The following is a 72,089-nucleotide window of genomic DNA, read 5'->3' as shown; positions in this document are numbered from 1 at the left end:
GTCCGTCACCTCTGCAGAAACCGAACAGGGCTCTGACTCCCTGAACCCTGTTCTTTCTTTTCTTCCTGGTCTCCACCACAGACACAGATCAGAGCAGTGACCGTTCAAGGCAACAGTACATGCAGTACAGATGTTTATAAATCAACTTAATTTGTCCTTTTTTTATGATTGTCCTTGCATTTATTATTTCCCAGATAGGCTACTAAAGTGTGATAAATGATGTAGAAAACAGCAGCGAGGGGATGCAACACAGCCGCAGCGCTGATCCTGTTTTAGTATTCTGGAGTGAAATCCTCTTTGCCATGTCCTCACTCTAACTCAGAAAGTTTCATCATGTAACCATTAAGCCGTGCATCTCCTCTCAGCACTCAGCAGTGATGTAAAACACCAGAGGCAGACCGAGTCTGGGTCACCGAGTCTCCTTCCAAGCACTGCGCTGTTACTGTAAGCATGACTAAATCTCTACCAGAGAGATACCAACAGAGAGTCCCCTCTGCCCGTCTTCCCAGGAACAATTCCCCAAAGCCTCGTACTCGCTGCCGTGGGCCTCAGACATGTGTAATTAGGTATAAAATACAGCTGTGTGGAAGGTGGGGTGGGCCTGGCCCCTGTAAGCACTGAGGGGAGCCGAGGCTGGAGGCTGCAGAGCCTTGAGCTGCCACTGCACAGAGACAATTAGGTCCAAATGAAAAATTGATTTCCACTCATACTGAATGGATGTTAAAACAAAGCACGTAATAAATACCATCTGGTGACAGGTGGGAGTGCTAGCTGCAGCAGACGAAGCCCCTTGTTAGCCTCGGCAGCGCCAGCGTATCGATCGCTCGCGGTGACAAAGACGACTCTAAACGGGGTCGAAGATATATAATTCAATAAACATATCAGAGGGCCTCGGATTGAACGTGACAACACGGGCATGCGGGTGCCACGTTTTAATATGTCCCCCGGTGGCTGCTGGTCTTCTGCTGGACCCCTGACGATTGATGGAGTGAACATCGCAGATCAAAATATTGAGTTAAGGTGTGTTGTTCCAAGCAAAGATGACACACATGAAGCTGTGCTGGGCTGCAGCAGCTATTCAGAAGAGCTTAGTTTATAGCACTATATGTGCATGCTGGCCTCCATTTTTTCTGGTTTCCTGCCCGGCCTCTCAGACATCTGTAGTCCTGTGAAGGGCGATAACGGCAGGCGTCTGGTGACTTTGAGGTCACGACTGAAGATCCTTTCTTTGAGGATTCTTTGTGCTGACAAACATACAAAGTTGTCATGTTAACCCTCGTTATCTGCTCAGTGAATGACTGTGTGGAACATTTTTCATGGGTTTGTCCATAAAATGTCAGCTTTATTCTTTGTTTCCTCTTGAAGATGCTGCTTGTTTGTGACACCTTGATAATAAAATATTTTAGATGCAGGATTCTGCATTATGTAACATATAAATCCAACATATGTGTCTTTTAGGAGCATTTACAGTTAATGATATATACAAAAACTAGATTCAAGAATGTATTTTTGCATGTGGTTTTTTCTAAGATTAATTACTTTGAGTGTTACACTATGATTCAGTATTTATACCCAGGCCTTTTTTCCCAAGGCAAACACTGTCTGTCGAAATCACCCACTCCCTCCTCCCTACTCCCCATGTGGGGGGTTCAGTGTAGGGCAGCATATAGTGAACTCATTGTGAAAGCATGTGTTGGAAATTTCGGACACTACTGCCGTCATTTTCTGTCGCCGTCAATGAATTAAACGAGCCGATCTCTGCCGGCTAAACAAACTACGTTCTTAGCAGTTATCATTTGTTCCGTTATAGACCAATAAACGGTTTATGGCAAAACATTAATAACACAAACACAACCGGTCCTGCTGCATTCTTTAAACCATCAACTTATGTTCCTGTTCTTTTAGCCGGTCTGTGCAATGCATGATGGTACATTTTGCTAAAAGTGACCATCGGATGGAGACTACTTTTCAAGATGCATTGTGGGATACATATGGGGTCTCTAATTTCTCACTAAGAATTCGGACAGCACTACAAAATGGTGGAGGCTCTATAAAGGGCCATATGTAGTGATCAGGGAGTGACTTCGATCACAGCCTCTGACTTATGAAGGAGCTAATCAAAAGCCAGCAGGCAGAAAATTCAGATCCCGACACTTTTTTAACTCTTTTCATATATAAAAAAACATTCTTCATAAAGTGTGTTGACCTTGTTGTGCTTGCAGCCAGAAGTGTTGTCTGAAGTGTTATTATGGCTGATTGGACTTCAGCTCCACTCAGGTGGATGTTGAGTGGAGCTGTGATGGGATTCAGCGAGAATACCTGTGTGAGTGGGATTAAAATCAATACTGTAGTTTTTAAACTGTGGCCGCAGTCTGTGCAGATATTTTACAGGAAAGAAAAAAAGTTACATTTAATTATATTTCAGGTCATTTATTTTACACAAATGAAGTGACTTCAAACATTAAAACGTCTGTGTGAATAGGTGGCGTTTCATCACGTCGTCCCTCTGAATACATCAAGACTTCTAAAAGCTGTTTTGCAGTTTTATCAGCTGACATTTCTCTGTTTAATTTTTCACATCACAAATCTCTCTTGTCTTTGTGCCGCTGCACTTCAAATTGAAGAGAGTGTCTTCTTTTAAGGATCCCGTCCTTCACTGAATCTGAGGAGGGATTTCTCCCTTGAAGCGACGAGTCGGAGGAGTCTGATAGCATCGCTAATCTTGGCGGGCTTTGTGTGCACTTAGTATACCTCACTAAATCAAGAGTAGGCAAAGATCTTCAAAGGGGACAGATGGAGAGAGAGGGGTGGAGAAACAGAGACAGATGGAAGGACAGAGACGTGGGGGAGACGGACACAGTGAGGGACGGGACAAGATGGTGGAGATACCAAGGAGAAAAGGGAAAGAGGTAATTAGACAATGAGAAGGAACATTACAGGACACGTTCAAAATCAAGTGAACGGTTCCTTCAAGGATCCTTTAAGAAGTCAAATGAAATTTTTGTGGAGCCTGATAATCAGAGGACAACAAATACTGTCTGAGGACACATGAGACGAATTCTGACACATTTGTGTTTGAGGAATTCAGTTCAGAAAAAATGGACTATAGGAAAACAAATGCTAAGAACAAATAATAAGAGGAAATATCTCAATTATAGAAAAATGGTAAAAAAAAACCTCCAGTGCCTCTGACTGATTATTATATTAATTGAATAGTTTCTCTCCTCCAGAGTTCATCAAGTTTGCCTTTTTGTTTTTTCTTTCATCCAGCATAAAGCTGCATGAAGCTTGTGTTCATTTTTCCCTCAAATCTTCCACTTCATGTCCTTTTTTCACATTAAAGGTTTTGTTGCTCTACAAACATTTCTCAGAAGCAGCAGCAGCAATCTCATTAGCTGAATGAAGTTTTAGCGGCCTGACCCGCTCAAACAGTCTTTCATGCTCCAGTCTGACTGCTGTGACAGACGCAGGCGCCACAGAAAGAAACAGGAAGGAAGCGAATGCCAAGTGCTGCTGCAAGCGGATTTTTTTCTCTCTCATGCAGTTCCATGAGTTATGGCACTGCATGGAAATGCTAATGTAAGCTTAAACTTAGACCAACAGGCGATGTGAAAGTGACAGAATCTGGTGACCAGAGGAAATGATTGGCCAATTGTTTCCTGATAGATGTGATCAAGGGCCTCTGATCACCGCTGATCCATAGACCTGAGGACCAGATTGAGAAGATGTGTCCATTTAATTCATTTAGAGAATTTTTCAAACACTGGGACAATATTCAGTTTTTTACATTTCATCATACAGCCACACTGAAACTCTGCGCTGTGTTTGGAGGCCTGCTGTGCACATTTTTTAAAGCACAACACTGGGACATGTTTGTCTCAATACAGCTGCAAACTCTGTATGAACAGCACAATGAACTGACATGACAGTTCATTCATTAAATCAGCAGGGAGGAGGAGGGCAGGGACACAGTTTCCAGCACCGGTGGAAGAAGCCAGAAATGCCCTCAGGAACAAATGACAGTGATACTGAGTATAGGATAACAGAGATTTGACAGAGACTGACAGACAGAACCATGGAGCATGATGGGTAAAATGTTCATAGCAGCATAAAGGTGGGAAAATGACTCTTTAAGGCTGTTGTTAGGCTAATATGGCACATTAAAAAGGAAACAAACCAAGCATACTGTCACTCGTTACCTGCTCAGTGTCCTCAGTTGCACTTTTTTCAGTCCCTTTTTGGTTACAGTGTCAGTTTTGGCATCTAAACCAACAAATTTAATTGCTTCCTAGTGACAGTAATTTTAAACTGAGACGGGATCATCGTGTTCTTGCCAAGAGGAAACTCCTGTGTGTGGCAATTTAAGGTGAAATCCCATCCAGGTTGCATCTGCTCTCTTGCTGCAGAGTGCCAGAAAATTATCAAACATGTTGCTCTTACTGCATGTCAGTGTAGAAATGAATTACAGCAGGTAGTGGTGGTATCATGGGAACATGCCCTTGAGAAGGTTTTTCTTGGTAGATTGTGTCCCTTACGGATTCTCTGAGATGTGTTTGGACTTGTTGTGTTGGCACTCGTGGGCTCATGGTGGTGGGGAGCTGACGGATTCTTGCTAATTTCTGATAGGGATCATGTTGGAATAAAAACACAAAGGACTTCTTGAGAATGGTGGTGTTTACTCGAAGCTCCGGTTTCCGTCTTATCAGTAAGGGCTTTTGTCACAAACGCTGCCATTGGCACAGTGCATCTCTTCTTTGGAAGCTCCCTCCATGTCATTAAAGCAAATCTAAGCATAATTGCAGATATCAGATGTGATGTGAGCAGTTATACTCCAGGGGCCATATTTGTACATCATCCAATCTTCAGACAGAAATCAAACAGACAAATGTATGCACTGTGTCTTAAAGGACCACTGAACATTGTGTGGGTAAAATCAAACTGTCCATAAAGGATCAAGGTCAAGATGGAGAGACAACAGCTCTGGATGAAGGATTAAGGATCATCATGGTAGACTCAACAGCGATCCTCAAAACCTACCAAAGAAGCTGATAACACGATGTTACTAGTAATGACCATTCATTTCTTTGTTTGTACAGGAAACATCTCTGTATTACCAGCTCCTATATAATGATACTAATAACAACATTTAAATATAAATGTAAATGTCTTTGTGTAGTCGATCGTCCCTCCCTTTGCTTTAAGGAACAAAAGGCTGTCATCTATATAGAAATTTACCCCAAACATTTAACCCAGTTGGTGTCAGGATGACTGTCGTGACTAAAAAAGTTAAAGATGGCGGAACTTTATCAATGAGCTACGATGTGTTGTGGCTGTAAAACACAACCTATTGGAATGTAGACGTTCTTCGCTTGTGTGGATCTCAGGGAACATACTTCGAAAGTTGAGTTCAGTTCCTTCTGTACTTATGTTCTATCAAAATGACGTGCGAGGATTTGATCACTGCCTTCGGGCACCTGACGTTGTATGATCCTACTCTTTTTTTTCTTTTAGACATCGCCACAATAAGGCTCTGGTCTGGGACGAGGTGTCACGGGTTGTTGGTTGGCCTGCTGACTTGATGAAATGTGTGAGAATATTTTAAAGTAGGAGGTGCGATACTTACCTGCTAATCGAGCTCATAGCATGCTAGGCTTCCCTGCTAATTAATTTTTTCGTCCTCTATTGAGAAAATGTTTGTTCGTTTTCACTTTGCCTGCACTTACTCTGTTCCAAAACAGACCAGTCCTGTTGATTCCTAGAGCAGCAGTGCTGACATGTGGTGTATATACAGATGTTTTACCAGAGTAAACCACTAATTAAAAGCAGTGTGTGTTTGCCTGATCTCACTGCTTCACTGGAAACTTTTATTTTGAAAGGGTGGACATTTTTATGTTCAGTAAATGATACAAAAATATCTCACTAAACACATTTCCTGACTCTTTGAACTTCTGTACTTTATGACACATACATCCAGTGTGTGCTCTGTGTTTACTGTCGCTGGAGCCCACACGGACACGACTATCAGCTGACACGGTGGGGGTTGATGGCTGAATCACAGGTTCAGTCAGCTGTGTGCTTCAGCAGCATGTCCTCTTTGTCCTATAAGTTACTGCACCTATTTATAATATGCATGTCTAACAGTGTATACAGAGCATTAAAGGTGCTTCTGGGAAATTCAAAGGAATTCTCACGTTGTCCTGCTCAGGCTCATCAATCAACCCCTCATGGAGGTTGCCTGACAGGTTTATATTTTATATATTTAGATTTCCATAAGGTGTCCTCAACACATGGGCCTTCTGCCCAGGAAAACCTGATCAGATATTGGTGGCGGTCCAGATCTGGGATTTGTGCCAACAGAGATTTTTTTTTCATATCTCTCAAACAAATACAGCTCGAGGTTTGATCCATTTTCAAAGAATGAGACTCCCAGATGTAAACATATCAATTAAAAAATAAATTGATTGGACTGTTTTTCATTTAATATTTAAACAAAAAGAGTCATCGCTGCCGTTATCTGGCCCTGAGCTGCAGCCTCTTTGTTTGTGGTTCACTGGAATGCGTTCAGATTGTATATTGTAGATACATTTGTAACCAGTAATCTCCAGAAAACAAGCTCAGACAAGCGTGTTTGTTTTACGGCTCAGTGTTTGGAGCTTTGTCATTTTCACAAACCAGAGCTACAAACAACAGCGGACACTCAACTAAGGAACACATGTGCTTTTTATAGATATGATATAATACACGCCCCCATTAAAAATGTTTCTATAAAATCTGAAGAGACCAAAAATGTTTTTATTCTGCGTTTCCGTCTGATGTAAACATAAACATTGACTCAGAGATTGACTCATTTTTGGAGCCAGCCTCAAGTGGCCATTTGTGGATCTGCAGTTTGTTTTGTATTTTGCTTTTATCATTGCTTGAAGTGAACACACACATGGTGTGTGTACATTTATTCTTTGTGGCATTTCTGTGTGTCAGTGTACAAACACTGAATCTCTTCACAAACATTTTCTGCACATTGTTTTATTTTTGCTGTGTGGCTCTAAGCTCAGAGCGGCCTCGTACAGGCAGAGCTCTGGGGCAAGTCACATTCGAATCATTCCTTCAGTGTGTGGACAGTAGCTACTGTATCACATATAATGACTCACTGTTTTGATTGTCTGCTCCTCCTCAGAACTGGAAGCGACATGATGGAAGTACAGTTTATGTAGGTAACGAGTTCCTGACCCAGTTCACAAATCTGTGCCACTGTGCTGCCGTACAGTGTTTGACCCTACAGCTCCTCATAGAGCTACAGAGCAGGTTTATATAACACATCAGGGATTTTATTGAAGGAATATTTACATTTTCTTTCTCTCTCTGTCATTTTTATATACGCTTTATCTTCTACAACAGTATAAGACATATACATTTAATATATTTTCTTAGTGCTGCTTAGTGTTGTTAAAAAAATCCATGCATTTGTTTTATTTAACAGTTTTATCACCTCATATGTCTCCAAGTCCATGTATGCTGTAAAAGCTACCAGCAATGTGTTAGTGAGACCAGAAGAGCTGTGGTGATATTTGTATTTTGACATTTTGTGTGCAAAAAAACAGGAATTCCCTGCAGGACAGCAGTAGTTAGAATAACGCTGAATGAAATATAATTGCGGTGCATGCATGCACGTATAAAATGTTCTTTACAAACACGGCACTGTGCATCCATGTGCCGGCGGGGGGTGGAGGCTGCAGGACAGTGAGGAGGACTGACAGCACCAGCAGAATAGCCTGCAGCGCTCCATACATGAATTAGCTCGCCTTGCAAGTCCACGCAGGAGAACCGGTTCACACTATGAGAGTCAGAGCAACCCCCCGAGGTGACAAGTTGATTTGTTTCACACAATCCAAATGACCTGGTTTCTCCAATGCATCCTCAACCATTCACTCCGGGTTGTGATGATGAAGAGGCACATTTCACATCATAAGAGGTTCATGTTGGCCGTGTATTACTTAACATTCAGAATTCATTCACAGTCCCAGGTTTTTTTTTAATGTGAATGAATGCACACCTCTGAATGTGAAATGTGTGTAGAGTATTGGCAGCATACACACTGCTGCAGGCACACTGGGCACACAATAAAAGAAGCAACAGCACATTGGCTGAGCCAAATCTCATGCATGTCAGAGAAGCAGTGGCATGTCAGCTCCTGCACTGTGTCCCCCCTCCTCCCTGCTCCTCCCCCCTCCTCCCTCCTCCTCCCTCCTCACAGTAACACCTCTTCTAGAGTTTCTCAGGGACAAGCAAGCACAGGCTAGACAGGCCCACATTACACCACTGGTAATAACAGAAGCTGGAACCAAGCCATGGGAAAAATAAATCTGTAACACTTTATTGCGGCTGTACTCCTGCCAGCTATCGTGTGCATGAAGTAATCATTCTAATTCTCATAAAGGGCATGTCTGGTCTGGTTTGGTCTGCAGCGCTCTGCACTGAGAGACAACAGGGATTCACCTTACAGCAGGAGCACAGTGTGATTGTGATCAGACTTTACACAAAAAGGAAATAATCCACAACAAATCCACAGTAAAATTAAAGGAACAGTCCTCCCAAAACCGTATTTTGCTTTGTGCTTCCTCCAGACTGAAGCACTCGTGAAATCCTCAGTCAGATATTAATGCAAATGAGTTTTATTTGAGGTTACAGCTCACAGCTGTGAGTGAGAAAATGTGCCGATATCCCATTAAAATCACGCTGGGAGCTGTCAAACTGATGTTCCATTATTCACCGTCTGTGGAGCAGCTCCAACTTCTGACGTCACCAATACAGTCTGATTTCTCCCTGCTCCTTTGGTTTTCCTACTTTATAGTTTGCCGTCTGACTGATATGGATCAAGTTCCTGACCTTAAACCTGTCAGTCAAAATACTGAGCTGTCACGTAGCCTCAGGCTGAGGTAAAGCTGAAGAAGTAGTAGAGAGTTGAGCTAGTGTCTTTTGCAATTTGTAGATCTTTCTTCATTGATTTCTTAAGTCAGTTTTGCAACATAATGTGTACGACAACACTGTCGAGTCAAATCAACAGCATGTTGTTCATGATTAATCAATCAATGTATCCTGACAATTGATGGAAACTGTCTTGACTGTCTTTTTCCAGACCGACAGTGACAGACAGACATTCATGGACTCATTGTTGCAGCTTTAGAGCAGATAATGAGGGTTGGGAGGATAACTTTGTCTGTTTGTCGAAACAAAAAAGTCATCAAACGTTATCAGATCAATTTCCTAATCAGCTTACTTGTGGTTAATTTGTACAGCTTGCTTGTTGGTCACCATGATCGACAATTTTGAACTGGAACAAAACTTGGCATGAGATTAAGCAACCTGCGGTGGACGTTAGGCAATGCAGCAGGCATGAGTCATCGCTATGAGAATCTTCATGGTTTGTTTCCCCTGACTGCTGCAAACACATGAACATGTCGCCTTTCCAGAGCTGCAAATCACAGGTGTGTGAATATGCATGTCACTCATGAGAACAGTATTTACCTTCACTACAGGGAAACTCCACCCAAGCTTAGCGAAGGCTTTAATTTCTGTTGCTTCACCAGCGTTTCTCAGTGTGTCTCTGCACCACCTCATTATGCTTCAGAAAAAAATGTCAACCGGCAGGTCTAGACAGATTTTCGTCTCTTATGTCTGCAGGATTCTGCTCCCGACTTGTGCGCATGTGGATTTCACAGATAAGGGTTCTTGGGATGTTCACTATCACTTCTCAGAACTTTCCAGGTGCTTTCAAGGTAAAGGGTGTTGCACAGAAATCCTTCAATAGGCTAGAACATTCGTGGAAAAAAATCTAAGCAAGCTTTGGCATGAAAATTTGGAGAATGACTCCTGATTCAGAGAATCATCTCCACACCAGACATCACTGGTTGATGGAATTCTGTTTTCCTAGGAAGCATCCTCCACATAAGAATGTTGTTTTTTTTCTCTAGGGCAAAGGTACAACAACATTTTCATAACACCTCCTAACATTTTATAAAAAGTCCCAGCTCATTTGGTAAAGCGGGCGCCTCAGAAACAGCAGCTTCAGTCCTTATTTACCGTGGCCTGGGTCTCTCTGCATCATTAGCTATTATCCATTAAATGCAATAAATGCCCAAAACACATCTTACATTAGACACTAAAGCCCTCAGTTTATTTATGATAAATAACAATGTGAACACAGCACTAGCATTGTTAATATTTCTTTCTCTTGACTGTCTGGAACCCATGGACATGGACGGATGCTGGGTTTCCTCGTCGAGTTGCTCTGCAGGCCTGTCTTCAGTCAGTGAACACTCTGCTGCTCTGCTGGGCTGAGATCATGTGACTAAGTTGACCAGTGAATCTCCCAGTTCTTGTGTAGCTGTTGTTGTGGGTTTTGGTTCATTAGCCTATAAGTTTTGCAACATTTTCTGTCTGACTTCAGTTAAACAGTAAAATAAGCGGCGTGTTTTCAGCACGACATCAATTCCCACCAGACGCGTTTCCGTGCGTTTGTTACAAGCTCAGCAAGATTCACAGTCTTGTAGTAATCTGCCTGTTGACCTGATGGTTAATGTCCTCTCCACATGTATCAGGCCGGGTTACAGAGCATGTTTCATCCATCAACACGTACACACAGGGTAGCTTCTCACCTTCCACTCTAAGAGCAGTTACTGCTTCTCTCCTTTAAAAAGAATCTGTGATTTCATATAAAATGATGTTTCTCTACTTCCAAAATGAATCTGCCCTCGTACATGGCCGTTTCTCTGCCGGTTAAGAAGTTAATTGAGAGAGAGTTTGCTCACGCTGTTTAATTTGGAAACTCTACCAGATTCTCTCTGGTGTTCTGGGGCCTGACTTCCTGTCTGCTCGATCTGGTTGGTGCAAATTGATGCGTCTTGGGCGCGACAGCTCCAAAATAGAACCACTGCGTATCTCTCGTTACACAACAGGCGGTTCTCAGCAGCATCCCAGAAGCGTAGCTACGGCTGCGGCCGTGTGGCCGGTGTAAATCCGGCTGTGTAGATCTATATGGTCCAGAATTCATCCTGCTGCTTCAGTTCCATTAGCAGACACACATGTCCACGACACACTCCATGCATGTCTGATGCAGACTTTGACAGTGACACACCTTCCTCCTCCTGAGTGCTCATCATTAGGCTGGACTTAAAGGTTTCTCCTTTGCAATGGACAGAGTCCACTTCAGTTGTGTTTTTCATGGTCTACAAGCTCTCTTTGTGTTGGCCACTCCCATTGTCTCCCTGATGGCTTTATTTTTTTATTTTTCAGCCTAATGATGGCCTCTCATGCACGCACATCTGTTCCATTACATATGAACCACCATAAATGTGTATAATCGGCCCAGAGTGATTGATGGCACACTTTTGTTGAAACCCTTGAATTATAGCAGAAAGTCTTGACTTTGTTCACATGTCGAGGGTTTAACTTTAAATTTAATGTGATTGTGTACACGGGCCGAATGCCAAACAACTTCAGATCCAATCATTTATTTATTTTTTATCATCAATTGCTCTCAGTGGAGTTGGCAGTAACTGTAAGTCACAGAGAGACAGTCTTTCCTTTGTTCGAAGGCTCACACTGAGGTTGGGGAAGTGAAGTAGAAAGACATGTTTACATTAATGACTAATCCTCAGAGATCGCTCTTTATTTATAGACACCAGAACAACGTGTAGCACAGTGTCTGAGCAGGTCCTCGGGTTCTGCATGCCTCAAACTGCAGCTCTGTCTTTTTTTTTCTTCTTTTTTTTTAGCTATAGACAATTTAATAGTTTTATTGCATGGGGTGGCTCTTTGTGTAATTATTAATTAACCTCCAGCCCTTTGTGTTGCATGAATAATGAGCTGAAATGATTCATAATGAGATGATTAGTGCCCTGCGGATCCATGTCTGTAAAGTCAAGATGCAAAAAAAAACCGTTTTACCAACAAAGCCGTGACTTTTCATCCAGGGGAGAACAGAGAATGAACAAAAACTGACATACACGCTGCCTGTTTTATGATACATCACAGGATCCTTGCTGTGCATGGATGTACATTGTGCCTGCTTTTTGTGCCACTGAGTGTCCACCTGTGCATCTTATTCCTAATTGATCCATGCTGGCAGAGGCACCTGTAAGAGATCCAGCTCCTCTGCAGGCGAAGAGGCCAAACGCTGCGGCATCTCCCACACAGATGGACCTCGCTGTGGGCGACCGTCCATGCAAACCCCCTGGCCCTTCACCAACGGATGGTGTAGCACAGTGGGAACATCGTCACACATCAATCCCAATAAAGGCCCGGCCTGCCTCCGTGCTTTTAGCTGCTCCGTGCTGTCGAGTGAGGGACGCAGCGAGTTTTCTTTTGTGTGTGTGTTTGCTGCAGGAATGAACCTCTTGTGCCAATAATTCTTTTTTTGATTTTCGTGTGTGTGTGCGTGTTTGTAATGTGTGCATGTGTGACTGACAGTCCAAGTATTCTTTCAAAGCCTGTAGTGTAATCCATACTTATTTCAAGTATGTAGGACTGTCAAGATGTGTTTTTGTCAATTAAGTAGTCAGTAAAGTTGGCAACACCGCGGCCTTCTGTCACTTCTACAGACAAATAAGTTAGAGTTACAGGAAATAAGACATGTTGCTGTCAGAAGGTGTTAAGAGAAAAGGAGCTGGTCTCATAAAACAAAAGGAAAAACGTGTTTTATTTGTTGTGGCAACTGTACAGTCTGACTACATGTGAATGGTGCACAGGGTTTGATTAGCCTTCACACTACTACTGTACTATTCTATCATGCAGCAGGCTCTGTGAGTCCGACAAAACCATTAGCAGAACGTTAGCATGTTGCTGTAAGAGCAACGTATGTATCTTTATGAGGCATTTTCTTAATTGGGTTTTGATCATTATGATATTAGTCTGGCGTCTTTGGGTGCAGCCAGGCCTGAATGAAACAGATGTTTACATTTGTCTGTGCCCTCTGGTGGTCATACGGGTTAGTGCATGTAAAATGCGCCATGAAAAAAAAAATGGCCGAGCATGTTATCAGAGATCAGAGATCTGAGAAGTGTAAAAAAAACACTACAGCTGCAGTTCCTCAAGTGGCCACTTGAGGGTGGCCTCAGAGTGAGTCAGTCCCCACAGACATCCATGTTAAAACGTTTACAAAAGAAAAAAGCTTCCTCACAGTCATCAATACATATCAATCAGTATCAATAATTGTTTGTTCTGTTCATGACAACTGTAGATGGCGCTATGCATAGCTAAGAGTGTGAATACTTTGAGTGGCAGCTTACTAAGATGCTGCTCCTCCTCAGCAGACCTCAGCAGTCCCCAAGCTGTGCTCACAGCTTCATGATGAAACAGCTCGAAGAGAAATTGGATTCATTTTTTTTATAAACCTCTTTAGTCATCGACAAATGTGAAACTGGAAAAAAAGTGAATTTCCACTTTTAGACGTACTGTATTATTTCGCTGTTTAGCTTTCAGTCCCTTGTTGACGGATCAGTTCGCTAAAGAGGAGCTTATTTACCCGACTCCACTTACTTACTGTAAACAAAAAAAAAGATGTGGAAAATATAATTGCGAGCTCCTTCTTGCTGCTGATGGATGACGACCGCAGATATTGTTTATTTTTTCATCGGCTTCCACATTTGTGCCGTGCGTCTCTGTGTCTGCGTACATTTATCACGGGTGGCCCCATGATGAGGATCCAATCCCCATTCTGACATCATCACCTCTACCGCTAATTAAAGGACGACTTCACCCCAAAATGAAGAATTCACCCTCTCTCCACCTACGTGTCAGTTAGGGTGCAGGTTAGCCCACGCACCTCCCACTCAAACTGTCTTTGCCAAATTACTTTTTACAGTAAAGTAAAACTGGGGGAAAACATATTCTGGAGACACTCATGCACGCTATATTCTATATTTACCTCCTTAGGCCACTTTTTCCTCATTCTTAAAACCCGCGTTTAGTCTGGAGTGTTAACGACAGCTCCATCAGGGAGGAAAATGTAAGAAATAATGAGGAAAATGTTGAATTTCTGCACCCACAGAGGAGTTGATTTGGCACAAATGATTCGAAACAACACTATATCTGTGTTTGCCGGTCAGCTTCTGTGATTTAGGAGTAAACTCAGGTTCAATATCCACTTCACAGAACTACTCCTTCCAGATTCCTGGGCCTCGCATATGTGTCAAGAAGATTTCAGCAGAGTGAAGCAACCAGGCTCCTGTTGGAACACTTCAGGACGCCTGTAAGGAGAAGTAGGGGGCGCAAATTAAAAATACATGTGGTCCGAGTGAGGAAGTGAATGAATGCGCCTCCTCCTGTTATGTAACGCAGTGTTGTGTTCTGCAAGGCATTGAGTAACCACTCGTCCTGCTGGACTCTGTAGGAGTGTGTGTGTGTGTGTGTGTGTGTGTGTGTGTGTGTGTGTGTGTGTGTGTGTGTGTGTGTGTGTGTGTGTGTGTGTGTGTGTGTGTGTGTGTGTGTGTGTGTGTGTGTGTCTGTGTGTGTGTGTGTGTGTGACAGCCTCTCGTTTTAGTCTTCGGGGTGCAGCATGATCGAATGAACAGATAAAAAGAAAGACAGCAAAGACTTTGTAACGTCTCACACGAAGGAAAGTAAGAGGCAGAACATTTGCCAAAACCAAAAAAAAAGAAGAACCAGACTGAAGGGAACAGAGACGGAGTGACAGAGAGAAAGAGGGGGTGTTATGTAACTTTGTCCTCAGGAAACTCTGCCAGAATTTGGCTTGGCTTGCCTCGCTACTACGCCGACAGAGATTTTCTCATGGAACAGATTAGACGGCGCTGGAGCAGGAGCAGATGTAAGACGGACCCAGCTCTGAAACACCTCGGTGTGCTCTGTACAGACCGCCTGAGGACAGAGACGTGCCAGCACACCACGCCGTGTCCTCACCTACAGACTGCACGCTGCAGGTGAAGCGTCGCAGGCTCTCATAAAGCTGCCGGTCATCTGCAGCTGATATTTTATTACTGTAAAACTACTGTAAAGTTTTTCATTGCACCTTTGTGTACATGAGTCTTTTTCCTGAGAAACCCAACCCCAGATGAGGTGACTAATCTCCCCTCAGCTGGAAAACATCCAGCTGCTCATTTCTGAAGAACAGGACGTTACAAAGTAGAATAAAAAGGGAAAACAGAAGGACGAGAGGACTTCCTGCTGTTTCTATGATGTGGTTTCTGTTATGTTTTTACTTGACCTACACACAAATGAGGGGCCACCCACAGACGATGCCAGTGTTGTTTTATCAGCTGATTTGTTTGGCCAGTTTTTGAATTTATTGCATTTTGTGTGACATCTCAGGTCATTTCAGTGCATGTTCTCCCTAGTTTTGGCTTGGCTGCCATTAGGGTCTGTTCCATAAAGACACTGCACATAATAATAATTTGTAGTCAGGTGTATGATGGCGTCTGTCAGTAGTCTCTGTGGATTCGAGTTGGATTTCCAGGTGGCGGTACCAACATGAGCAGAATAAACTCCCTCTGGAGGCTTCTGTACAGACACACAACCAATCAGAAAACCTGACGTAGGCAGAGCGACAACCAGAGTACAGTCAGACATTAAAAGACATCAAACACAACGTGCACATATTTTTCCATGAGGCACATAAAGCCAGGCGATGTGAAGTTTATAGCTCTGTGCTTTGACAAAGGACTTGTTTCCACCTCTACCTGCATGGACGTTGGCCTACACCAGGTAACCACAAGGACTGGTGTAACACAAAAACAACAACAACACCGGGCTGCCCACAAATGTGCCTTAATATGCTCTGCCATTGTCCAATGTTGGATAATAACTAAACAAAAGCTCAGTTATCGGCCTGATTCATTCATTGGTCAGTGTCTGTTTTGTATCAATAAAGCAGCAGCGTATGACTTCATATATTCATAAAGGGCGTCTTTGTGAGGAGACCTGGACGCTCAGCACACTGACCTGACACAGAGAGCTGCAGACAGCAGCAGTTTGACTGAGGACTTTTGATAAATCTTCAAACCATCGTTCCTGAAAGGGGATAAATGAAGAGCTTGTCTGTTGTGAAAAATGTGGCCAAGAATCAGCTGATGTGGCCGTTTCACCAAACGAAGTCAGAGATAATGTGATCAGCTGAGGCTGTCAGAACAGCTGCTCAGCCTGTCCTCTCCAGGAAAACAGGGGAGGTCCAGTCTGAATACAACATAATGTAAAACCCCTGCTCAGAGAAGGACTGGACCTGACATGCAAATCCTCCACGCCAGGCCTCAGGCTGCGGCTGAACCATTAGTGGGTCGGACCGGTCGGGGTCCTGTGAGTGACGCTATGGGAGTTTTAGGTCATTTTCTCCATGTGCATTGTTTTCTCTTAGCTCATACTAGAATGACTGACAGACCGTTCATCCAATCCAAAGTGTTCTGTTGAAGGCACCTCTGCAGCCTTTGCAGACAGAAACCATGTGTGGTTTGGAAACTCAGCAGCTGAACCTTCATGTCTTTCCTTCATCAGGATGTGTGGGTTCAGTATTGATTTGATTTTAATATAATATGATGTATGCAGCATAAGGCAACGATGATGTCCTCTGTGCTACACTTCTCTGTGATAAGTACAGTCTGAAGGAATTCTCCTCAGGTCTGAGAAACAACATGAACTTCTAGATATTTCACTTTCTTTCTCTTTCATCCTCTGCTGTATTTTTTTTTCTTGGTCTCCATCTCTGGCATGGGTTGGTAATTTGGAGGTAATGTGAGGACACAAACCGTCCATTGAAAAGATTTAGGACGAATCACTAAACTGAGATAATGAAATCTGAGAAAAGAAAATGTAGAATTTGTCGTCCGAGAACCCTCTGAAGCTGTAGATGCTGCTTAAAGTGAGCATTTAAAAGTTACCTTGATCCTTCACACTCTGATCATGTCATCCATTCGTGTGTGTGTGTGTCTGTGTGTGTGTGTGTGTGTGTGTGTGTGTGTGTTACACTAACAAGTCAGCTCTCTCATTTACTGCCTAATTGGGCTCTCAAGGATAATGGCCTATTTGTTTGTTTGTGCGTTTCGGAGTCTGTGCGGGTGTGTGCTCCTTCCCTATCTTGTGTGTGTGTGTTGCTGTGTATGCATGAGCGGTTTTGCGTGTTCCTGTGTGTGTGTTGGAGATGGCCGCGTTCCTCAATGTTAATGTCATGCGAATGAGGCAGATCTACAGCAGGTGTGAGAACAGCTTGAGGCTCGTGTCATTAGCCCGCCACCGGTGTCACTCTGTCCTGTGCTGATCCAGCCTGGCACCGTTCACCCACCACATGCTGCTCACACACTTTTTATTAAAGTGTGTATTCGCTGCAAAACGATGCTTTCGTGGGCGCCGGTCTCTGTTTGTGGACTGATTATGCAGGAACCTGAGGTGGAGCTGGCTTCACGTTTGTTTGTAGCTGAGGTTTATCCAGGCTTGGACCCAGCGTCCCCTCGGCCAGTCTGATTAGACGGCACATTTCAAGTGATTATTGTTTTCTCTGATTCACCTGTTTTTACATCGGACCGAACGTGTGAATAAATCCGATGTATTCCTGCAGATCTAAGAGAAAGTGAGCAGCAAGCGGAGCGCGGCGGGCGCTGGAGCGCGGCGGGCGCTGGAGCGCGTCATCTCGAGCGTTTGACACCTTAGAATGTGTGAGAGTCAACATGAGAGGAGGCCTCGGCGTGGACGAGGCACAGAAGTGGGGCAGAGCGACAGACTGCCCCGGTAAGCCTTTGGCACTGTTGTCACGCTGCATTGTGGGTAACGCCACATGACGCGACCACAGGAGTCGGAAAATGAATTTTCCACCGTGGGCCACGTGGCTCTGGGGTGATTACCAAGGTAAATGTTACTCAGTACTAATTAACACTTACTGATGCTGATTATGGCGCGTTTAAGGTGCCATGAATGTTTAACTCTTGTTGGAGTGAAACCCCCAGTGCTTCTACCTTGAACTAATTACAGAGCATGCTTAATGTTGTTGTGATAAGAAGCAGCTGGGGGTCCAAACAGCTTTGGCTTCACCTCGGAAAATCAGATCCCGGCGAGAAAAAAACATTAATAGTTCCCTACCAATAATAATTAATAGTACCCACCAAAAAACTCTTTCAGGCTGTTTTTATATTTAATGGTCTGCAGCTGCAGGCACAGAATCCTCCAGTCTATGTGAGAACCTGAGGAGGAACGAGTGAGCCCCATGTGAACAGAAAACAGTATTTGTGTCATATTTTCAAGGGTAGAAGGTGACAGATTGTCCCTTTAACCCCTTAATCCGTAGGTTGTTTTATGTGTGACAGATTTACAGGTCTTGTTTTTACACAAAGGTTGAGCCAGAAGGTGTCAGATGTCACAAAGGATCTCCATCTGTAAATGAATCTAGAAAATGATCAACAGAAGTAATTTGCCCCTGAAAAAAACTGAGAAAATGTGCAGTGCCTATCCAAACTACATCCCCCAGAATGCACTGGTGCTGCTCAAATTAACCCATTAGAGTTGTTAACAGGTGAGAAACAGCAGTATGTGCTAACAGACAGGATGTAGTCTGTTGTCATAGAGCAGGAGCCGCACTTTAAATGTATTTTATTCATTTAGTTTTTTTATAGTAATAGTTATTCCTTTGGAGATTGAGGTGCTCTCTTGTCACGGTGGCGTCCTGTACGCAGCACCCGTGACACCGGACAAACTCGTGCTCGATAGCCTGCATGGAATGCGTTCCCGACACTTATATGAATGGAAGTTTGCATTTGGAGTCCTGTGGATCTTTGGATCCTCAGACTTGTGCGAGCTGGTTCTTTCATCATGAAATCTACATCAGAAGTAAACATCGCTCGGCCTCACATTAGAGCTCGCAACCCTTCATGAAAATCAGAGCGACGTCTTACAGCCCTGAAATGGACGCGATGCGTAACATCTGACAGTAACATACAGACTGTATAGTGTCCTGACGTGGACTCATTCACACCTTAGGGAGTGACATGCAGCTGTGCTACATTCTGTGTGTGTGCAGTGAGGTGCAGGTTCAGCGGGGTCATTGTTGTGCTCTCCTGCAGGAGCTGTAACACAGCACGGCTTGTTTGTTAGACGGGGCGGCTCTGGGGAGCGCCCTGCTGCCACACTGGTTGCCCCAGTATACACTGGCCACACACAGACACACACACACACACAGAGAGCAACCTACACACACGCCTGTGATCACAGTGTTCATTGTCAGAGTGGCACAAACAAACACAAATGGTTACCATTCATGTAAGAGATCAAACATGCACACACACATACACATAAAATGCTCCCACATGTAATTGCATTGACATACCAGCCCACATACTGAACACACACAGACACACACACACAATCCCCTGAGCCCAATATAGAGTCCATTACTTTGGAATGCCACACTGCTTTCCTCCAGACACGAGATGCACTCAGACCTCGGCTCTGACTGGTGTGAGTCACACAGGACTCCAACAAACCGACATGATTGCCTAGTTACCCGCGCCGCAGCAGCCGCTGCATGTTTAAGGACTGAGTGACTCACAAATGCCCGAGATTACCCTGACATTATAACCCGCAGCTTGTGTAAATACACTTCTGTTATTCCTGCTGAGTTCTCTCATTCACTGTTTGCTCTGCAGTGATTCACACAGTTGCAACATGTGACCAGAAGAGCTGTAAGTCTGCAGAAGACTTATTATCAGATACAAGCTGAACACGGCTGTAGAATCAGTGAGGGCACTTCCTGCTCCATCATCTCCCTCTGCCACTGAGCAAGCTGTAAAATCTAGTTGTCGTTTTTCTTTTATGGGACATTGATGTCATGTTTGCTTTTAACATCATCACCACGAGCCTTCTAACCAAACACAAATCCCCCCACAACAAACCTGCAGGATGGTCTGCTGGATGCTAAGCTACACATGTCGCCACACATACCTACACTCTAATGGGAATGGGTGGAATTTGAGGAACCAGATATGTAGCATGCTAAGCTAAAAATGAACCCTACCCTGCTGCTGAAACTGGGGCAGCATTTAAACCCACCTACTCTGTGCTACCATGAAAATGTCCTCATCCAGTGTACATGCAGCACACTGCTGTCTGTTCACTACTTGTAGCATTAGCTAACATGCTCAAAAGTTACAAAAGAGTTTCATGATTTTCTTAAAAAATGATCACATGAGTAATGAGGACTGATTATTGTCAAAATTCTAGCTTTTAGCAAAAGCATGGCTAACGTGTAACATTGGCTAACATGCTAAAAACACATTTAATTGAGACACAAGGACCGATAACTGACATTTAAAGGACACGGACTTGCTGCTTCTTTGTTGCTTTGGAAGTGTGACTAACATGGCTAAAGTGTAGCATCAGCTAAAGCTCAATGACTCAATATCCCATCTTGTGGCTTAAAGTGGTATTGCAGGATAGATCAACACAAGACTATTACCAATACATTGTTTTTGATATGTAGCCTATAATTTCTTCACATTCTGTTGATGTTTTTTGTTTGTTTAAAACTAATTTAATTGACCTTTTAATTATCAAAAGTGATGATTTTAAAATATGAAGTAACATTCGAGGCATGTGGTACGATTAATACGGACAGAAACTTCAAATGAGATGAAAATCACTGCATTAAAAAAGCCCCTCAACCTCACCAAGACAAATCCCAGAGGACTGGAAGATTATACCATGAGGGCTGTTTAGAATTCCTGCCTTTATGTCTCCGTGCTCAGCCTGGAGGACTGGTCTTGTGATTCACCAAAAAAAGAAAAAAAAAGAAGAGAATCAATCAAACTGTGGTGCAAACAAGCTCTCAGAGGGACCAGCCTGTCAGCTATTAGTCTCCTTCCTCACCAGCCACAAGCGCAAATTGCTTCAACTTTAAAGACTGGCATCATCACGCTCTGTCCTCCCAACGTCTTTATACCTCTGTAGAAAATCCTAAATGCTGTACACAGGGGGGTAGCAACGTGTAAATGAACTGGGTTAATGTTTGGAACGTTTCCACTACAAATAGGTATTATGAGATTATAATGTCATTTACACATCATCTGAATATTCATGACCACGACAGGCGTGAAGGGTTTTTTTATTAGGCAGTTTTCCAGTCTTTGCTCATTGTCCGGGGATTCCACGGCTTTCTGGTTTAGCCAAACTGCTGACCAACACCGGGCCTGAGCAGCAGTGTGCAGTGCTGCACAGGACGGTTGTGATTTTAATTGTATTATTTAAGGCTGTGATGTTGGGTTCTTCCCTTCTTAGTCATCCAGACAGGATGTGGAATGCTTCTGAGCGGGTGGAGGATTCCCCTTGGAGTGGGGAGGAAAAGGGGGGGGGGTTGGATTCCAAGTCTGGATTACAGTGGGAAGGAAGGGGTCACGTTCCTATTTGTTTGCATTATGGGATGGCAGCCGCAGCCTTCAGTTCTGGACGGGATGGGTCGGGCAAAGGGTCCTCTGGGGTCACTCACTCCCATCATCACATTCACAGCTGCTGGGGCTGGGCTGAGTGGGAGGACGAGGGCAGGAAGAAAATCTCCCATGATGTACACTCCTCAAGCACGCTGAAAGCTGGGAGCTGAGCCTGGACCAGGAGGTGGATCCTGTCCAATGTAGCTGAGTGAGGCACCGCAGTGCGGCCGCCCCGCATGGATGGAAGAGTTTAAAGAGATTTCACTGGATCAAAATCTAAAATGTGCGCTTGGCATATGCAACAAAATCAGTTATTTCATTTATCGGTTTGCCAATAATTAAAAGGTTTAAACTATCACAGCCTTTTCACATGTCATGTGATCAGCTAATTATCAGATATATTGACTAACTTGCTAATATTATCACAACCAAAAGCACAGACTGATAATGGCAGAAATGGTCGGCTAACCATGCTACATGCATATTGTTGTTGGAACCGTGGTGCTAATTTACAGCTAGCCTGGCTAGCAGCCGTATGTTGTTGCACATCTGGTGCTGGCACCTAGCAGTTAGGTTTTGTTAGCGATTAGCAAAGACCTTAGAAACAACAGGAGGGAAGGAAATCCTTTCCTGTGGGTTGTTGACGTTGCAAAGAGTTTAATCATTTAGGTGAAACTGCAGACATTGGCATTATTATTCCAAATCTTATATGTGGAACATTTAAAGAAGCTGAAAAATGATAAAAAGTGAGAATCTGTGTGAGACTGGGACACGTTTGCCCTTCTCCACTCCCCATCCTCAGCTCAGTTTGTTTCCACAACCTGTTTTTCCTATCTCTTCATCTGCATCCTCTGCATTTCCCATTTGTGAGGGTACGGCGGCTTCCTTCCTCTCGTGAGCAACAGGATGTGTGGCGGCTTGGCCCGTACGTGCGTTCTTTCTGTAACCTACAGTTCATTTTTAGCTCACACAGCTGACTCCGCACCCCACAGGTGCTGTTACATAGGTGGTAAACTGTTGGATTATGTGTGTGTTTCTAGTCTTCAAACTGGACATTTTAGAAGCCTTTTGCAGTGTAATTCCTATTAGAGCGGTGGTGCGGCACAATACAAGCCATTATGTGACATTAGCAGGATTAACAGACAGTATCTCTCTCTCCATATGATTCAGTCATAAACTCCCAAAGGTGCAGTCTAGTCGGAAAAATCCTTTTTTCTTGCTTTGTCAGGTTGAGATTCTGATGATTCGACTCATTAATTCGAGACGCTCACTGAGTGTGCGGCTGATAATGGAGCTGAGGAGCCGAACTGAGGAAATGTGGCTTCATTACGGTGCATTAAACTGGTGCTATACGTCTGTCTGTAACGAGCAGAGACCTCCTGAACTTTGGAGAAGAGTTTGTGTTTATCCAATAACACAATCCCAGACCAAAGACTGTAGTTAGCTCTCAGTAAGAGCTGTTGATAAGTCGTTGTTGTGCTTCAGCTCCATCAGTCACATTCTGAGGCTCATATCTCACATATACATCTCACTTTGGAGCGAAGCTGCTTTCTTATTCCGCCGAGGATCAGCATCCAATTTATCTCTCTCTGCTGCTACCATTCAACAGGAGTGATAAATCTCCAGAGCTGAAACAACTGACCTCAGCGCTCACTGATGATAACAGCCGTGTGCCCCTAAACTGAAATCAATACTTTATCTTTTACATTTTTACATCTCACAGATTTAGCTGATAGTCTGGAATGGACGGTTCTTTAATTTTACGGCGCTGACTTTTGGCCTCTCCCACACACACATGCAATATATCTACATATATTAAAGGTACATAAATTAAAATCCACTATTATATATCCCGGAGTACAAACGTGCAGAGATCACACCTCTTTCTAGACGTTGAAGCAGTTTCTGTTCGATAAAGCCTAAAATAGGAAGTTTTTAAATCAACTTTACTTCTGTATGCAATACCTATACATTACTGTATAAGTAACATATAGGGCAATATAACAGAGGATACAGAGGGATATTTGCCAGATTTGAGCAGGCTTTGGGCTGATCTGAAGTTATATCTTCAACAAGAGTCCTATTGTTCGGCACAGGGATGTGTTTTCTTCCCCGGAGGATTTCAGCACATAGACACACTTCATGGTATATTGGTCAAGGTAAAGCTGAGGCTTCAGTTTCCATGGAGCAGCCAGTCATGAGACAAAGATGACTCACTGTCAGCAGTTACTAACGTCTTCTATGCATGATTCACTCCATTCTTTCTTTAAATGGCTCTTTGCTTACAGGTGTGCAGAGACAGAGTGGGAGAGGTGCATTCATGCATATGTGCAAATCACTTTACACCTGTGCTGCAGAGCCCGAGCTGCAGCAACAACACTGTGGAAGTCACCAAAGCCAACCAGTGACAAACTAACCACACACAAGCACAAAAAACAAAGACACTACCTGGAGTGAGGCAAATAATAATTTGACATTAAAATCAGCATGTATATGATTCAGGGTTCTAGCCTGGGTCAATCTTCCCATACAAACACAGCAGGAGGAGCGAGCAGTCGACACCACGACTTACAGCCAACCACTGAGACAGCTGAAGATGCTCCTCATAGCTGATGATATGCTAATAACATTTAGCTAATGTTACCATGTTCCACCATGATCTAAGCTGCATAATGTCAAAATGTTTCAACTTTATTTGCAAGAATACAGCAAAACAGGACTTTTATTCAACAGTGACAACATGATAACTGCTCATGCAGACAGGCTCTGTCCTTTTATTTCTGCCGTTGTCTTTCTTTGTTTTGCCCAAAGCAGAGCAGCCAAACCAGAAACCTCCGGAGCAGAGAGATGAAACTAAGACAGGAGGAAAGATGGTCGCACTCATTAGCTTTTATTAGCACACAAACACAAACATGGACCTTACACATGGACTGTGCTGCTCGGCCTCTATCCATGGTACAAAAGCAAACAGTCACTCACAGGTGCTGCCATGTTGGAAATAGACTCCATCTTGGAGCCAAAATCTACAAGCGGCTGAAGCGGCTGCCTAAACACCAACTCTCAAAAAGACCAGCATGGTAAGAACTCACCTACAAGCCATAAACAATCTCTTATACCCCGTTCACACTGAGGAAAAAAATCTGGCTAAAGCGGGATTCGGGCCTATCCAGGTGTGTTTTTTTCTGAGTGTAAACACCTCGAATCCGGCAGTATCCAGTTTCACCACCAGTTTCACCACCCACGAGAGGTGGATCTAGCCGGATTGGCTCAAATGTGGCTCAGGTGTGAACGCAAATGTGGCGAGCGAATCCGGCTAGCGTCATGCTACTTCCGGTTAGCAATGTGCTACCTACGGTTCACGGGCGCGACACGGGACAAAAAAACGCACGACGCAACGGACTCTGTGTATTACGAGGCGCCACCTAGTGGTTTGGAGGACAGCAAACATGCTGGATGAAGCCGGATTGAGTGCGGACACAAGTGTGTGCTAGCCAGATTTAAAAATAGGTCTGAATGCATCCAGCTTAAAGGCTGTCTGGGCTCAATCCTACTCTAGCTGGAATGACTTTCTGCAGTGTGAACAGGGCCATAGAGAAGTGTTTGGGTCTGCGTCCCATCCGCTAACATCATCTATGTCTATGGAGGGCACCGTCATCCAATCCAAACTCCATAGAAAGCAGTCGTGTACTGTGCATCTTGACCTTGTTCGGCCTCCATCATCGTTCACATGATTATAAACAAGTGTTTATCAGTGTTTGCTGCAGCCCACTAAACACAACATGGCTGCCAGAGGCTTTATTCTTCTCTTACAAGTCACAACTCCTGGCTGCTGAAGCAGTCATAGAAGGATGCCAAATGACATCACACAGTGATTAGCACATCAATATATTTGCTGCACCACTTCTGTGTTTCCCAAGGTTGCAGCAGGCAGGAAGTAAAAAGCAGCTCACGGGACAAACGGGTCCTTCAGACCAGCATCCCCAGTGTGTTCCTGATGGTCGGGGCCTCACTTGTCCCCTTTTAAGAAATGATGTCACCAGCAACAACATTTGCCAAGACTGCACTTTACGTCACTTAAAAGCTTCTCATACATGCCGAGCCACACATACAGCCCCCCCCTCCCCATACATTTATCAGGCTCTCATGTTTTTCCTTTGATCGCTCTTTTTTTAGTGCTCCCCTGGGATGATCATACCCAGAATGCAACATTCCATGGTTAACGTGCTGTATTCAGGTCATCTGGACCTGACCCTGTACATGAGATGAACAGATGACGTGTCCCTCAGATGAGGAGGAAGTGGCCTCATGACTCATCTAATGTGTAGCTGATGGATGTGGGAAAGCAGCTGAATTCTGGGTAACTCACATTGACTCTCCTGGAACTGCCTGTGCAGCGATGAGATGACATTGTGTCTCAGTGATCAAACTGGATGAGTCAGTCGATCAGGGTTCTGATAATTGAATTTCTCTCACAGTGGGTCATTATGAAAATCATTTCTATAAGCTTCAGCCTGACGTGACATAAACCCTCCAACAGGCTCCATCCTCCAGAACAGCTCTTTACCTCATGTGTGTACATTTACACACCAAATCCCCTTTCATTACAGATGTTTGTTCATTTGAATTGTTGTAATTCATGTCGCTTGTGCTCCTGCTTGAGTTTGAACCTTTTCTGCATGAATATGACTCACAACAGCAGCAGGTTTTTAATTTAAGTCCAGAGACTGGACCCAGAGAATCCGATCAAACAGCTGAGACTGAAACATTAGGCTTGTCCAAGACTGCAGGTCTGTGAGCAGCACTAACAGCAGCTAAACACTCCTCCGTCATTTCTGGTCCAGCGTCCACAGTTTGCTAGCCAGAGGACTATTAGGAGAAGGTTTATATATATATAATATAGACTTGTTTAGTTTTACTTGGTCCCTTCTGTAAGGCATGGTGGTGGTGGTGTCCTGGCCTGGGCCTGTTCTGCTGCAGCTGGGCCAGAGCGGCTTGTAGTGATTGATGGGAGAATACATTCTGAATCATAATTGTTAAGGTTAAATGTCAGCCCGTCTGTCTGTGAGATGAGTTCATGTTAACTGAAACGTTGTGGAACGACCTGAGGAACCCCACATGTCAGACCTGAAGCTCCTGTGTACTGAGGCATGGACTCAAATGGCAGCACAATGCTAACTAGCATGAATAACTGTCTTTATGGTAAAGCCACTGAGCCAGCCTCGGTTACAGTGGCTACAGGAGGAATATGAAGTGATGTCACTACATCAGGAAGCTGCTCCGCATGAATGGACTGACCACAGGAAAGTTTCAGTGTCTTTTTTTTCTGTGTGCCTTCCATTGACCTTTGCTGAATGTTTATTCACTGTAACCATGAGGATGAGGAGTCACGGTTTCTTCCCCGTTTCAAATTGAAAGTCACTTTTTCTTTCAACCACGATCGTTCCGTAGCTGGTTTATTTCTGTTGCCATGACAACGGGAATCCCCTACCTTTTTATAACTCAAACTCCTGAAATCGACTTCCTTAAACACCAGCCCCGGTTTAGTTTAGTTTACTTTAGTTTAGTTTACTTTAGTTTAGTTTAGCTTACTTTAGTTTAGCTTAGTTTAGTTTACTTTAGTTTAGTTTACTTTAGTTTACTTTACTTTAGTTTAGTTTAGTTTAGTTTAGTTTAGCTTAGTTTAGTTTAGTTTAGCTTAGTTTACTTTAGTTTACTTTAGCTTAGTTTACTTTAGTTTAGTTTAGTTTACTTTAGTTTAGTTTAGCTTAGTTTAGTTTAGTTTACTTTAGTTTACTTTAGCTTAGTTTAGTTTAGTTTAGTTCAGTTTAGTGTAGTTTAGTTTAGTTTAGTTTAGTTTAGTTTAGTTTAGTTTAGTTTAGTTTTGTTTACTTTAGTTTAGTTTACTTTAGTTTAGTTTAGTTTACTTTAGTTTACTTTAGCTTAGTTTAGTTTAATTGTCATTCCAAGTTGAAATATTTGTTGCTTTATTTAGCCTTAAATTTCAGTCAGCCGTATAAACATCACTTAGCGTCTTGGCTGTTACAAAAAGTGAGCTGCAGGTCGTCGGACACACAAAGGAAGTCCGCTGGGATTTGTGCTCTGAGAGCGTGCCTCATTCTGCTTCCTGAGTGATTCGAAGCCGTGTTAAAGTCGTGTTTTCTCCTCTGAGGTCTTATGATTCTGATTCATCCGCACTGCATCAAAACCCAGGATCAGTAAAACATGTGATGTAATGAACCAATTAAATTAACTCCACTTGTTTTCGCTGCAGAAACACTCCTCAGACTTTTTGCTCATTGTGCCTACTCCATGCATTTACATACTGTACTTCCCTTCACTCTGAATAACTTTGCATTTTGATCAGGCTCCAGTAACAGGCAGTCAGGATGCCCCGCGCTGAATGTGTTAGCAACTCTCCTCTCACGCATCATCCCACCGCCACACGGCATGCATACATCCAGAGAGAGAGACGATGACACAACAACGCTCGTGGCGTCTACATCGTTCTCATTTGTTTTACACTCTGACTTCTCTCTCTTAATAGAAACGATACAACTTTTCAGCCTAATTGCAGTTGTGGATTTCTAATCAGGCTCCAGACGCTGTTTTGCAAATTGAGAGCTGGCCATTGTCTGCTGTGCAAAGAATTTTAGGACAGCTAATTAAAAGTGAGTGACCATTTTTTGGCATGCTTTCCAAATCCAGGATTTTAACTGCGTGCACTGGGAGGCGAAGCGGCGGCGGCTCATTTTCTCTGCGTGGTTCCTGTAATTGTCTGTGGTTAGATGTTCAGAGGCCTGACTGTGGCCTGTGTATGTGTTCTGTACTATCTGCTTATACAACTGGAGGGTAGGTATTAAGGCTTGGGTAACATAGTTGCAGTTTACTTGTATGTGTCACACAAACACTGTATCTGCCCAGCTGTACTCTGCATGCTAAATATTTGGTTGCTATGGATTCATCCTGTCACAGATCACCATCCCACGTGCATAGCCACCAACATCAGTCCCTGCTTCATGGCAGCTGTACGGGCTGCATACAATGGTGTGACTCATGTTTGCGACCAACACAAAAACAAAACGTAGCAGCCTTTGGTTTGATCGGCACAAATGATAAACTGTAAGTGGCGGTCACTATGGTGCAGAGACATGAGCCTCAGCAGTACTGGGAGTCAGCTTTAAATGCAGCAAGTGGAAGTTGCTCAGAGTAGCATAAACGTAAACACACAAAAGAATAGAATAGGATATATAGTCGAGTATTGTTGTAGTGTGGAAGTGGATCACAGCTGTTGTTTCAGTGAAGTGGCCGTATCATTTCACTCAGGCTAACGTGCCAAATAAAAGTAAACATAACAGCCTGAACTGCTGCCTCCCACAAATGTCACACAATGAGGCAAATTCACCTTGAACCACTGAGTCTGTCAGCATGAGGTGAATCTGTGTGTGTGTGTGTGTGTGTGTGTGTGTGTGTGTGTGTGTGTGTGTGTGTGGAATACCTGTGATTTAAATCTATGGTCTATACTGCGGCCAGCCACAAGGGGGCATTCCAGATATTCTGGCCTCACTTTTGGGGAGCTGTCATGTCGACCATGTTTATATACAGTCTATGTTTTCACAGGCATTCCACTTGGCTCTGTGATGACCTCTGATGTATACACACAGTGTATTGACTCTCGCTGCCAGCAGGGGGAGCCCAATGTTCAACACAGTTGCTTTAAACGTAGGGTAGGAGGTTTCACTCTGATGCTCTTTGTGTTAAATTAGTGTAACTTCTCTTTACAATCCGATAGCAACCGATTAGTTCGGCAGTTTCTCATTAAAACGAAGAATATGAATCATCTGAAGCTATAAAACATAAAAACATCATCAATCCTCCGGGTGGACCCTGTAGGAGTATTGGCTGGTTGTCACTCTCTTCCTGCTCTGTGCACCAGAGAGGTACGTGCATGATGGCCGAAGTCACAGACCGCAGCTCGTCTTCAGGTGATGCGTCCATGTGATTGGAGGCGTGGCTTCAGGGTGAGCTCCGAGAGAAAGGGGCGTGTGTTTACTTTAAACCTGGCTGACGCTCACTGAGTTTTAAAATCTCCTACCCTACCTTTAAGTTGTCACATGACATGAGCCATGGCATTAAACCTCAAATGTTTGAAAACACACACAATGCCTCATGTTAGCATGAGCATGCTAAGTCTGGTCCATATATTAACAGGCCTGTGTACAGAATACAGAAGCTCGGCTACTTAGAGTTCACTTCTTTATAATAATGTCTCTATTGTCACTGTGCATTGCTTTAAAAGGTCAACACTGAATCATCACCACCATAGGGAAGCATGATGCTTCCCTTCTATCGCTGGATATTATGATGTGTGTCAGGACAGAGACGCCGTCCGTGTGCTCTCTGGAACCCATAGACTCATGACAGAATGTGATGCTGCTGCTGCTGCTGAGTGCTGCAAATGTGCCCACAGCTGAGATCCCAACAAAAGAGACTCCGTTGTGGAGGCGCTCGATGGGTCAAACAATGGCGCTCTGTTCCAAATATGTTGTTTGTCACATCGCCTGCCTTTAACTCATCAATGCCTCCGTTGTTCCGCCTGACTTCAACTTTATCCCACATTATGCAACTGGGATGTGTAGTTTGCCTGTATGTTGCAGTGAGCTTAATAATAGCTCCGCATTAGTCATAGTGTTAACCAGCAGACTGAGATTAAGTGTTCTCTGCTGACAGCAGAAAGGAGCACGTTCACATTAATTAACGCTTTGGAGGACTGTATTTGTTAAGAGGAAGTGCAGACTTTTACTCATCACTTACCAAAATAAAAGTCTCATTATTATTATTTGGGTATATTTTTATCCTAAAAGCTAGCAAAGCATGATGCACCGTGCACACAGGAGGACGCACATCTCATCATATATCAACATGTAGGTCTGTTCCAGCTGATTAATATTCATGTGTCTTTGATCTTAGGGACGAGGGAGGCGCCGATCGCAGCAAAGCAATCATCATTTACATTCAAAGGAGGGAGACATATTTTTGGAAGAGCAGCAGTGTGTATTTATAACATGTCATTCTAGAGCTGCGAGCTGTGTGTTGCTCTCTTTTATTAGAAACTCTCCCCGCACGCCATGGGTGGCCGGACTTTTTTTTTTTTTAATAACTTTCTCACTTCTAAAGGAAACAAGTGTGGTTTGATGGAACGACCGCAAGTGATTGAGATTAAAAATGCACATTATACACACACACACACACACACACATGACACAAGCCGTCCCTCAATCTGCTGCTGCTACAATATTCATCTTTATGGAAACTCTGTTGTAACATAATCGCTGCAGCGTCACATGGAGACTCAGAATGTTCCTCCTGGATCTCTGGACAGCCGTGGAAAGCAGCAGTGTGTCAGATTTGTTTCATAGAGCGCAGGAATTGATCAGATTCTTCATGACCCCTGTGTTTACAGTGTGTGTGTTGAAGTAAAGCGGACGGCAGCCTGCGCTCCTCCAGTCTCTGCTCCGAAGAAGCTGGAGCTCAAATTTGAATCAGTCGAAAACTCAACTTCCGCATTGTGGTGAGAGAGCGGCCCGGCTTATATAGCGCACTAAAAATAGCCCCGACTCCATCCAATCAGAGCCGGAGACGCTTCCAAACCGCGCACCAACCACAACACACAGGATGAGTCGGCACTGCCTCCGGATTGGCCGGAGGTGGGCTGGTAGGCGGGCTCTGCGCTCCTCTGAGCCCATTGGTGGACGTGCCGAAACGTAGGGTAATCACATGGGGGTGGGTTTGTCTGTGATTTTGAATCGGGGGGAAGTTTACAGTGCGGTGACGGACTTTTGGAGAGTTCAGTGTTGTGCGCTCTCGGTGCGTCACACGCTCAAAACCCTCCGCTGGAAGCGCACGGATCCAGACTGCGTCCTACATGCTCACACAGCCCGGAGCCCAGCAGCGCCTGCCTCTCACCACAGCGACACGCTCCGTCTAAAGCTCCAATTCGCTTCTACTTGTGGCCGAACCCGCGGAGTGAAATGGATGTCATCCCCATGTGCAGCATCTTCCAGGAGCTCCAGATCGTGCACGACACCGGATACTTTTCAGCGTTACCGTCTCTGGAGGAGTACTGGCAGCAGGTAATGACTTTGATTCCCTCCGCGTGAACCCGCAGCCTGCCGCAGCAGTCCGGGGAATGTGCGTGATTCTGGGAAACTTGTGCGTTTCGCTGACAGCTGCGTGCGGACGCGCAGATGTCAGCGCGGCTCGATTCAGCGCAACAGTTCCCATCAGCGTCCCTGTTCAAAGCGGGGCTGCGTGCGCTGACAGGGGAAGAGTGACAGGTCTCTGTGATGTGTTTATGAAAATGCGCAGTTTGGACAAACAGTGACTTCAGGGTGTGTGTGTGTGTGTGTGTTTTCATGAACTTCGTGTGGTTGGACGCTTCTTCACGCGGCTCGTAGTTTGACTGTTTCCTTCCGTGGCTTCAGTAGTTGTTGCTGCGTCGGTCAGCTGATGAATAATAATATAATACAATATGTCGGCTTGTGTTACAGACTGTGGAGCCTTGTGATCAAATAAAAACACGCCGTGCTGCAGATTTAGCGGCTGAATGGCGAGCCGTGCGTCTTTACGCGCTCCTCCTCCTCTCTGTCTCTCTCTCTCTCTCTCTCTCTCACACACACACACACAGAAACGAGAGTGACAGGCTGTCACAGAGACTGATCTGTATTCCAGTTCGGCCCCTGGATGACAGAACAGTGGAGTTTCATACAGGAAGCGAGGGGAGGGCAGGAGTCGCTTCTTGTTGGGCTTTGGGAAGTAAAAGGAGCTGGCTGCACTTCTTCTTCTTCTTCTGTCTCTGCGTCGCTCAGATCTGCTCGGGCTTCCCTCCAAGCCGTCCTCCCAGGCATTTAAAGCTCGCCTGGGATTCATCCAGCTCTGCTGACGGGAAACATTTGAATTTCTCTTCCATCAGTTACTCTGATGATCCGGCGCTAGTCCTGCTCCTGAACGCAGACCTGTGCACTGCCCTGTCATCCAGGGCTGTATTCAAATATTGCTATTGAGTCCTTTATCTTGTTATAAACACTGATCTCATGGCACCACACTTTAATACTTCATAATAATCATAGTATTGAGCTGTGAGCTGGAAGCTGCTTGGTTAGGAAACAGGCCTCTCAGCGCGCTCTTATCTGGCCGTGCTGGCGGTCTGCAGAGGGTTAAGGAAGTTGCTCTCTCACTTCCTTTTCACAGAAAATAGGCTCACGATCCACAGCGGCTCTTGCAGTATTCATGCCAGGCTTTTTATGGACCCCCATGAACCAGACCTCCCTCCTCTCAGTCCCCGGTGTGCTATGTTATTTCTAGCGATGCCTCCAAATGCATTATTAAATCCACATTATGTTGAATAATTGATAGATTTAAAAGATCTACAAGCACTTCCCTAACCCAAGGGGGGGGCTCTGTAGCATATGTAAATTTCATGACCACACACACACACACACACACACACACGGCCATGCATGCTGGTGGAGCACCTTGTTCTCGCATGCTCTCAGAAGGAGATGCGGTGCTTGTAATCTTCCCCGGCGTGGCCTCAGAGGGCACCCTTGACAATCCTCTGCATAGGACATTGTGTCTTTCCTCGTGCCTGCTGGCAGAGAGGAAGCTGGGCCAGCGGTGTTACAGTGTCACAGCATTTCTCCCTGCTGCTGCTGTAGCTAAGAATAACCGCGGCGCAGAGGAGAGCGCCGGTTTCCTCTGGAAACAGGGGACTTTTCTGGGACTTTCCGGTTGAAGAGCAGCCGTCTGTTTACAGGCCGCTGTGCAACTCACTGCTCTCTTGTCTCTCCTCTCCACACAGACATGCCTGGAGCTGGAGAGGTACCTCCAGAGCGAGCCCTACGTCTCGACCACAGACCTCAAATTTGAGAGCCAGGAGGACCTGTGGAGCAAGCTGATGCTCGCCTGCGGGGACAAGTCAAACGAGTCGGACCCAAAGATCCCCCACATCAAAGAGGAGGAAGACAATCAGGACGGCCAGCACCTTGACGCCGGCGGCTTCAACTCCGACGCCAGCAGCGAAGCTTCGGACAGCTCCGAGGAGCTCTCCCCTACCCTCGACTTCTCCTCCACCTCTTTGACTGACATTCTGGGCGACGGTGGAGAAGACCTGGGCCCCGCCATCATCAGCACGCCGCCGTCTTCGCCCGAGCTCGGCAAAGAGAGCTCCGTCGCCCAGGTGTGGAGCGGGATACAGACTGTGCTGCACTCGCCCGGGAAAATAAGGACAGGGGGCCTGGAAAGGTCAGGGCTGACCAGCGGGGAGGCATCCCCCGATGGGAGGAGGCGGGTGCACAGGTGTAGCTTCAACGGATGCAGAAAGGTGTACACCAAGAGCTCACACCTCAAAGCACACCAGCGCACACACACAGGTAAACAGGCCACACGGGGACATGAAGGTTAGCTTCTGGCAGAAAGTGCTCCCACATTCTTCGAATAGTTTGTCAGGAGGAATGCCCTCAACAGTGACCTAATTCACACGGAACGTGACTTCATGCAGGGGGAAGGGAGGCGGGGTGAGAGGGAGGGAGGCGGGAGGGGGAGGGGTGGATATCCACAGAGGATGTGGATCCTGAAAACAAATCCACAGTTCTCAGATTTCACCCTGGGAAAAGGCTCGTCCGTTTGCATTGGACAGGAGAAATTATGGGAATGTGACATTTGCAGTGTTGTGTTGGGGGTTCAGATGGGAGCGGTTTCCTCGTCACCTTTGACCCCTGCCAGGCTGTTTACAGCTGTGCCGCCCATTAGCAGCAGAGGAAGTCACATTCCTGGCATCCTTCTCCGGCCATGTTACCCTCCTGGTTAATGGCCTTTAGGACCCCCCCCCCCACACACACACACACACACACACACACACACACACACACACACACACACACACACACACACACACACACACACACATTACATAAGCCTGCTACTCGAGCAGCGCTCCTCCCGGCTGCATACCACAGCTCCTGAGACCCACGAGGACAGACTTGTTTTTCTCTTCCCCTCCAGCAGTCAGCCCAGTCTGCTTAGCTCCTGCATGGGACCGTGTTTTCTCAGAAATCAGCATTATGATGCCCGTGTGAGCTCAAGGTACATGTTTTGATTTAGAAGCAGCCAACAACACATGACAGCTTTCCCTGTGACTCTTTTACAGGTGAGAAGCCTTACAGGTGTTCATGGGAGGGCTGCGAGTGGCGCTTCGCACGGAGCGATGAACTCACCAGACACTTCAGGAAGCACACCGGAGCAAAGCCATTTAAATGCAGTCACTGCGACAGGTGAGGCGGCTGGAACACCCTGACACATGTCTGAACTATCGTTTGATTTTTACGCCTCCTTCCTCTGGTTCAGTGCTAATCCCTTCCTGTTTACCTTTGGCGCTAAGCGCTCCTTGACTCCCAAGAAAGGCCAAGACAAATCAGTTCAATCAAAATGACGTGCAAGGTGGAGGGATGAAGGGGGGGGTCGAGGTCAAGGAGGGTGGATGGAAAGAGAGCTCAGGACAACGGGCTGAGGACAGGGTCAAAGGGGAGTGTTGAAGGGTTGAAGTCAGCAGAAGAAGAGATTTAATGCCTTTAATGCACAACAAACATCAGGACCCTGTTTTATGGGGACATCTTTGTATGTTTCCTACACTGCTTAGATTTAGCTGATGAAAGTTAGCTTAGCATTGTCTGTTTCACTTGTTGAAACATCATATTTATCTTTCAAGTGATCCTGTTTATGGATTACATCTGATAATCCCAGAAGCTTTGTAGCGTAGTGCGCTAACACATTGATGCTAACACATTGATGCTAACACATTGAAGCTAACACATTGATGCTAGCTAACACATTGATGCTAACACATTGATGCTAACACATGCTAACCACCCTGGAGTTTCCTGCCTAATCTTCTTCTTCTCTGGTTTGTCTGGGTCTCAGGTGTTTCTCCCGTAGCGACCACCTGGCGCTGCACATGAAGAGGCACATCTAAGATGGCCTCCATGTTGAGAGCTCTGAGGGATGATTCAGGTTGATTGTCCTGACCTGTGGGGGGATCAGCGAGGCCGGTGTGTCCTGGGAGCGTTAACCGGGACACCACCGCGTTCCAGTCAGTGGAAAAAACATGAAGCAACGCAGGCTATTATTTGCACCATACTCAGTGCCTCCGACACCTCGCTGTGGAGAGCGGCTCTGGAAGGCTTTTAACGGAGGAGCGGGGGAAGAGAGACTTTGTTTTTAAAAGAGGGGGAAACATCTGGAAAGAGACTCTTCTGTGTGGTGTTCAGCGCTTTTTCCTGGAGGATTATGGGACTCCGGGCTGGGGTGGGGGGGCGGTGTGTGGGGGTGCCATTCCTCCGCTGACGGTGTGTCTGCCTGTGCGCATGGGGGACTGTGAGTGCCTGTGACTGGATGCCTGTGCTGGCTTTATGGAGCGGATGGAGGCTTGCATTGCATTGTGGGACTGTGAGTGAATGACATGGAGGGGGGGGCTTTTTGAGAGGGGGGGGTGTCTGTTGTCTCACTGAGAATGAATGCAAGCATAAGGTTCTGTCTGTGTTGATGAGTCTGTCGGCTAAGGAGAGGAGTAGTCGGAGGGGGCTTTTTTTTGAACGGATTCACCAGAGAGCGCCCCCTTTCCGCCTGGAGGTGGAACTACAGCTCCCTATCCAAAAAAAAAAGTTGGGAGTTTGTTTTGTTTAGTGCAGCTATTAAATGTGCAATGTATTACGTAGCCTGTCTCGAAAACATACACGCTATAAAGCTCATTTCGTTGTCCATTGTGTAAGGTTTGTATCTGAAAAGGAAAAAAAAAACACTTGTACACAAACGGTTAATGCCATTATAACAGACGTTGCATGGGATCTGGGGATGTGTTGCTCACCTGTTTGCTTATAGGACAACAGAATTCCATCCAAGAGCAGCTACCTTCATTAATACTCAGCATCATAGTATTGTACAAACACATAAGGCAGTCATGCTTTGATTTTCTTGGGGAAACCACTTTCTGCTTAGCGGCTGTCTCGACTTTTGGGATTTTTTTTTGTTCCCTTCTTCTTCACGTTTGCGTTTCTTTTTTCTTCTCTCTGTAAATGCACTGTTGACCTTACTGATGCCTTATGTAAGTGGCCTTGTCCTGTTAAATAGATCACTCCCTCTCACACACACACACCAAACGGCCGTTGCGAATGCAGTAGTGCGTTGTTGAATAGCTTTATAAAGGCTCTGATCCGTACAGTTGCACCTTCAGATTCATCTAAAAAACCATCAGCTTCATGATGACTGCCATTTTCACATTTCTGTGCATTCTTACGTATCATGACTATATCAGAAAAGAATCATATTAATCAAAAAGGACTCAGATTTGAGACTTGTGGAGCCCCTCACTTCACTTTAGTGTTGGTTTACTACTGTGTAGTACATGGATGCACTTCAGTTGGACTGTAGCTTGCTGTCAAAGGTACAACGTTTTGGAAACATGTTCTCATTTTTGGTGGTTAGCGGTTAGCCGCAGGTTTATGACAAATTCAGACAACAAGCAGACGGTGTGCTCCGTGTCTCCATCATGAGTCTGTTTTGATGACGGTGTGTGTTTGGGTTCGTCTCGCCCTCACGGTGAGTCAGTGTCTTTACTCAGTCTCAGTTCAAACAGCCCGTCATGTGACCGAAACCAGTCTGACCAGTTCAGTCGCGCCGCAGGCCTCCAGGTTTCTGTCTGTGCAGGTAAACTGAGGTGAGACCAGATGTTTGTCACAATGTGCTTACTTCAGTTACTTCGACGCACTCCTCGTCTGAGCGGATGGAAATCACGTTTAGGTCGATTGATCGCCCCGTTTTTGTAGAAATACTTCAGAGCCACAATGGTCCTACTGGATTTGTTTTGTCCAAAAGACAAGCAGAAGTGTTGAGAGAGGACTTCACTCATTCATTCATTCACTCATTCGTTCGTATGTGCAGATTTGTCACGAGAATTTTCTTCTATTTTGAACGGGTATGGGACCAAAACACGAAGCGTGTAGTTTCCGAACTTGAAAGACGAGACGGCTGAAGATTTTTGTAAAATAGATGCACTCCATTCTCCTTCGTTTGCTTCTGTAACATCTTAGTTTTTTAGTTTTTTGTTTGTTTTTTTGGTAAAGTCGAAGAAAGGTAGAGCAAATGTAAAACAGCATCAATAGCGCCTACACCTGTGGCCTATCATCTTTCAATAAAAACACAAAACAGGAAAAAAAATCAACAACTCTTCAGACGTGAATTGTTCTGGACTCTTGAATTGTCATAACTTTGCATTCTGGTGCCCGCTAAGTATTAATTACTGTTTTTATTTGCCATGTGATTTCTTTTCAACTTTTCAAAGACCTGCGAAGACGCCCTGTCTTCAGAGAATCTTTATTGGATAAACATGGAAAAATAATACGAGGCTCTATTTTTGTTTGTTTTATGGCATAACAAGATTTTTTCATTTGAAATTGTTTTGTAAAATAGTTTCTGTATGAATGTATTTTTTATTGGAAAATGGATAAAACAGACTTTATTGGTTCTACATGTGGCTTCTTGTTGTTCTTTCTCCTGCAGTCACTCAGGAAGTGTGTGTTTACGGGACAGAGTCCCAGAGGGGAGATTAACACAGAGGCTCCACCCAGAGACGCTCAGATGCTCCGACAACGCGCTCTGTTAGTTTGTCTTATAGCCACGTTCTGTTTGTAGCTGTTAACATTTGTTTGGGGACTATTTTCAGTGGCGGAATAACACACTGTAAGTTTGTTGTGTGTTTAAGACCGGACCATCACCATGTTGGCAGCTCCTGATTCCAGTCAGGAAGTGAAAGTGCACTTTTCTGAAATGATGTCAAATTTTGTGTTAATATAATTTAAAAAAAAAAAAAACCTTAACAAAAACATTAAAGAAATGAATTAATGGAGACTTTGCACCAGCATGTAAACATGTTTGTTTCTGCTGTAAAGGTGGACATTTTAGAGCCGAAGGTTCAGGCCGTGTTTTGGTGCCTAAACCGGATCCAGCAGATAACAGGTTTTTATAATTCAATTCAATTCAATTCAGTTTTATTTATATAGCGCATATTACAATCAGACATTGTCTCAAAGCGCTTCACAGGAACCCCCCTAAGAGCACTGTGGCAAGGAAAAACTCCCTTTAAGAGGAAGAAACCTTGAGCAGGACCCGTCAACTTAAGGGGGAACCAGTCCTGCTGCTAGTCAGAGAGGATGAGGGAGAGAGAGAGAGAGAGAGAGAGAGAGGATGAAGGAGAAAGAGAGAGAGGGAGAGAGAGAGGATGAAGGAGAAAGAGAGAGAGAGAGAGAGAGGATGAAGGAGAAAGAGAGAGAGAGAGAGAGAGGAGCAAACATGATACAAACATGATACAGTACAGAGCAAACATGACAGCAAGATGAAACAGTGATTATATTGTAATAGATATCTATATATATCGTCGGTCCATAAGTAGGAATAGTAATTTGATAGTAAAGATGAGCAGCAGGGGCTAGTGAAGTCGATGAGCACAGGAGAGACTGCAGGTCAGTATGCAGGTCTTGAGACCTGCAAAGAGAGAGAGCGAGAGCGAGGCACAGAACTACAAGGAAGACAGTTAACACAGATTATGAGACGATATTACCCAGTATGATCCAGACTAAGGAGAGTGGAGGAGAGGTCAGACGGTGTTCAGAGGATCGTGTTTGTGCCCCCCGACAACGTAGAGCAAGAGAGACTTCACGGGCCGGACTGCAGGTCATCATCCAGGTCTTGAGACCAGTATGAGCCAGACTAAGGAGAGAAAAGGAGAGGTTAGAGGGTGAGAGGGAAACTGCTCAGTGGATCATGTTTGTGCCCCCCGACAACGTAGGCCTAGAGCAGCATAGCTGTGCTACACACTAGGTCTAAGGCTAACTGTACGCCTTACTAAACAGAAAAGTTTTAAGTCTAGTCTTAAAGGTGGAGGCAGTGTCTGCCTCTCGGACCCAGATTGGTAACTGGTTCCATAATAGCGGTGCCTGATAGCTAATCCTGATACAGCCTCACCTGGCAGGATGCTGCACCACCTTTGCCACTAATGTTACCATATGGTGGTTAAGACGCCGCTCACACTGGGGAAATTAGTCCAGCTAGAGCGGGATTCAGGTCGTATCTGGATATATCAGCTCAGGGCTAAATGCAAAACTAGCGACATGATGCTTCCGGTTCACGGGGGCAGTGTCCGGGTCGCGTACAAAAGCCGCCTGTAAACAACCATCGAACTACGACAGCTTTGCCCCGAGTTTATTTTCCACAGGGCTGCAAACGAATAAACTGCTTTTTGAAACGAAAGAACGAGCGACACGAAGCACGCCCCTCCACGGTCCTACCACAGCCTGAATGTTACGAGGCGCCACCTAGCAGTTTGGAGGACAACAAACAAGCCGGTGTGATAGCCAGATTTGAAAATAGGTCTGAACGCATCCAGATTAAAGGCGATCTGGATTCAATCCCACTCTAGCCGGAGTGACTTTCTCCAGTGTGAACGGGGCCATGCAAAAGCAAATCCCACAACACGGCCCACCCGACCTACAACACATGGTGACAAACTCCACAGTGTTCTGCCTGCAAAGTGTGTACGATGTTGATAATGTCGTACCCTCCCATCTAACGTTAGGCTACTATGAAGCTAACTTTGTAGCAGGGTTAGCGATAGAGTAGAATCATCCTGATCCGAGCCCTGCAGACACAGCTGCAATATATGGAGTCTATTCTTACAGATGTGTTAATGATCCAGATGTGGAGATGAGAAAAGCTTATCTCATGTTCAGCATTAGTACAAGGAGCTGCTTCCTGCTGCAGCCAGGAGCGCAGCCACTTCTCATCTGACTCTCCAAGAAATTTATGCAAATGAAGTTGTGCCACAAACAAATCCCTGATAAGAGCTCCGCACACTACACAGACAAATGGCCTCTTCATCTCCGATTGCGCGCACAAAGTGCCTCCGCTTCTTTACGCCGCCGCTGCCCCAGAGCCCCTGAATAATTGAAGCGCGCTCTGAGTTCTTTAAGATACATTTATTGGTATTTTAATACAAATCAGCAGAACTAAACTGTGCCAATGCAAAGACTGAGGGCAACGGGACCATGTTCAGAAGCTGCAGGCTGACGTTTCAATCGTTCCTTTCCAGGGTGGTGGAAACAACAACAGCAACTGTCTTTTGGGCAAAATAAATACATTTGTATGAATTAAATATGCATGACTGTGACAGACTTTCTCCCTCCAGATGTATTAGACTTCCCACTGTGCACAATTAGACAGCCATGCTGGGTGGGTTAATGCAGCAGAGACGAGGCTCGTCCTCCCCACGCTGGAATATCAGAACCTACTGATCATATACGCTGTTTGCTCACTGGGTCAGCGACAGAATGGCTTGTCCTACATGATACTGATGGTCGGAGCCATCTGCAGAACTACCTGAACACAAAGTGGTGAAGGGATAAGCCAAATGTAAGCAGGAAGATCATTGGCCAGATAAGATGACATCAGAGTTTATGAATGAGAAGAACGAATTCAAAAGTGAAAGTAGTCAGAAGAACAGCAACAGAACTGAAACTCGACCGCGTCTCAGAGAACATGAAGAGCGGCTGAGCGGCGAGCGTTAGCCGTGCTAACATGAAGAGTGGCAAGCATTAGCCGTGCTAACATGAAGAGCGGCGAACGTTAGCCGTGCTAACATGAAGAGCGGCGAGCGTTAGCCGTGCTAACATGAAGAGCGGCGAGCGGCGAACGTTAGCCGTGCTAACATGAAGAGCGGCGAGCGCTAGCCGCGCTAACATGAAGAGCGGCTGAGCGTCGAGCGTTAGCCGCGTTAACATGAGCCCGGGTGCTGCTGTCTGAGCCACGCTGATCCTTTAATAAGGATCCTGTCGGGAGTCCAACACCCTCCTCCCCTGCAAACCTGCATGAAGAGAGGTTTGGAATGATCACTGTCATTTTCTCTATGACCAAAAAACAAAACGAAAATCAAGAAATTTACAGTAATTTTTTTTAATTTTACAGATTTACAGGAAGTAAAAAAGTTTTTACACATTTACATCTTAACATATCAGACGATTCCCACGTTTTTTCCCTTTAAAATTCAGTTTGTTTGAATCATTTATCAGAGATGACACATTTTTATTTTTATTTGTAAATTTTATTTGTATTTTTTATACATTTTTGTAAATGTGTATTTTTTTCTTTAAACATTTTTTCTTTAATGTTTTTGCCATCCTCAGAAGTCATTAACCCTTTAACTTGAACATTTTTTTCTGTTGATGAAGTGTACATGTCTGTCGACTGTATTCGTATTTGTATTGAATTAAACTTCTTTTCTGTAGTATCGTACATCACCTGCATTGTAAATACAGCGAGCAGCCCCCCCCCCCTAACCCTAGCAGTTTTTTTTAACCCTTTCCTTTGCTCCACTTACTCCGACATCTGCTCTGACTGAAGCCTCAGCGTTCACAGCCATCAGTGAAATGACGAGAACATTCAAGGTCGACCAGGAGAACGAGATCTTCCCCAGAGCCAGGTTTCACCACATGAGCATGTATACACACACACACACACACACACACACACACACACACACACTCCTCCCCCCTCCTCAGAGCTCGTATGTCCTGTGGGGGTTGGGGGAGGGGGGGGGTTGCTTGTTAAACCAGAAGGAAAGTGGAGGTCGGCGCCCCCACATGGGGATGGTAGTCTGTCAAGTCTTCGTCACCTGGAAACCTTCCGGCTGCTTCACGCTCAGCCTCATACGTCCTGCAGCGTCACACATGCAGCAGACCTGATTCTTCAGGCTGTCGATAACACAGTAAACATTCTTTTTAAAAACACCGTCCCTGTTTGTTGATGAAGATTCTCAGTCCTTATTTATCGTCTGTCTCTGCTGGTGTTTAGATTAGAACTGAGGAAGGTAACGATTGAATGCGGACGCTGATGTCTTATATTTAGATGATGGGACTAATGGACGAGTTCCTTGTCTTTCAGCATGACTTGTGCAGAAAAGCAAACGACTGTCATTCTGAATACGATGCAGGACAGCCACACCACAGCTGCTTCAGCCGGTGGATCAGGTTGAGGGGCTTCCTCAGAATGTGGCTGGGACCGTCCGTCCAGTGCTGACAGAGCGTCCTCAGGCACCAAAGACCTGGAGAACCGGCGTCCCTGCACTCTGAAACTGATCATGGTGGAGGGGCGGACTGAGATCCACAGGGCTGGTTCTAGGTTTCCCAGGCAGGTACGTCAGTAGCGGTTGTGTTAGCATCTGCTGCTAGCTGCTTGGTGGAAGCGGTGTTATGCCATCGTTCAGGCCTCGTTCAGGTACGAAAAAATGAATGAGACGAGTCTCTCTCTCCCTGAACCCAACAGGATGTCGGCCATTTTGAATGAACTGGAACATTTTGGGGTCTTCCTGTCACCGCTGCTGCTGCTGCACCCAGCATGAAGCATGTGGAGGAGAGTTTCCAGCCCATACATGTGCAGACAGTGATGGAGAGGTCTGGAGGTTTAAAGGGGGGCCGGGGCTCTGTCCAGACTGAGTATACAGCACCTGATGGATGGGCATTCCTCAGCCTTCCTCCCCCTCCTCCTCCTCCCCCTCCTCCTCCTCCTCCTCCTCTAGGTGATGAACAAGCTCATTACTATGGCGTGCTGATAAAAGGAGGCCATTATCTGCTCGCCGTGCACTTTGAACTCTGATGGAGGAGTCCTCCTCGCCGTTACGTAACGCGGTCATGGCCGCACTGGCTCCATGCCAAGGCTTTCAGGGCGCCCCACGCTGCTGGACTCTTCAGCCATGTTCACATACGCAGGACGTCGGCTCGCCAGGGAAGCGAGACTATCTCTGCTTCCATCCTGCTGTGACGAGTCTGTCGACAGATTAACAGGATGCTGCTTTTATTGTGAAGCCACAGGAAGTGAGACGGATGTGTGTACATGACCTGCTCCGTGATCAGGGAGGCTATACACCAACCCGGTGTTTGGGTAGTGGCTGCTGTTGCTCTTAGCTTAGCTTAGCTTAGCTTAGCTTAGCTGCTATGGGTTTGTTTTTATCTCAGCTTCAGGGACCCTCAGATTCTCATTTCTTAATTTTTTTATTTGCTGTTTTTTGTTACTGGGGGTTAAATGATGACACTACAGCTCTTCAGCAGACGCCTTTTCAGAGATCACTCACTTTCACACTTTTACACTTTGTGTACAGGGCATAGCTACATGCTGCATGTAAACTGTTCCAGGTGGAGGAGAACATGTCCTTTATGATGGCCAAGAAAAGGAAAGATAATCAGGGGTTACACATCACCAGCGGTGGAGGAAGTACTGAAGCTTGGTACTTAAGTAAAAGTACCCAGAAAAATATAAGTAAAAGTAGAAGTGCTGCATCAACAATCCTCCTTAAGTAAAAGTCTTAAGTACTTTTAAATGTACTTAAAGTATTCAAAGTAAAAGTACTCACACACTGAATATATATGATTGATTTCCAAAGGATGTGAACAGGTTAAAATAATCAAAGTCAAATGGAGCATGTGTAGTTAATGTCCATGTTGAGTCCAGAAGCAGCTGTGGACAGGTCTGTGTGTCATGAGGCAGGCTGTGGGCATCAAGTGAACAGAGAGGCTGCTGATAACAAACAGGCATTCAGCATGTTTACTGTGTCAGTGTTCCTGCTGTAGATTCATGTGATGATTCATGTTCATCAGACATGGATGGACCTGTGTTAGCAGACAGCAGCTAACTAGTTAGCTCACTGAGCCAGAGCACCGGCATCATGACTGAGGCTCATTATAGAAACACAGCTGCAGCGTGACACCACCTCCATGCAGAGTCTGACCTCTCATCAGTCCACACTGTGTTCATCACATGGAACAAGGAACTACAGACACTGGAGACATGTAGTGGAGGAGAAAGGACAGGGGACAGCTGCAGCATGTAATGGAGTCAAAGTATAAAGTATGCAGTATTATTTTTACTTAAGTAAAGTAGAAATACATAAAAATGTACATAAGCACAGTAACAAAGTACAAATAGTTACATTCCACATTTTGCACGCCTTCTTTAAACTATAAATAGTCCATTTAAAGCAGCTCATGAATATTCATTAACAACAGTTTGTCAAAGAGGAGAGAGAGAAACAAACTGAGGTGTTTGTAGGTGAGGCACAGGTGATATTTTCATATTCATAGTCATCAACCACTGCTCACATGCAGCTTCTGTCATCTGTGGGTGAGTTTGACACCTCACCAGCACCATCCAGTTTTTATAAATCCCAGTGTTCGGGTGTGTGCTGCTTTCATGTCCCGTCTGTGTGAAGCAGCACCGGCCAGATGAGAGACGTCTGCCTTGTGACACAAACAGTGATGTTTTCAGGTGTTTAATCTCCTCATCCCTCTTCCCCGAGCATAATTAATCTTTGTTGGTCTTTAAACCACCACGATCAAATGATCCAGCTCCGTCTGATAAGTGAGGACATGTTTTAAATACAGCTACAGTCTGAGGAAGAGCACACTGTGTCCCTGATGTTAACAGGTCTACACCCCTGCAGCACACTGACCTCCGTCCAGCAGCACCAACAGTGCTCATTCATGTGAATGTCACCGACAACACAGGACGACATGTTTGACTGCAAACAAACAGCAGATTACATCACAGCGTCCCTCCACACTCACACACCTTCTGGACAGTTCCAACCTGGTTCTAATCAGATTTCTGCAGACGTCTCTCTCATACGTTGCCAAAAATAAAAAGCAGCAGTGTGTGAGTTTAAACAGCCCGTCTTCAACAGCTGTGCCTGCAGAATACGAAAAACCCCCGAGGATACAAACATGTCACGTTCTGAGAACGAGCCAAAGAACTGAAAATAACGTTTTCCCTTTAAACAGTGTTCACAGTATTTTGGCAACAGAGTGTGTCCCTGAAGCTGCAGCAGTTATTTGGGCTCTTATCTGGCAGCAGGGCGCCTGCTGTGTCCTCAAAGTGAGTCTGTCTTTGAGCAAAGACGGTCTTCATTTAGAAAGTAGTCCGGGACCAGAGCTTGGTCTCTGAAGCGCAGCAGTCAGGAGGGATTCATTGAAAAAACAGAGCTCCGTAGTAAATGTGGTGGATAAATAATGGTCGGGAAACATCCACACACTGTGATGTCACATCCTGCCGTCAGACAGAAGAATCTCTGATGGGAGCTGTGATGGAGCTCAGGCCTCCACGGCAGTGATGAAGCGTCATTTGTCCTCAGACGTCTCTCAGAATATCAGAGCTGTTCCACCTGTACGCACGTCTCTGAACTTCAGCCTCTGTAATAAACCAGATTATGTCACAGCCTGGAAATAATCCATAAACTGAGAGTGTAGTCCTCACTGCAGTGGCCCCTTTGACGTGTGTTAAACCTGTAGAGCAGGGGTGGGCCACATACACTTCCATAAGAAAAGCAAAGGGCCACAGGATGGACAACATGGCGTCTCCCTAAAAGTGAGGCCAAAACATCTGGATTGCCCCCGGTGGCTGGTTGCAGAAGTCATAAAGCCTGCATCCTGGGGAGCTGTCATGTCGTCCACCTTTATACTCAGTCTATGTTCAAACACCGCAGTGGGACGGCTGGGAGGGTGAGTTTTATTGACAATATGCAGCTTCTCATTACAAACAGCTCCACGCCGAGCGCATGTGAAGCCCACTCTGCACCTGTGTATGTAGAAAAACTGAAAACGCCGTATTCTGACTCTTCATCAAGGTCACTGCAACTTTTCTCTCCTCTTTCACAATAAAAATCCATAAACACACACACACACAGGAAAAGCTCACAGTCGCACCTCTTTCCCTGGAGGTTTGCGAAGCCCTGTTTGAATTCACCTATCACCATGACAACTACTCCCTCTTTACCGGCTGTGCCCGTGGGAGGTTTTCGCCCAGCCTTTTCTAATTTCACACTGTGTGGATATCTCCATTCAGTAATTACAATCCCATCCATTCTCATTTTCCCTGTCCAGACAATGTGCCCTGGATATACACTAAAAAACTGCACACTCACACACACACACACACACACACACACACACTCACACACACACACACACACTCACACACACACACACACACTCACACACACACTCACACACTCACACACACACACACACACACTCACACACACACACACACACACACACACACACACACACACTCACACACACACTCACTCACACACACACACACACACACACACACACTCACACACTCACACACACACACACCTTGCACGAGGACGGACCCCTGTGGAAACAGAGGGTGAGAAAGAGATAGAGGGAGAGAGACAGATGTGAACTGTCACGACTCCTAATTCACCAACGCACACAATCACACACGAGAGCATCACTCTGAAAATCCAATTACCAGCCGACCTCCAGTCTGTAAAGTTGGGCTCATTTTTAAAAAAAAGTTAGTAATTGCCAAATAATAGGAAGTCACATCAAGATGATTTGTCCAGAACATAGGCAGCAACAGATAAAACCCAGACACAGAGCGAGCGCTGAGACGGAGGACCTCCCACTGCTGAGTGCTGTTGTTGTTGTTGTTTTGTTGTTGTTGTTGTTGTTGTTGTTGGACACTTAGAGGTGATGACACTCTGATTAATATTGATGTTTGAGTGGATTTATTTTCAGAAAAGAGTATTTTCTTTGTGTGTAACATCATGAGTCCACATGACTTCCTGTTAATCCAAATATGGGCACAGAGGTGGAGCAAGAGGCTCACCATCGCCATCCACCCCATGGAGGTCTATGCTGGATCGCTCAAGTGGCCACTCGAGGAATTGCAGTTTGTTTTTGTGTCACTTCAACATTGCCTTCATTTTCCTGATTATGGTGTTTTAAGTGCATAAAAAGTCCCACTGATCCAGGAGCCTGCCCCCTAGAGGCTGTGGGGTGAACTGCAGCTTTCAGTTTTGGCTGCACTAGTTTCCTTTGAATGTGTTGAATCTAAGTAGTGCCAGTCAGATGTGTTGCGGTTGGTGGGGCTTTGATGGCGGAGGCAGATTCAAACATTTTGAATCCAAATGATCCTACAAACCTAACCATGTTTTTAATGCTTCACTTCAACCAAAACAGGAAATGACGAGATGTTTGCGATGATCGTGACACACTTAGATAAAACCAATCAATGCTGCAGGTACAACAGTCCCAGGATCAGATGCCACGACCCCTCAGATGACCCAGACTCTGGTGGTGTAGCTATGTGGCGGCCCGTCAGCCATGAGGATCATTTTGTTACTCGCTGCACTTTCTCACTGAGAACACGTTAGTGAAAGTGAAAGTCATCCTGTGTGGAAAGTGAAACTGAAGCCCTGAATGCATCATGGATACATGTTTGCTTCAGCTGATCATTGCTGTCACCAGCTGAGCTGTAAGAAGCCTCGCTGTCGGCCTGCTGCGGGGTTATTCTGAGCTCTAACCTCACCGTGGATGAGCGCATTGAATACACACAGAGCCTGAACACTTCAATGAAGAGTCTAATTTGAAGTTCATGTTTGCATCATTTGCAAACACTGCAGCACACGGCGCCTGTATTTTGAGTTGCAATGGGGTCAGAACTTTGCACCGTCATGATTTTCCATCCGTGGGTCCTGCAGGCTTCGGCCCTTCTAATGATCATCACAGTGTTTATGTTTTTATTCTTTATGAAAGTCTGCGTGCACGGTGGACGGATCACATTTCAAATACTGACTCTGGATGACAACAGCAGGAAGGATGTGACCTCACTGTATCAGCTTATTTTCCCAAGATCCCCTCTGGCTGCTTGTTTACTGCCTGGCCTGGCTCCTCTCAGGACTCCCAGGGGACTCGCGTTGCAACAAACCACCGCGCTTCGTGTAAACACGGGCCCGGATTAACTCCTGTTTATCCCACAACTCTTTCAGGTCATCGCTGCCCCCCCCCCCCCCCCCCCCCCCCCCAACGTCGACCTGAGAGATGTGAGGTCACTTTGGTGGTTAAAGTTAAATGTTGGTCATCAGATAAGTCCGATCCGGGCGGTGTTTTGACTGCAGTGGGAAATCCTTCTTAGACATACAGATTATAATCTGACAGATACTTTGCTAGCTCCAGCTGCTAATGCTAAGCCTAATCATCTGGGAGTTACCCACCTATGGTGGCAGGTTTGCGATGTCCCTGGCATATTTTGAACACCTTGAGCTAGCTTCACTCTCTCACTTCACACTATGATATCAGTTCAAGGGTTGCAAACAGCTAGCATGTTAGCTGTCAGGTCAGCTAACTCTGGGAGAACGTAGCTCTGGGCTTCACCTTTATCCTGGTATAACCACAACATAAATTGCTCCAAAGCTAAAAGCTGGCTTCACTGCTAACACTTTGGTTGCCGGCCTGAGATCCAGCCCCCCTAGGTGTTTTCTCTTTATAACCCCAATCTAACCATTGTCTAGTCAAGAATGGGGGCAGACCTCCTGGTTGGCCACGTCCTCCAGCGCCTCTGGGAGGACATTGAGGCGCTCCCTGAACAGCATTGAGATATAATCCCCCATTAGTGTCAGTCCTGGGTCAACTCTGGGCCTCTACCTTGTTGGACATCCCTAATTCAATCAGGAGAGTTAGGAGGACGTACACATTTATTAGATTTAGTACAAATAGAATGTGTTTGGTGTTTAGACACCGAAGTGACATCATCTGAGAAGATGTGAAGCCGATGAAAGAGATTTCCACCCGGGGTCTAGACCTGGTGGTGGTGGTGGTGGTGGAGAGGAGCTGGGTGAAGCTGACCTAGCCTGGGGTTCTGACTGGCAGTGCCTGAGGTGGAGGAGGGCTGAGGCTCCGATCTGAAAAGAACGCTGGTTGCTAGCAGCTGTGGTCAGAGACATTAGCCCCTGGTTGGATCTCCTGAGGCCATCTGGTCCTAGGTGAGTCTAGGAGCGAGCAGCTACACCCGCCTGGTAAAGATTTAAATGACCTTAGGTGTGTTTGGACCCTCGTACATGCAGCATGGGGCTTTTCTCTGAACCAAAGGAATGGATGGTGATAAGATGCTCAGGGATCACAGCAGACATGAGGAGCCTTCAGCCCGGGCCACACACGAGGCCAGTTCCTCGGTTACAGTTGTTATGATGTTTACAGTATGTTCCTGGAAGAGGAGCGGCGGTTTTTCTCATTATCATTTTTAAAGGAGGTCAAAGGTCGTGACACAGTTGTTTTGCACATTATTAACCCTCACTTGCTCCGATCACAACACGTATTGTTGACTGACAAACATGTCACATGGTGCATGAAATCCCGCCCCCCCCCCCCCAATGCTCCAAATATTTGACCCCCCACCCCCACCCCCCACCCGCACAGCCTTTTTTTATTTTTTTATTTATTTCTAAAAACCAAAGCCGTGTTAACAACATGTCGTTTTCAAGCCTTTTGATCATCCTGCTGCTCTGAGGGAGCCTCCTGAGGGTTCAGTGACTCGGGTACAAGGAGAAGCTGGGTGAGGATGAGCTGTTCTTCACCCCCTCTCTCTCTCGCTCCCTCTCTCTCTCTGTCCCCCCCCCTCTCTCTCCCCCTCTCTCTCTCTCCCTGTCTCCCTCTCTTTCTCCCTCCCTCCCTCTCTCTCCCCCTCTCTCTCTCTCCCTGTCTCCCTCTCTTTCTCCCTCTCTCCCTCTCTCTCCCCCCCCCCCTCTCTCTCTCTCTCTCTCTCCCCCCCCTCTCTCTCTCTCTCCCTCTCCCTGTCTCTCTCTCTCCCTCTCTCTCCCCTTCTCCCTCTCTCTCCCCTTCTCCCTCTCTCTCCCTCTCTCTCCCCCCTCTCCCTCTCTCCCTCTCTCTCTCTCTCTCTCTCTCTCCCTCCCCCCTCTCTCTCTCTCCCTCTCTCTCTCCCTCTCTCCCTCCCTCTCTCTCTCTCTCTCCCTCTCTCCCTCTCCCCCCCCCCCCTCTCCCTCTCCCTCTCTGTCTCTTTCACTTTTTAGGATTGAGGTTTTGAAAAGGAATAATAAAACAACTGTCAGCTAATTGGCGAGAGGAGTGCAGCGCGGTGGAGTAAAATAAATAAAAAAAAACTACAAAGTGACTCCACCAGGGAAATGCAGAAAGCCTCACAGTAAGCACACACACACACACACACATGCACAGAAGGGTTTTAAGGGCATTCTCCTGTTGCAGAACAATCCCTCGTCGAATACTTTTATACGCTTTCATTGTTCAATTTTTCATTTTTTTTCTTCTTTTCCTGCACGACACAGTTACAGTAAGTCTCAGCCTGCAGAGGAAAACTCAGAGCGACGGTTTTCTGCAGCCGTTAGAGACGCCGCGCTGTTCCATACGTCCAAAGTATCAACATTTAACCTTTGAATTCTGATTTCTTTGGCTGTTTGTCACCATGCATCAGCATTAAAGGCTGCAGTTCAGCTCTTTATGGTGTCTATACTCTGTTTTTATCAAGCGGCAACCTCCAGGGCTGAGAGATGAGGCTACTGTGGAAGGGTTAATAAAGTAATCTGCAGTTCACCATGCAGCCACTAGGGGCTGATTTTTTAATTTGTTCATTCATTAACCCTCTGGAGTCAATTGACGCGCCTGCGCGTCTTTTTCACATGGCCAATTTAAGATCACGTGGCAGCAAGAAACAGCGTCGCTGAGTCTCTGTTTTAGTTTGTGTTAAAAGTGGGGACTTCAACCTATATACAGGTTTTTAAATTGTTTTAATATGTCAAGTAAAACCCGAGTTATGATAAAAAAATATAAACGTTTTTTCATGAACATTTTCGCCACATTCGCTGGGTGTTTACTGCTGAGTTTTATGCGAGCAGATACAGGAAACACCGGCGTAAGAGCAGCTCTGACCGGCATGACGTGACATGACACCCTCTTTGCTATTGGTGGAAAAATGCACCACGTCAACCAATCAGGAAATGTTTATGGGACCACGTGGTATTTAGTTGCTAAGGGAAGATTGTGGGAGAAAAGCCGGCGAATGACAGATAGTGATAGCGATTCCCCATTCCCCAGGAGGAGTGACACACCCTGGAAGTGTCAGGCCTGTGATGTGCCCCTCTGTGTTGTGGTGGACAGGAACTGCTTTTTCAAGTGGCACAAATAATTTGTGTGACACCTGTACTGTGTATAATACTTGTAAATAGCTGTACAAAAAAACGCCTGAGGCATTTACTGCATTCAAGGGTAAATAGTTGTAAATAATTTTGTTTTTTGCTACATTTGTACATATTTTTTTGACATTTACAATTTGCATAAGCATTCTAAGTTATAAAAATGGTTTGTTAAACATGTTGTGTGGTTTGCACAGTAAAAAATCAAATTTTTTCCCACTCGGATTTTATATTTTTTGTGTGATTTTAGGTCCAGTGTGTTAACACAGTATGTCAAAATGAAAAAATAACACCATAGTCACACTTGTGGGGTTGTACTGAAAAGAATGACACTAAACAAAGCAAGGTGAACCATTTTTAAGCTGAAATATAAAGATAAAATTAAAAGTAGTCAAAACGGACCATTATACATATGACTCCAGAGGGTTAAATGACACACACAGACGCGTACTTGTTTTGTCCAAACAGCGCTCCCACATTGTTCCTTCCCCGGCTCATATGACACAACCCATCACATGGGTGGAGGACATGTTTGCTGCTAATAATAAGCTATCATCAGGCCGAACCACAAACGCAGCGCTCAGGGCCGTAATCTTGTTGTCAGCTGTCTCGCGCTGCGGATGACGCGCAGACGCTCAGAGCCATTTGGCATGTATGGCTGAGATCCCGCAGCCCGGGGCTTTAATTGGATTTTGAAATGTGGTGTGCTCATCTGTGGGTGTACGCACATATGCACTGGCATTCCGGCACATCTGAGTGTTTTGGTGTGCACTCATGTGTATGTGCGCTCACGTCTGACACATAAAACACATGGCTGACATGTGAAAACCTCATAAATTACATCTACTCAGGAGCAGAGGGGGGAGCAGCCTTGATCTTAAACAGCTTGTGTGTTTTCAGTTGATCTAATTGGATTCAAAAAGGTTTCGCTCCCGACTGATTCGAAAAAAAGCACCAAATTCTAAGTAAAGTCAGCAATAACGAAAAGTTTACTACAGGTAAAAATGTCTCTGACAAAAGTTCACTTCAAGAAATGTGGTTTGTTGCACCTTGAGGTGAACAGGGCGGCCATCGCCACCCAGGACACTCAGACAGTAAAGAACTACAGTGACCTGCTCTTCATCCAAATGTGAAGCAAACCTTTTTTAAAGTTTACAGAAAAGTGGATTAGGTGCATCGCTCTAAAATACGATTACAGGAAGTGGACACAGCTGTCATCTTCTTCTTCTACTGCTTAAATTTCCACAGGGTTCTGTGCTCGGACCGATCCTGTTCACCCTCTACATGCTCCCTCTAGGAAACATCATCCAGAAGCACGGCATAAACTTTCACTGTTATGCTGATGATACCCAGCTGTATTTATCCATGAAGCCTGAAGAAACGGAGCCGCTAGTCAGACTACAGGCGTGTCTAAAGGACATAAGGGACTGGATGTCCTTACTATTAAACTCGGACAAGACTGAGGTCATTGTTTTTGGACCTAAACATCTCAGAGCTAGTTTATCAGATAATACTTTCTCTCTGGATGGAATTACTCTGGCCTCCAGTACGACTGTGAGGAACCTTGGAGTCATCTTTGACCAAGACATGTCGTTTGTCTCTCATATTAAGCAGGTCTCCAAGACCGCTTTCTTTCACCTGCGTAATACTAAGATCAGGAGCATCCTCTCTCAGAGTGATGCTGAAAAGCTCATCCAGGCTTTTGTCACTTCAAGACTGGACTCCTGCAGCTCATTTCCTCCTAATTATGACTGGATTCAGACACACTGATGCCAAATAAAGCCTCATGAAACATATTTCTCTCCAGTGGACACTGACAGGCAGAAGAGTTCCTGCCCTCTTGACATGAGAATGAAACATTTGGATGGTTTGAGCTATGACTCATTTTGATGTGTTTGTGTTTTAATCGCTTGTTATTGGCTAAAAAAGAAGGAAGTGACTTGTGGTCAGCAGCCAAGTTACTAGCAGAGGTGGGTGTCTGGGTAGCCTCACATCTCAACCTCTACTGTGCAGGCTCTGGCGCCAAGATGGCGTCTTTTTCCAACATGGCAGCCAGCCTCACTCCTGTACAACAGGCCAAGGCAGAACCGTGACGTCCATCTTTATTCACAGTGATGGGCTGGGCCTGAAATCACTCCCTTATCACTATGCATGGTGTCATATGGCACCTCGGCCACTCACACCACTGCAGTGCCACTGGCTCTGTGGCGCAATGGACAGCGCATTGGACTTCTAGTCAAGCACTTGAGGAGTGATTCAAAGGTTGTGGGTTCAAGTCCCACCAGAGTCGCAGTTTTAACTCCATAAAATTAGCTCGTTTGTTACACGTGACTTTAACAGAATAACTGACATATATCAGGATGCTGCTGAGACGTTTCACATAGCAACATGAGCCTGTTGCAGCCTTTTTCTGTGTAGGCCTATGCTAAAAGCCAGATGTTAGTGGGTCTCCGTGGACTTTTTGTCACAATCGACAGTACATTAGCTTTCTATTCAAGCACATGAGGATTTGTGGGTTTGAGACTCACATGTCATAGTGAATGTCTATATATTATATAGATATTAGAAGGTTTTAGTGCTAGAGCCCATTGAATGAATACCTAATGCACCCTTTCACAATAAAGTCAGATAACAGGTGTCGGTGGTCGGGCTGATCTGGATTTCAGTACCAAGACCAACGGCTCTGTGGCGCAATGGACAGCGCGTTGGACTTCTAGTCAAGCACTTGAGGAGTGATTCAAAGGTTGTGGGTTCGAGTCCCACCAGAGTCGCAGTTTTGCAGTATTTCTATATAGAGCCTCAATGTATCCCACAATGCATCATGAAAAGTAGTGTCCATCCCATGGTCACTACAATGAGCCATATGTACCATCATGCATTGCGCGGACCAGCGAGAAGAACGGGAATGGGAGTTACGTCACCTTTAACAAAAACGTTGGCTTCATTTCTCAGGGAGCAGCTGGTTTGTTGTTGCATAAATTTAACTGTTTAATTACAAGATTCCTCTTTGAAGCATAGAAGGATGAAGAGCGAAAGTCTGATAAGGATTTTTGATGAAATCTTTATAAAAGCTTTGCCTTTGAAAGCAGCACCAGCTGCTGTGTGTGTTTTCACTTTCCCATTCCCCACGTGCACGTGCCCGCTCTTGCATGCATGAGAGTTCATAAAGCCTAAAATGAAAGGTGTGAGATAGCCGGGTGAAAGCTTGCCAGCGTGTGAGATAGAAGCGGACGCTCCGCTGCCTCTCGGAGAGACAAGAGCACCGACGTGGCGTCTGTGTTCCCCCAGACGGCGGTGCCCCATCCCTGCGGGATTCGCCGTCCCCCGTTGACTCCAAACAGGCGAGCGTGCGGGTGAACCTGCAGACAGTGACAGCTCTTTAGACCTTTCAGTGTTGGAAGAGGAAGTGGGTCTCAGAGAGACGACAGTGCGACAGAAGATTGAGCGGTTTGTGGAGCGAGAGAAGAAGTAATACTCCACTTATTAAGGTCTGAAAATGCCTTCTTAGACTCAGGAAATCATCTTCCCGCAGACGGCAGTAAAAGAAGACGCACATTTTTTTTTTTATCTGCAAACCCAGACTGAAATAAAGAAAATGTTTCAATAGAATATTCAACAGGCTGTGGAATGTCTCGGCGTGGCTGCAGATATGGAAGTTAATTCAACACAAAGCTTTTGTCTAAAGTAAAGATATTCACACATACTCATCAACTGTCCTAGAAAGACGTTTTCCACAGCACAAGTTTGCAATCTTTGATTTTCACAGTGAAAAGGAAAGAGGACAGAAGTGAACGGAACATCTGAAGAACCTGCAGCACAGAAGAACTGTGACACAGAAACAACCGACACACGAAGCGCCACCATATATTAATAATGAAGTGGACATTTGACTGTATAATCAGCCAAAGAATACATTTACAGTGAATATGTTTTATATGGACACCTTGCAAAAGGCAGAGAGTTTTGAGGAAATGTGTAAAAACAAATGTGTGCAGGTAGATAACAGACAGCTTCCAGCAAAAACACAACAGGAGCACGCAGCCAACAAGACGACAACACACAAGCAAAGATCATTTTAGTTTTTATTTCAGTCTGATTATAAAAACCGCATCCACATCCTGATCCGCTGCCAAATGAGCTCCAAAAGTGTCTGAGAGGAAGCAGAGAAAGACGGGAGGAGATGGAGCTATAGATAGACGGTAAAGAGAGGGGAGATGGAGTTTTCCTGACTTTCCCAGAAGCCATCTGTCTTTGTTTGAAGAGTATGACTGCTGTCAGGCTGCTGTGATAGAGACATAAACAAACAGGAGGATCACAGCTCCTTATCTCTGCTCATTTCTCCTCCCTAACAAGACAAACACCAGCAATCCTGTCATGTTGACTGTGTGTGCTTGTGTTAGGGCAGAGGCTGTGTGTGTGTGTGTGTGTGTGTGTGTGAGGCTTGACCAGAAAGATGTACATATTTTAAGAAGCATGATGCAAATGCAGAGAAATGCAGGTACAGCTGCTGCAGACAGAGTGATGCTCTCTGTTGTAGTTTTATTTCATCTCAGGCCTGAATGCTTGAAGTTGGACACTGTGTCATCCATCAGTGGATCAATGACGTACATGATTTATATCAGAATAATCATCCATACAGCCGAAACGACCAAAAGACCAAAAACTGTGTTTGTATCAGGATGTAAACATCGTTATTTCTGCTGTAAACGTTGACATTTTAAACATGGATTTATGAGGATTGACTCACTTATGGAGGCAGCCCCTAGAGGCCATGAGGGGAACTGCAGTTTTCGACACTTTCACAATGGTTTGTGTGTTCAGGCTCTTCAAGTCAATGTGCGTGGTCCCAGAAGATGTGCCGCAGCACATTTCAGAAGCTTTGCAAAAAGACGCATGCTGAGTCTGTTTCGGTCAATCTGCACCAACCAGATGAGCTGAGCAGGCAGGAAGTCGGACACCGGCATGGCAGAGAGAACCTGCTGGAGTTTCAAAATAAAACCCCCACTTCCAGCAGCTTCTACAAACATATTCCAGGCTTATTTAATGGCTGCAGTCCAGCACATGCACTAAATGGTTTTCATGTGAAGTCAGTGGTTCAGGGAGTCAGACCCTGCCTGGGACTAAGACATGTTTCAAAGATTTAGAATCCTTCCATGGTCTCTGAGTACGAGCAAGTCCCAGCCCATGTTACACCCTGACTATGTGTCCCACCTGCTGGATCTTCTCATTCCATCACATGCTGCTGCTGCTTCACATACCTGAAGGGTCTGAATGCAGCTGTCCAGGTGACAGAAGCAGCAGGCTGAGCTGATACAAGCAAACATTATGTTGATGACCAAACCAAGACGAATGTAACAGGTTCGTCTGCTTTAAAGCCTCATACAGACACGTAAGCCTGTGTAAAGTCTGATGAAGGCTGATGAGTTCTTCCACAGCCAAATGTGAATATCATTACTTTGACCTTTTTTTGTGCAGACCGGCACAAAAAAAGTTAAAAAAAAATGTAAATCCTGATTATCAACTATGAGTCAAAGAATGGAAGATTAGATTAGGAACATTTCCAGTGGTTTGTTCATACAATATCAAAGTACATTGATTCATTTATCAATTAGTAAAGCTCACATCCATCATATAACCGCATGCTGCATACAGCAGCATTAAGACTTCCACCTTCACAATTCATATTATGACATATTTCTGTCTTGATGTCCACAGCAGATCGTTGTTATTGTGTTACGATGATGCTCTGTTCTCCAAGCACAGTCATATCTACCAGCATGTTATAAAAGAAGCCGAGCACATCAGGCTTTATTAAGAGTGTGCATGTAAGCACCTGTGTGTGTGTCTATATAAAGTCAAATATAATGAGACCTCACTCAGGTCTGCTCGCTCACTGTAAAAGCGTACAGAGAGAAGCCCACATCTGCAATTCAAATGAGCAATTCACTGATTAGTGAACGGAGCCGAAAGGTCTTCATACAGTCAAGTAATGACTCAAATGCAATTTCCATTCAATCAATGTTTTTATTTATAATGAGCGATATGGAACTCGGCAGCAAAGCAGGGAACTTTGTGCAAATGCTCTCATAAGCAAACACACACACATTTTGCTCTGAGAGTGAGATAATTGGGGAGATATGGGGGAAAAAATGTCTTTCACTGTCGAGTCTAATTAGGGAGAGAACATTTTCATAGCTGCCAAACAACAGCAGACAAACTAAAGGTGCCCTATAAAGCATCTGTGACTTCATTATAGTGTGACGGTTCATGTGTGGCTGCGGCAGAGGAAGCACCGTGACAACCCGGAGATCATGGCTGCAGATGGAAAAGTTCTTTCTTTTTTTTTACAGATGTAAAGGTGTGAAAGGCGACGCCGAGGAACAGCGAGCCAGATCAATACGCTCGCTTCCATCTCTTATAGGACGGCAGCCTGCCTGAGTTTTGATGAAGCGCCCGAGGTCAAAGGTCGCCACTGGCATTGATCACTAACAGCTGAAGATCAGCAGCAGAGAGCCTTGCTGTTAGATCAGTGATAGATTTCTAAAAAAAGACATGATTTATGGAGGACATTTTTCTCTTCAGAGGCTTCAAGCTAAATGACTCGGTGGCTGGCTACGCCTCCATCCATCTGAGGATGCAGCAGGAAGCAGATATTTCACACCTTGATGTTCCCCTGTTACAGGAAGAGTTTCCATCACGCTGCTTCTGCTGGTCTCCTTTAATATAATGCTCATATGAGGTGCAGGACACTTCCACAATAAATACTCAGAAAATAGGTTTGCATTGACTTTAGTGGGGGCGCTGAGACAAAAACCTGCAAGCACCAGGGAACAGGTTCCTCACATCTGTCCACGGTGTCACAAAATCATGTAGATTAGATAATATCAGTCACATAAAACTGATGTCCTGTTGCCACTAGGTGGCGCTACAGATTTGTACCAATTTTACATCGATCCTGTCTCATTGTTCATAAACTCCCTGAAAACATGATGCCTTGGGCCCAAAGAATTCAGATGGATAAATGAAGGTATGAACTGAACGGTAACAACGGGGCTCAGACTTGAAGACAATGCGAAAGGTGCAGTTCACGCTGCAGCCTCTAGGGGCTGGCTGCAAAAGCGAGTCAATCCCCATAGGTCAAAAAAACATTCTGGTGTCAGTTTCCTAGTATCAGCTCTTTTTAAAAAATATATCTCCCTCGTTTTAATTATATTATGACTTAAAATTATGCGTAATTGTGGGAGTGGCCACTTTGAGTGACAGGCGGCTGTGTGAGCTTCCTGCTTCCACTCTTTGTCCGTATTTGGAGTGTTGACAGACTGACTCTGCCAACATGGCGACCTCAAACCTAACATGTGACGTCATGAAGGTTTTGTCCACTGTTTGTACTTCACTGTATGAACCCATCCCTCTGAACACTGATACAAAGTTTATCTGGAGTTCTGACCGCTGAGCTGTCCGTCAATACTGTGACGAAGCTTCACTTCCACAGCTAAGAGCAGCCGAGGTGAGGGAACCTGAGCGGATTTATTCACTCCTCTGTCCAACACGTCAGCAGAAACATGGCCTCCCTCTCCCCACAGCTGAGGATGTGGTAGATAAACGGGAGAACTTCGACTGAAACACAGGCAGTCGAGTAAGAACAGCAGCGTGCAGAAAATCAGGAGGAATCACCAGAGCTCACACCTCAGTTCATTAGACGGAGCGGGAGTCGTTTCCTTCCTATCAAAGACTGAGACAGTCAGGATTCAATGTGAAGAGAAAGACAGCAGCTCGGGGAGAGTTTTATTTTTGGATGAGTCCAAATTCAACCTACACTACCAGGATCTGGGCTGCGTGGGAGAACATGCATTTATTGATGGAATCATGAACTCTGAAGAAACTATTCTGGCTGCAACGTGCAGAAATTAACCAAGAAAGTCAAATCAAACTTTCTGCAGAAGCATCAGACCATTATTCAGCCACATCCAGAGCGAGCGTCCTGTCAGCCCGCGGAGGCAGATGAGCTGAACAGACCGGAGGACATGTGAGCCAAGCGGTGGAGCGAGAGCAGCATACACTGTATATAAAGATGGATGGCATGACAGCCCCCCAACCCTAAAGGTGGGGGGGTAGGTAGGTTTTAAACCCAGTACTAGTCCTCAAATACATTTTTCTGGTTTATTGCCTTTTAGCTAGTTTTTATCCCAATGATTTGTGTTCAAATACCAAATTTTGATCTGCATAACATCACAATCAGCAGCCAAGCTACGGGCTCAATGTGGAGATGGGTCCACACCTCTGCTGCCCAGACAGCGTCTCTTTCCAACATGGCGGCGCCCATAAGTGAGATAGGCAGGCAGCTTGATTTAATTCGAGACAGCGCCCCCCCTGCACTTTGATATCTTTTAAATGGGTGAGTTAAATAGAATTTTAAACCTTAAACGAAAAACGTATTTCTATTGAGGAGATCTGTGGGGAATGACTCACTTTTGGAGGCAGCCTCAAGTGGACATTTGAGGTACTGCGCTTCCGTGTTACCCCTGGAAGTTGCTTCTTGATTTCTAAGAGGGAAAATGAAAACAACTTCATAATGAGCTGTCAAGTTGAACTCTCTCTCTCTCTCTCTCTCTCTCTCTTATTTTCAATGGTACCACATTATTTCATAAAACATCTGACAGTAACTCCCTCTGTGTCGCGCTGGAAATCACCTTCTCAGTAATGATCACACCTCCAGCCCAGTGCAGGGAGTTACTGTGAATATAAGCTTCTCTCTGGGAGGTACTAATACTCACATGAGCTTTTGTGTGTCTTTGGAGTCACAAGCAGCAGCCACACAGATGGCAAACGATGTCAGCAGTGTAAAGAGAAATTAAAACCAGGCATGAGATTCACACTAATCTAAAGGTGAGGAGGCCGACTGTACGATAATACCTGCAGACAGTGGTGAGGAGAGAGCAGCACCGTATGAGATGTGTTCATGGAGTAACACTTCTAAACAGAGAGAGATGTTAGAGGTCTGAATCAATAATCATTAGCTTCTTAATTCCTGTTTTGCAGCATCATTTAAATGTAATTGACATTGCATTGATCTTGTATTGGAGACAAATTATTGATCACGAATGTATCAATCAGTGGTTTTATGTAGGAGGATGGAAACTGATCATTTCCATAACAAACTAACTTCAGCACTGACAGCAGCAACTTCTGTAACCATGGAGGCGACTGCTGCGGCCTCAGAATGCTCAGATTAATAATTAATCATGCATAATGAGAGAACAGAGACTAAATATCCCTGATGGAAAAATGTTTGCACTTCCACACACATCAATGCTCCGTTAGGCCTCTGGATTTGACAAATTTTCACCAATGAACACTTGGTCTGCTGATCTGAATGTTTTATTTATTTATTTATTTATTTTTAATCAATCATTTTCAGGAGAAATAAATAACAGTTACTAAATAAGTTGACTTGTTGTGTGTATATATTACAGTATCATCTGCATACAGGGTTACGTTTGCATGGCTACAGAGACTTGGGAGAAATTCTAAGATCTAGGTTTACTGGTTAATAATGTCTAATATTCAGTTTATCTGAAGATTTTTATAAATTAGGAAAATGCATTATTTTACGTGTTATTTTCTCTTTTGTATTTCTCTTGTTTTTACTTTAAGATATGTTTTTAACTTATAATAATAGTATAATAATAGTAATAATAATTTATATGTTTATTTTGATTTAAACCCTCTAATTTAGGGTCATGTCTTCATATTCATATGAACGTATTTCTAATTGTATTCTCATACTGTTATCTTTTATTTATTTAACTTGTGCCGCCCCTTTAAGAGTGCTGGGGAATTATTCCACTGCTGCACTGTTTGTCCCTGCTGGCTTCCAGTAGTTTGGACTTCCTGTAGTTGTCTCCAGCCACGCTCATGCTTTCCTCCACTTCTTGCTGTATCTCAAAAGGACAAAAGGACTCTGTGAGTAAGATTAGCATCATCCTGTGATGGTGTCCTGAGTTGATTCATCTTTTGTTTGTGTTCAATTAAAGCGCGACCGATGCTAATGCCTTAGCCCGTCAATGGGTTTTTCTAAGTTATCTTAGCATAGTGCTAACCGCGACTTACCATGTGTATTGTTTGGTATAAATCGTGATTTCGTGTTTATGAGTTTTTCATTTGATTGTACAAAAAACAGATAAAACAGAGTCTGACATATCTTCATTATGTTTAATTCAGTTTTACAGATCTTAAATTATTATTATTAATTATAATTAAAACATCAAACTTACCTGAAGACTCTATGGTGTTTTAATGGGAAACGTTTAAGCTGTGTGCCATACTTTAAAATCAGCTCTATTCTTACGAAGGCAGGATATAACTTTTAAAGATTTTATAGTTTTGTATTTTTATTCTAAATTTGTATTTTTCATTTCTTTTCACTATAACTCAGTGAGGAAGTTAAAGAGTCTTCATGTTATTTCTTTCTCTTGCTTTGCTGGGTGCGTTGTGCTGTTTGATGACTCTCCCACATCTCCTGACAGTGTTTAACAGCGTAGGTCCCTCTGAGATCCAGCTCTGAAGGCAGCAGCACAACAAACAGAGCTACAGGAGGAATGAGGGCTGAGAAATTAGAACAGAACATCATACATTATTCACTTTTCCACACAGAACAAACATGCAGCTCTGCTTCAGGTGCAGCAGCCGGCTTCTGATTTTTTATTTATTTATTTTGTAACGAGCGATGGTGAAAGTGCATTAGCAGGACAGATCTGAACTCAAAATGAAGATTAATTAGACAAAGAGTCGCTGCAGGAGATGAATGAGCTCTTGATAGAATGGCTTTTGGCGTTTTTTTCCGCCTCAGCCTACTTAAAATTCAACGTCAAACGGTGCTGCTATTGGCCTATAATTACAGCATCAGTCATTATTGATCATTGTCACTTTAATAAACAGCTCTCAACATTTCCAAGAATTCGCCAGAGATAAACCACGAGGAAACAAAGCCGGCCTCGCCGCATGTATCTTCAGGAGCAGGCCGGAGCACGGCGCCGTGTGTTCTCAGGGAGAATAAAAGCGAAGCGTGATGTTGGCTCGGCCTCCAGCTTCAAGGATGCACTGCTTTTGTTTGCATTATTTTGTTGATGTGTGTGTGTGTGTGTGAAATAGCTGGGGGGAAATGTCAGTGTCATTCCATTATGTATCAAGGCGAAACACTGAAGAAATGAATTCTAGTCTTAGGAAGAAAAAACAGTGTGTGTTGTGGAACACACAGCAGTGTGTGTTTCAGGGGTTTGTCTTCACTTCTTGTTTACATCTGTCTGTAATTATTGTATCCCAACATAAAAGCAAAGCTACACAAAAGCCAACAACAACGAGCATGTGAGAGCATGTGCGCTCGCTGGATGCCTGCGTTGACAGATGTGTATTTACAGCAGGGAAATTTTTGTTATCCCGTCGCCACGGTTACGACAAAACTCGCTTGATTTTCCATCAGCCAAACCTAAATTTTCGTTTTTACTTACTGTTTACTCAGGATTAGGTTAGAATCCTGTTACAGGACTGGCCGATCATCACTAAGGCAACACAGGAAGCTGTCAGGTCAATCTTTGCAGGCCCACCTGTGGCTGTACATAGACAGAGTGCTACAGGAATGCAAAAAACAGGCAAACTGTTAGCATATTAGCATTTCCTGTTCCCTTGACATAAACAGTAAAAGCTGTGTATACAAATTAAAAGCAGGAAATGATCTGAAACCTCCTTATATAGATATATAGGATTGACTCATTTTAACAGCCTGCCTCTAGTGTACGCTCAAGGAACTGCAGTGAAATATGCATTACATTACATTGCAGTATTGGCAAAGTACTCACAAATACAGAACATCTGGAATATGCAAAGCACCCTGAGCCCTCTCTCACTGCACCTGTCCTGCAGACCTCTCTCATGAACCACATCCAGAAGACCTGATTAGAAAACCAGACCCATTTTTCAGAACAAACCGAGGAGAGACATGATTAGACAGTTCCTCTTTATGGACGTAATTGGCAGTGAGCCATCAATTAGATCAAGACGTATATATCCTGCTGCCTCTGGGCCAGTAATGGAGGAGGAGCCACGAGGCAGCAGAGGAGACAGAGACAAAGGCAGACACACAGCAGGAGATGGAGGCAGAGCCAGCGAAGCCCCGGACGTCTGATGATGCAGCTCTTTCCAGAGAAAGACACCCAGAGGTCTGCTGCTGCTTTTTAGGGGGATTTTCATGATGTGTTTTCAGTGCTGCAGACTCTAAACATCTCCAAACACAGACACATACATCCCATGTGGGTGAAAGGTCTGGATGTGGCTGGACGGTTGTTGGCCTTTCCACCTGCACATTTGAATGCTAAGCTATAACTAAGGAGCTTATGGTGTGTGGCCGAGGCTCGTTTACAGCCTCTGCTTTTATAATGGCCTCATCTTGTATTACAGCAGAGCAGCGAGAGATTCATCTGAGGGACTGCATCAAAGGAATAACAAAGGAAAAACAGATTAGCGTTGCTTTAGTTCTTTAAAATGGTGCTTGTATCAAGTTGTTATGCCTCAGCCGCCTGAGAGGCTGCATCAACCTGTCAAGGACATTTAACTTTTCATTGTTCATGTCTGGAAGCATGTAGGCAGGTGCAGAAACACACTGAGGCCACAACTGCAGTGTTTGTAGTTAGATCTGCTCCTCGGCGGCTCACTGTGACGTTACCTCCTCCTATTAGACGTGACCATTGCCTTGCATCCTGATGGTGAACCTTTGAGTCCAGATCGGGCAGCGGAGGGCCGGCTGCAGAGCGAGTAGTAGCTGGAAATAGATTGTTGCACAGTTTGAGCGAGCATCATTATCCTCCATAGCAAAACATCATCTGAGCACTGGCTTGTTTGAATTATTTCTTCGTGGCAAAGCACTTTGAGGCCTGAGACCTGACACCGCTGCACCCTTCCTGCCATCGGCCTGCTTTGAAATGCAGGGCGGCTGTGCTGCTGCGTGTACACACAGAGCGGAGACAAAAGGGCTTCTCTTTAGTGTGAGGATGGTGCTCGAGGTAAAAGGCCTCACAGGGAGTGTATGAAGGAGCGCTCAGGAGTGTGTGTGTGGTTTCAGATTGTGTCCAAACAAAATCAAATTTCATGTTTCCTCAAAAGCTTCCACGCTGTGAGCAGCCACTGAGCCCACAGGTGTCACAGCGTCACAGTGGGAAGTCTGGAAACGTGTGTGCCTAAGAAAATACATCAAAAATGAGCATGAAAGGCGATCAAATGATATTCAGGCCCTGCTGTGAGTTTGTATCAGGGCTGAATGAAGCAGGGAGCTGGAGAATTCAGGGGACGACACCTGTACTGAAAACAACACATGGAACATGTGTCGTCCCTGCAGCCAGTGGAGGGGCTGCTCCGCACCCAGCAGGATGTTTCTGGCTACTTTCTCCTGATTGTACTTCTTTGAAATCCCTTTTGAAATGGGACCACCCCTCTTTCTGAGAGGAGAGGACCTCAGCTGCAGATTCCTGGTGTCAAGGCAGGAATGTCAAGGGGCTCCGAACGAAGTCAGAACCACTCCTGACAGATTATCCAGGCGAAAGATGAACATTTAAACCATGTGGGATGTGTCCCATCATGGCAGCCAAGAAGACGGTGGAGAAACTTCATTGTGTGTTCATTAAAGTCCTTTGAAGGGGGTTAGCATCGCTGCATTTGGAGCTAGCACTGTGAGCAGTAGATTTTAAAACGATAATATGAACCAAGCAAAAAGTCTTCATCTGTCCCTGTTCTGCTGGGGTTTTGTCTTCATCAGAGGAGAATGACAGGAATTAGGTGAACACGCCTCAGTGAGAGTCATGTGACGCTGTCATCGCCCTCACAGACAGACTTGCAGCTAAACAAACACCAGGTGAGTTTGGCTGATGTATTTGCTCAGACATGTGACAGCCGAGGACTTTCTGTCACTCTTGTGACATTTGTTATTGTCAGCCAGCCGATGACACACCCGGCATTATCAGCTAGAACTACGAGCTTGGTGCAGGTGTGTGTGGTGTTTCCTGGGGAATTCACACATTGAAGAAGAAACCCACACTTATTATGACGAGAGAAGAACCGAATCTTTCTGCAGCTCTATAATAAGCACAGCCTGTGAATGATGGAAGGAAGCAATGATTGTTTCTGGCCAGATGCCAGTGAATACAGGGCTTTATGGAGAAGTGGACTGGCAGTTAAAAGACCAAAATAAAGGATTTGTGGAATTAATTGGATTGGCAAAGCTTCAGTGGGGGCTCTGTGAAGAGCTGGTCTTCAATCTGTCTCCTCAGTAAACAGTGACCACTTACATGAAACAAAAAGTTAATGCACACAAGTGACACTTCTCGCATTCGGAGGGTGTGCTGTGTAACTTTTTGCTGCTTTGGTGCTACGGTGTAATGCAAAACTTTGACTTCCTTCATCTGATGTATACAGGTGGATGTTACACCACCCATTGGGCCACAATATATTTCTCTTGAGTGCAGCCATGTTGAAAAAAAACACCATCTTGGAACTAGGGTCTGTGCAGTAAAGATCGAGCGGAGAACCCGCGTCGTCCAGCACAGGCCCCCCTTAACATTTTGTACAGCTGAGCTGCTCCATTAGCCGCTAACCTCGACGTTACCTCCTTCTTTTTAAAGCCGACAGTCACCAATTAAATACATTTTAAAATGAGCATTTTAACACAGGTACATGTGATTAAACACTAGCTAGCAAGCTGGGTTTATGAGCTATACTGCAGCCAGCCACCAGGGGGCGATCCAGATGTTGTGCAGCTATCATGGTCTCCATCTTTATATACACTCTATGGTGTAAACATCAGCAAAACCAGCCGTCAGTTTAGAGTAAAGACCATTAGATTCTTCTTAAATTACAATTTAACAACATTTAAAACATCTTAAATTATTAGGTTATTTTATCAATTTTAATATTAAGAGGCACAAAGACACTAAACAGACTCACCTGGAAATTTTCTGCTTTCCCAGTTTTCTAAGTGTATCTATCTTGAGTCACATATTTTCTGGAGCCCCTAGAGGCTGCAGGGTGAACTGCAGTTTTAGTTTTTAGACAGCTGAGGACATCGATCATTTTCAAACAGGATTTAGAAGAATGATTACTAATAAATTATCATTACAAAGAGCCTGCCTGAAAAATAAAAGAACAATCTTTCTTCTGCTCCTAGTCAAGGAGGAATTAACCCTTACAGAAACATATTGCATAATAGCATTAAGAAGTAATGTATAGAATGTGACCTGGTGTCTCACAGGCTGTTCAGTCTCCTCACAGCTCCCCTCCTGGGTAAACTGCAGACATCACCTCTGGAGTCTTGCATAACTCTGACTCTCTCACCTCACCCTGATTCATCACCAGGCTTCTCCGTGATCCCTATCACAAATAACTAGCCCCTTATCAGTCAAGAAACCCGTCTCACCGAATCCACCCCCACACCCCCTTTTCTTCTATATGCGCCACTCGCGCGGAAAGGAATTCCAATAAGATGGCGTAAATCAAGGCTAACGCAGAGTCAACAGCGGCCTGGCGGTGGGCCTGAAAGCAGGGCCGTGTCATGAAGCGGCGCTTGTAACAGGAGTTATTTGATTTGGCTGGGTAGGCACCACCAGTATGGATATGTTCAACATTCTTTAGCTAATGGTCCGTGTTACGACTGGTCTGCACTCCGAGGGAGTGGATCAAGAAACACTTCGGTCCAGCCTGAGTCGACACAAACACACATGCTAACACACTTAGATACATGCTCCACTGTTTTTATATTAGCTACTGCTGCTTTTCCCACATTATTCCAGATGACAGTGGATTTGTTTGTGTAGAGCTGTGATCAGATTGTGTCGCAGGGCGTATTCTGGAACCCACGCTGTGTAAACAAGAGATCTTTCTGATGATATTAAAGGTTAATATGAGCGATGACAGATGTTCACGTCTGGCAGAACAGCACAGGTTCCTCCCTCATTTTCTCTTATGTAACATTAAAGGTCGGGTAGGAGATTTCACTCTGATGCACTTTGTGTTAAATCAGTGTAACTTCTCTTTACAATCCGATAGCAACCGATTAGTTCGGCAGTTTCACATTAAAACGAAGAATATGAATCATCTGAAGCTATAAAACATAAAAACATCATCAATCCTCCGGGTGGACCCTGTAGGAGTATTGGCTGGTTGTCACTCTCTTCCTGCTCTGTGCACCAGAGAGGTACGTGCATGATGGCCGAAGTCACAGACTGGTTGGAGGCGTGGCTTCAGGGTGAGCTCCGAGAGAACGTGGCGTGTGTTTACTTTAAATCTACTTTAAATCTGGCTGACTCTCACTGAGTTTTAAAATCTCCTACCCTACCTTTAAAGCTCGTTCATCACTGTATTACCTGATTGTCATATATGTATGTTATTTTTTTTACTACTTTTAAATTTTAGCATTATTTGGTTGATCTGCAGCTAGACACCGAGGTCCTCTTCACTGCTGTTGTAAGATTGCTGAGCTCATGAAACAGGTGACTCACACACATTATACACATCAGCTGAACCTTGGCAGCCCAGGGGGCAGGTATTAAAAGTGCTTGATTGGCGACACACACACACAGAGACAGTAACAACTCTCACTGCATGGCATGCCAGCACAGTTTGCACAAGAGAGGCTCAACGTGTGTCAGTGAAACGGTTGCTAATGCAGCTGCTACCTGGCTAAATGCAGATTAGTCTGTTAGCATTGTCGGTGTTATAGCTAGCCAATTTACAGCATCCATCCACTACTAAGCTAGTTAGCGTCCTTACTCTAAGCAGCATGTTCTTAAAGTAAATACATTTTAAATGTGTTTAATCTGTCCATATCAACAAATAGAAATATATTCTGCATCATTTTGATGAAAATGTACGTGGACCGACAGAAAAAAAACACATTTCCCTTTAAGTGATTTCTCCTAATGTTTCCTTTAATCTGAGAGGACGGGCTGCTGTAACCACTCAATCCAAACTTCAAGCCTCTCAGACCTCCTGTACAAGCACCACTCCAGCTTATTTCTTTGTATTGCGTGTCTGCCAACAACAATCTAACTAGCTGTCACTTCCAGACTTCATCCATTACTGTTGCAGCTCTTCGGCAGTGTTGGACGGATTCCCCGTGTCCCACACTGTCAGCCTGAGCGCAGGCTCTGGCAGCTGGCCGGCATCACTCACTCAGCGCGGAGGTTTGTGAAACACACCCGTGCTGTTTTTTTTTCTTCACACAGAGTTTGCACAGAACTATCATACATCATTTCAACGAGTCTTTCAGCGCTGGCAGGGCAGAGCCGCCGCGCCACCCAGCGCTCGCTCTCAGTTGATATAATGACACTATTTGGACAACAGCTCCAGAGCACACTTCACCGGGCGACACCGGTGTTAACAGGCACCGATCAATAAAAGTTCATTTGCATAAAACACACTCATGAGAAACTGCTATCATTTAGAACGTGAGTGCAGAGACAAAGGTTAGAGCTGCTGCTGTCCTGTGTGTTACTGTGTTGATGCTGCGTTACATTCTTAGTTCTCATGTTGTGTAAGTTTATTTGTATATTCTTGGTTATTTCCATTCATCCATCCATCTATCCATCCATCCATCCATCCATCTATCCATCCATCATCCATCCATCCATCCATCCATCCATCCATCTATCCATCCATCCATCCATCCATCCATCCATCCATCCATCTATCCATCCATCCATCCATCTATCCATCCATCCATCTATCCATCCATCCATCCATCCATCCATCCATCCATCTATCCATCCATCCATCTATCCATCCATCCATCCATCCATCCATCCATCCATCTATCCATCCATCCATCTATCCATCCATCCATCCATCCATCTATCCATCCATCCATCTATCCATCCATCCATCCATCCATCCATCCATCCATCTATCCATCCATCCATCTATCCATCCATCCATCCATCCATCTATCCATCCATCCATCCATCCATCCATCCATCCATCCATCTATCCATCTATCCATCCATCCATCCATCCATCCATCCATCTATCCATCCATCCATCCATCATCCGACCCCACTTTGTCCTGCAGTGCAGGGTCACGGGTGACGCATGGTCATTGTTGTATAATGAGGTCAAAGGTTACAGTAAGAGGTTCTTTGCACTCCAGTTTTCACACGTTATCTGGGTTGATTTGAAGTATTAACAGCATTGTTTAGATTTAAGTGACCATGGTTACAGCTTTTAAAAGATTATTTCTGCTATAGCCAAAAGGGAACCAATATGTTGAGTTTAGCCAATCAGGCTCAAGCCTTACCACACATTTGTTTCAGTACATTCAGATATGTAACAGCCGATAAGAAGATGTCATGTCATTGTGCTGGTCAGCCCTGTCTTTGGAGTTGATGTACTGCCGGTCCCAAAGCCAGACTTTTAACAGGCCTCTTAACAAATTCCACCAACAGTCCTGCTACATCTTCAACCTTGGAAAGGGAGATTGGTGTTTTGTTTCATTGCAACATTTACAGTTCTATCATATCCCATTTGAACACATGTATCCGCAGCAGAGGGAGGTGGAGAGGTGCTCCTCTATAAATTTACAGGAAAAAAGTCACTTTTTGAAGAATTATTCAGACGTTCTTATCTTTTCATCGGCCTTCATGTATATTTGAGATAGAAGAGGCTTTTAATCTTCTTTCAAGAACTCAAGGGTCATGAATCTCACTCAGCACATTAAGCTCCACCTATCTTTTTATTTAACACAGAAGCTCCATTCAGATTGATAACAGCCAGCAGCTCTTCTGCACAAGTGTCCTTGAATACAGCACTGCCAACTACAAATGTGACCTCTGCCCACATCCCCCCTCCGGCGTCAGCGCAGTGTTACAGCACAATGGAGAGAAAAACACCAATAACAGCAGATAAGGAACATTTCTGTGATACACGTGGAGGCTGCGCTCGACATCTGGTTAACCTGCTTGTATCACAGATGTGTGAAACATAACAGTGACGGCCCTGTGGGGTTTGTGTGTCTCTGAACAAGTTTATGATAACATCTCTAATCCTTCCCTCCCTCAAAATACTGGAGAATTACCAGCTTCTGTGTGTTTATGAGAACATTCACATGTATTTTAACTTTAACTCTTATGTTAGCGCTCCAAAAGCCATCTCTCACCATGTTGCTTCCATTTAAATCTAATGTTTTGCTAATGTTTGTGTATGGACACCTGGTCAGGCTCTCTAAGCACCACATCAGATCAAAGCCTATATGTTAGCATCATATTTTTTCCCCTACTTTTTGACAGTTGCTCGATTTCAGGCAGCAATTCTGTAATAGATTTGGCAAGTCTACTAACTGTGACAACTGTGTGTTGTGTATTGGGTTTGTGTTTATTTCTATTATGCATGGTGAGCTGCTTGGTGTTTTGTTTACTTCCTCCTTGTGGGAGGTTCTCTCTTTGTTTTTGGGATCAAGGCGTGGCTTGGACCAGCAGTGGGCGAACTCACCTGCACCCGGTTTCCGGTGGGTTGCCCTTTTAAGCCAGAGCGTGACTCACCTTCGACGCTGGATTGTCTCCTCATGTGGTACTCTCTCACCGCTGTTCTTTCATGGAATAAGGCTGACTTGTATTCATTGATGCTCCTTCTATGATCTGTACCATGACTTTATTGGGAGAATAATATTATCCTCATGACTGTAGTTTAAAGTGTTTATGTTGGTCCTACTGATGACGTCTCAAATCAGACCCACATGATGTGCACACCTGCTGTGTGAAACGTGACGTCCCTGTCTGTTTCTAGAAGTCGCTGACACATTCTGAAGGAATATCTTTCGCTGCTCTACGGGGAAAGGACTGGACTTCCTCCTGCAGGTGTGCCGGCCTGCGGCGCTGTGTAGATTGTCCGAATGTTGCGTGACGGCTCTGCTTTTAAGAGACTTGTGAGAGGGGTCGCGCTCGGTGCCAATGAATTTTCCCCGCCAGGTTCTTTGGGTGCTGCAGTTTGATTGATGGCATTTTTCAGCTCTGTGAGGACCAGGAAATTGCATCACAAAGTGACTGAATGGAGTCACCGTGACGACGGGTGTCTTATCTGTGCCTTCAGTGTCGTCTTTTGTGAGTGTGTGTGTGTGGGCGGTTGTGTAAGCGCACATCTCTAATCAAAGGCTTGTAAGTGTGTGCCTGCGACTGTTTGCAGGATTTGACATACATACACACATACAGCACATATATGCTGTATATGTATGAGTACACTGGAGGGTGAGGGGTGGAAATGGGTCATGCTTAATCAAGGGGAACGACGACTCTGTCAATGTCTGTTTTCAACAGATGATTACCTAAAGAACGATCTCATTCATTGGTAATGCTGTTTGCTGGGTGACTGAAGTGGAGGGGGGGGGTGTTGATCTGATCAGGAGAGGAATCACACAGAGGACTCAGTTGGTTTTACGATACTTCCTTCAGGGTGAAGATCACACATGCTCCCAGCTGGAGGCAGGTTTTTAATATATGCATTTCAAGGGTTTAGCTGATGCTCTTTTCAGCTGC

The 72,089-nt window shown here is 44.9% G+C and overlaps 1 protein-coding gene, 1 long non-coding RNA gene and 2 other non-coding genes across 4 annotated transcripts; 3 read left to right on the top strand and 1 right to left on the bottom strand.

Annotated features, from left to right (window-relative positions):
* Nucleotides 1-31,204: 31,204 nt before the first annotated feature.
* On the top strand, nt 31,205-37,985 carry LOC114449539 (Krueppel-like factor 6). Its single transcript, XM_028427286.1, has 4 exons — nt 31,205-31,537; nt 33,265-33,835; nt 34,612-34,735; nt 35,382-37,985. Exons 1-4 carry the CDS (start codon nt 31,436-31,438, stop codon nt 35,431-35,433), a joined length of 849 nt encoding a protein of 282 aa, XP_028283087.1. The 5' UTR covers nt 31,205-31,435; the 3' UTR covers nt 35,434-37,985.
* On the bottom strand, nt 36,613-53,053 carry LOC114449540 (uncharacterized). The gene is made up of 3 exons (XR_003671997.1): nt 53,043-53,053; nt 39,497-39,504; nt 36,613-36,684 (listed from the first exon to the last, which is right to left on the bottom strand). It is a non-coding gene; the product is annotated as an uncharacterized LOC114449540 (long non-coding RNA).
* Nucleotides 53,054-53,726: 673 nt separating this feature from the next.
* trnar-ucu (transfer RNA arginine (anticodon UCU)) lies at nt 53,727-53,818 on the top strand. The gene is given in 2 exon segments: nt 53,727-53,763; nt 53,783-53,818. It is a non-coding gene; the product is annotated as a tRNA-Arg (tRNA).
* Nucleotides 53,819-54,207: 389 nt separating this feature from the next.
* On the top strand, nt 54,208-54,299 carry trnar-ucu (transfer RNA arginine (anticodon UCU)). Its single transcript is given in 2 exon segments — nt 54,208-54,244; nt 54,264-54,299. It is a non-coding gene; the product is annotated as a tRNA-Arg (tRNA).
* Nucleotides 54,300-72,089: the final 17,790 nt, after the last annotated feature.

Source organism: Parambassis ranga, chromosome 17 (assembly GCF_900634625.1).
Source record: "Parambassis ranga chromosome 17, fParRan2.1, whole genome shotgun sequence".
In the NCBI taxonomy this organism is placed as follows: Eukaryota; Metazoa; Chordata; class Actinopteri; family Ambassidae; genus Parambassis; species Parambassis ranga.
The sequence above is the reverse complement of the archived record's forward strand: the minus strand, read 5'-3'. Positions and strand labels throughout refer to the sequence as shown.

Excerpts from the sequence above, each read along its gene's own strand:
- LOC114449539 (XM_028427286.1), top strand. The coding sequence starts at position 31,436 with ATGGATGTCATCCCCATGTGCAGCATCTTCCAGGAGCTCCAGATCGTG. Across the intron at positions 31,538-33,264 it reads TGGAGGAGTACTGGCAGCAG|ACATGCCTGGAGCTGGAGAG; the intron begins GTAATGACTTTG and ends CTCTCCACACAG. Across the intron at positions 34,736-35,381 it reads AAATGCAGTCACTGCGACAG|GTGTTTCTCCCGTAGCGACC; the intron begins GTGAGGCGGCTG and ends TCTGGGTCTCAG.